Below are 72,089 nucleotides of genomic sequence, written 5' to 3' on the forward strand. Positions count from 1 at the left end.
AAAACCTTCATGTAGCATTAGCCACAGAGCGGGTAATATGGCTAGCATGTCACGACTTTGGGACATACAAGCTTGGAGGTAGCCAAGTCCTATGTGATGCATGGTGAGTATGTTGGACATAGTTGGGACAAACAAAGCTCGTGCTGAGTTTTTAAATGAGTGCTGAGGGCCTCCCAGTACTCGTTTTCATCTTAGCACTCCCTCGAGTGCTCATCATTTCCTCATGATTGCTATGAGCCTTAGAGACAAGCTATGTCAGCCATGCCCAAGGCTACAATGTAATGGACAAGGAGGTAAGGTGGCTCCTCATGAAAGGGCACTATGGGTTGAGTAGAATGCATGCATGGCCAGTGTTGTGGGAGGGAACAGAGATGACGAGCCATTTTCTAATTTCCTGTGAGGTGTCCATCCCCGTTGAAGGTCCGAAGGCCTTTGTTGTGGCAGCACGACTTTCAAGCCTGCTCCATCTTTAATATTTGCAATAGAGAACTCCTGCCCTTCAAGCCATTTTTCACATTGGTGATGCTAGTAGAGCTTCTTCCCCAAGGTCCCTAAGGAGCTTTGGATCCTCTTGGGTCCAATCGCATGGCTGTGTAAGGCTCTTCACAGTTTCCTCTAGGAGTGAGATTAGGATAGATTTAGGGGGGGTATAGTTTGTTTGAGGCAGGTGGAGGTGGGACCCATGCAGGCTGACAAATTTTCACGACGCCAGAGCGGCGGTCTCCAACGATTATAAGCAATTGTTTATAGTCATATGTTTATAAACATATGACTATAAGCACTTGCATGCAAGCGTGTGGTAGTGTAGTGGTAGAGGCTTACAAGCAAATCTCTATGGTCATGGGTTCAAACCCTATCGCATACAATCTTTTGTTCTTAATCATTTTGTCTTTTTCCAGCGTCGGTCGTGCCGGTCCCGCACACAAAAAATGATAAACCATGTGCCCTGATATCTATCCCCAGGCCTAGGAGTGTGTAGGCATTAAGAGCACATGGAGCTCATCAGTTGAGGCTCTTTGGAGTCATTCAGCTCGTAGCATGAGGCAAAGTTTGGATTCAGTGAAAGTCTATGCAGTGTACTTAATTCGCCAAATACTTTTGAGTTTCATTCTTGTTGCCTTAAATCCGCTCAATGTTGTCTTGGCAGGAAGGGTTGACAACCATCCCTTTATTACTGCCAGTCTTATATTAAACCATATCTCCCACATGGGTACTTGTTGCACATAACTCACCCCATGGTGGGGGGCTTGAGGACGTGTGTAATAACGTCTTACATATCATGTTGTAGGAGGTCCTATCGCTTAAAATCTTAAGAGTCCCCTCCCTTTTTTAAATTGCTTATATGTTCAATGTGGTTTTTAAAAAGGGGTCCATATATTTTATAATACCCTCTCCATCTCCAATCCGTCATGTTTGTATTCCTTTCCATAAATGCTTCTATCACGGGGGTCTCCATGAGTAAAAAATAATCATGATGATAATGTCGCCCCCCTTTTTTTGAGCGCTCATAGCCAAAGTATATTTGAAAACTTTTCGTATACCTATTTGCATACAGGTACATACATATGTATTTTTTTCATTTTTGTGTGTGTGTGTGTGTGTGTGTGTGTGTGTGTGTGTGTGTGTGTGTGTGTGTGTGTGTGTGTTTAGATTAAAAAGTCCCAACAATAATTGAGCCATACAATTAATTCCATCAATTGGATAAAAAGTTAAAAAAGAGAAACATTTAAGGAAAAAATGTTTGAGACATCTAAGTTGAAAAATGCAACTAGAGTTTGCAAAAATTTTGATCAAAATTAAGAATTTTTAATAATATTGAGTTTGACAAACATAATATTGAAAAAAAAAGTCGAATCCTCAGGCGCTCCAGGTTTCGAGGTCGGCGGTCCACTTACCTGCCACCATCCAAACAAACTAGGTGTTAGAATATCATAGTTACGTTTGGGTAGACAGTTAATGCCTATTTTCCCCAGCTTGTTACCACTTTACCTAGGAATATAGACAACCATATGGATTCTTACATAATTAAAAAAACAATTTAGGCACAAGTGAAGTTTAAGTCACCAGTGGAGTAAGGAGCAAATGAGTGCATGGGTTAAGAAGGGATTAGAGGAGGTATGGGACGATTAGTGGGCTTGGTATGTGGGGTGGTTAAAAAGAAAGTGTAAGGGAAGATTTCACAAGGGTACATAAAATAATAATTCACAGTTGTTAGGAAAGTATTCGTGTGTGTGTGTGTGTGTGTGTGTGTGTGTGTGTGTGTGTGAGAGAGAGAGAGGTACATTTACTAATCAAATTTTTTTTATTTTTTTTGGGGTGTGTGTGTGTGTAGAGAGAGAGAGAGAGAGAGAGAGAGAGAGAGAGAGAGACATAGAGACAGACAGAGAGAGAGACAGACAGACAGAGACAGAGATAGAGAGACAGAGTTGGAGATTTGCAATCAAGGATAGAGGGCCAGTCGGTGGAGCTACGAATAATGGGTGGCATAACTCGAATTACTTTTGATGTAGACAACTAGGGCTTTCTACGTAATGAGGAATCGCCTCCAAGGTAACAGCACATATCGAGGAGCATAACATGAAATTGAGCATTCTGATTGTGTGTGACATGAACTCTACTTGCTTGCAAGGCAAGCGAACATAAGGGAATAGAAAATAGCATATGAGATGGTGGGTGTGTTGCTCCGTGGTCTACACCAAATTACTACCATCAAATATTTCTTTGTACTGATAATTTGGATTACATTATCATGTGAAGGAAATTTTATATAGATATGTATATCTAGTCATGATAGTCCCCAATAGGAAACGATGGACTAGCCTCCCAATATCTCTTTCTAATGTGTGATTCACCTTGCTATCTATGCCATCCATCAATGAATGTCACCCTACACATTGTGTAGGTATGTGGCCATGTTGCTCCACATTGTGCATGGCACTCTCGGCATACTGTGGCCATGCAATTGTGTATGAAAATTTTTCAATGACAAGGGCTACTAATTTGCACCATCCAAAGCAAAGTGTACGCCAAACTCGAAATTCCTGAAGACCTCCTTGTACACACGTTGGAGCATAAGAGCAAAAATGTTCAAGTAGCTTTTATGTGTTTTTACTTTTTGGTTTATTTTTTAGTGGCCTTGTGAAAAATCTGAGCCACAATTCCTCATGTATCTCAACTAGCTTCCGAGGAATTTTACCCTCAAGGCTCACTGAGAAACCCTCATTGACTCAACTAGCTACCATACAACAAAGCTACTTTGGGGAGGAGATTCCGCTTGCCGGCCTTTGACCAATGGCTTCATGAGGAGGGAAAGAAAAACACGGGTTGATAAGGTAGGTTGAGAACAAGCCTCCAAGCGAAAGAAAGATAAGCATAAAACTAAGACAACATTTTTCAAAACATGCAAAGGAAATGAACAACTTAATAACCGAAGTTCAAAACACTTGCTAATTATTGAAAGTCGTAATGCTTACTTACTCACAAAGAAACCTAGCAATAAAACTTGAATCCATCCACCATTGCAAAGAATTGCTTCCTTCCCTTCCACAACTAAGCTAAGCATGAGAACATACTGAGAATGCCCATGCTAAGAGCATGAACTAGTGTGAATCTTACTAAAGGAACAATGTCACATAGGAAGATTTAAGTGAAAAGATATGAGAGTTCAAATTTTGAAGCTGGTGAGAGAGATGGCCAACTCAATGTTAGCCGTTCAATCCATGTTAGGAAATTGACTGATGATTAATGCACCACATTTTGGTGTGCATACACTATGATTCAGTTTAAACAACAATGTCCTAGGTACTAGTCCGCCTAATGTTCCCTTTGAGTACTACATTTGAAGAGCTATAGATTGCTAAAACTAAGCCACCTAACCATGCATTCACCCTACAAATGATATGAAGAATCATTTTGTTGGCTGGTGAGGGTCAGAGGGTGTTTAAGAAGAAACAGTTCATTTCTTGTGTCTTACTAGTGATGTTCAAATTGGGTCTTATGATAACATATGTACTCGCATATGAGATCTTTTCCCTAAAGAGCTTGTGAGCACTAGAAAACAAAAAGACAATGTTGGAGATGTTAAGACTGGATGAAAGCTTTGACACATCACAAATGTCAAAAAAGATGATATAAAGATATACGATAATGTACCCTCCAAAAAATCCATCAAGACGAGATGAAAGGTGTTTTTAATGCTAAAAAGATATAGACAATGAAATTTTCTCTAGGATATATGAGACGCAGGAAATGAATGGCATTGTGGATGAACTGATTTGATTTGGACAACGATAAATATTCAATGGTATTACAATGCTTTACGAAAGATGCTTTACGAAAGACTACAAAAGTAGTCAATGGAATACACCAAACAATAAAAAAAGGTAAGACACCATAAACAAAGTATACAAAAATGCAACAAGGAATGACACTATGGACGAATTCAAATGTAGTTGAAAATGAGAGATGTTCGATGGCATTATGATGACTCTACTGAAGACAATAATTGCATTCATGGAATACATCATCGGCAAAGTATAGATAGGTAAGAAAACCATCAACGAAGTGTAGCAAAATGGAGAAAGTATAGAAGCAAGAACTAACATCAACAAGAAAGAAATCAAGCAACAAGTGGAAGTAGAAAAGCAAAAGGAAGATAGCAACACCATCAACGATGAAGAGCTACACTCGAAAAAAACCTAAAGAAACAAGCAAAAGCAAAGATAACCTACATCCACAAAGGAATAGACAAGAATATAAACAAAATGAAAGAAGTTTTACACCGACATGATAAAAAAGAACAAAAGATTCTATATTGACAAACATAAGCTCTACCCTCATGACCCTGAGTACATGTTATCAAAACAAATCCGTAAGTGTAAATGTAGTGAGGGATATTAGTAAAAAGAATGCAAAATCAAACAAGCTCATGAGTGACCATATAGTGAGGATAATTAGACACAAGGAAAGAGAAGAGAAGACATGCAAAAAATAAGAATGAAAGAGAAAACATGTAAAGGTTAACTTTATGCTAAAAATAGAATGTCCACTTCTATATAAAAGCATAAAAAGTAGGGGCTCTCTTATTGGGCAAAGAGCACTTTTGTAGTTACCCTTCTCGACGAGATTTATGCTATTCTCTTTGCCATAGTAAGGATTCCATTATTCCATTGTTGTATACTTTAACATGATGAAAATATTAAGTTCTATACTATGCACATGGACTTACGACATTGACAAGGTTCATTTCAATCCACCTATTTTCATAGATAATGTATGCAAGTTAAAGAAACGGTGCTACCTTGTGGTCCAACAAAACCCACAATTTTGACAATTTGCCTTTTCTATGATTTACTTGGGTATAACCATTATGTTGGGTAAAACAACATGAGTAGTTTTGTTCATGTATACGTGTAAGGATTACTTTAGCTTTTAATAGTGCATGGAGTTGTGGTTGAAATATTCTTTAATTTTCTATGGGATGAGACATTTCATTGGGAACTCACCACATATCCACTTGCATAACAAGGCATACTAGCTCATCTTTAATCCATCCATGTATTTTGATCTACAATGACCAATTAGCATATGCTTTAGCTGAGCCTATTTTTTCCATAAAATACAAAAGACGTATTTTTTGTTATGAAATTTAATTAGTTTGTTAGGAGAGATTTTCTCATAACATAGGTTAGGTTACTCTTTTAACTGGACATTTATGCAACCTCCCCTCATCACGCTATGCAATGTTATACTTACATTGAAGAAAACCATACCCATTAATTATATCTGTTTAAAGAGTCCAGCCATGGGCAAAAGCCAACTTTTGCCCACAATGACCAATTAGCATATCCAGTAGCTTAGGCTAATCTTTTCATAAATAGGTTAATCTTTCAAAGACAATTAGTTTTTGTTTTGAAATTCAGTTAGTTTGCTAGGAGAGATTTTTCCATAACATAGGTTAATCTTTTAAACATTTAATCAGCCTCACCTCACCAACCTATGCAACATAGTGCTGACATTGAAGAAAGACATACAAATTGAATATTATTTCACATACCAGCCCCTTCCATTAATTGCCCCCCCTATCCGCTTTTCTGTTCTTGGGAGGAAAAACATTGAAGCGGTATGGTAAAATATTTCTAATATTATGAATTACTTTTACCATCTAAATGACTAACGAAGTGTAGCAAGAACCTCTCTTCCTGTCTACCTAGAATCTCAACAAGAAAACCAGAGTGCAGAGTAGACATCCCTCACATTTTATAATTTTCCCTAGCTCTGATCATCCTACAATTCCTTCACCCCAAAGAGAGAAATTCCAAGGACTAGAGCTGCTTCTTTCGTAAGTCACTTATTCACTTCATTACCAAAGTCATAATGCGGGTATCAGATTCAATGGATGAAAACAACAGATCAGGAAAAAACTCAATTTAAGGGCTGATTTGATCTTTATTCCCAAGATGAAGGGAAATTTTTTTGAACAGTGGACTTGCAAAACTGCAATATTGTGACACTGCACTGTACAGACTGGAACGCAGCATACAAAAGAGGTATTGCATGCAAGCATCCACTATTTCTGCCTGATCAAACAGCTTCAGCTCTCATAATACGACACACTGAATTCAAGCCTGAGCGTCTTCCTTTGAAGAGCATACCAGGCCTCCCTTTTTTGAGAAACAATGTAAACCCCGACTGCTACTGTTTCAAAAGAGCTGAGTATCACACTGCTTGTGCTGGAACAGACCTTAACTAAGGCTGCCCTGCCTGGAATTAAAAGAACCGACAAACATGCTACCTGAAGTTTGATTGTCCTTTTCTGACTTAACAGTCTTCTTTTCTTGTGAATCTCATTGATGAGCGTAATTTCATACAAAGATCACACTCTTCACAAACTTGAAATGGACAGCTCAATGTCCTTCCTAGTTGGTTTTATGACAGCTGTATCTCTCATTCCCAAGTGAGAGGACTACAATACTTGAAACTAATCTTCAACAAATCACTTAACAAAAGGTGATGCACCAGAATTCTGCATGGTCTTACTTAAAGATCTTAATGCAAACATAAGCTCGTAGGCAGCAAGACTGCAGGATGCAGCTTGAACTGGTGTTAGAAGATCAAGCAGCACTCTCAATGTGTGCAGGCGGAGATTGTCAGCTTTGTTGAGTAGTGTCAGCAATTGAGAAACTTTCACATCTACTAGTTGTTTGAAGTTCGACAGATCACAACAATCTGTGTTTGCTTCTCCGAGTTGCAGTGCAGTCAGCGTACTTTGTTCAACCAAAAGCATCTGTAAATACAAATGTACCAAATTCAGAAACAAGATGAAAAAAACAATCAAAACAAGAACCATGTCAATAGTCATCATTAATCATTTGGCATCATTAATCACATAGCCTGAACAAATGGGATGCATTAAAAACCCATATAAAATGATATAGGTGAATGCATGATATCCTAAGAGGTCAGATTGCTTATGGTTTCTGACCCACCTGCAAAGAAACATCATAAATCGCATTAAAACGCTTAAGAAACTCCATGATTTGCTAGGCCACCATCACAGGAATCTGGTATTACCAATATTATATGCCTGCTACTTTGCTGTGTTGGAGAAGTCACCTCTCCATTTCATCACTGGCTATAGCAACTGTGATTCCTTAGCATCCAGCCTCCGTCCTCTACTATTTCTACCTCACCATCAAAGCTTCTTTCACAGGAGCGCACGGCTGGGAGGCAGTGCCATCTATTGTATCTCATCTACAGTAATTAAAATTTTGATTCTCCATACTATCTGGTTTTCTCTCTTACGTACGAGATCCTATCATCTGTTGAGCACATACTTGTATTATTTTCTTACAGAGTAGAGAGAAAGTGTAGAGGTACAGTTAGATCATACAAGTCAAAGGTTGGAGGAGGAGGAGGCATTTTCTAGAGGGAGGAGAGAGTTTGGGGATCAATGTTGGAGAGGAGGAGGAGGCATGTGGAAGAAGGGATTGTCGCAATAGTGAGAGGAGGAGGAGGAGAGAGATTGGGGAGGAGAGAGGAGGAAGGGAGGGAGGTGGGAAGCGGGAGGGAGGAGGGAGGGAGACAAAATTATAATTTTGAATTTTAAAATTTTGAATGTGAAAGGTGTAATAAGTGTAAGAGATCCTTGCCCACCTAAATTTATTTTCTCATGAAGAGAACACTTGACTTTTATCAAGCTTTATGTTGACACCTTCTAGTCATCATAAAGACTTGGCCATATGGTCAAAATGTTTATAGGCCTTGTGAGTGTGTAGATACCATCTTGTGTGTGTGTGTTGTGTTTGTGTGTCTGTGTGTGTGTGAGAGAAAGAGAGAGAGAGAGAGAGAGAGAGAGAGAGAGAGAGACTTTGGTATGGGGAGAGTGGGAGCGATACCACCATGTGGTAAAATATGTTATTTGAAAATTAATTTACTAACTAAGAGCTCTCATTTTATTTCTTAGGAGTCATGGGTGAAGAAATATGCTGTTAAGCTATGGTCAATTTGATGGTTAACCATGAATTTGTGGCTATGGGGAAGGTACATGGAATAAACCCATCTGACACATGCCATGGGGAACTTCTTGGTTTTGGATGTCTATTGCTATCAGTGGAGAAATGTCTCAGTAGTATTGTGCTTTTGCCATGGGGGAGGTGGAGTTGGATCTATTAGGGATGCCACATGGGCAGCACATTGGCTGCCATGTGGGCAGCATCATGTGGGCAGCATACAGACAGTAAAACATGAAAGCATGAGGGTGCCACATGGGCAGCACACTCAAGAGAAGTATCTGACTGAAAAAAGACACCTGCAACCAGGTCGGAGCATCAGGAGCACATGGAACCCTGCCGGAGAATGCCATGTGGCATGTCCAGGAGTGCAGCAGGTGTATGGCCTGTTTATGGGCTTGGATCTGGCCCGGGACACGTGATGCAATGGTACGGGTCTGTACAGAAGCATACAACAGGCTGTACGGAGCTGCAGCAGGTGGCAGGCCAGGAAAAGGTCCAGGCAGATGGCAGGATATCAGGAGCCAGGAGGCACTCTCCACAGGTATTTGCAGCAGGTTCGGCATGGAATGGGCTGAATCTGGCCAGGGATATCCAGGGCCTGGTCGGGTATGAACCAGCCCTGGTTGAGGCTGGTAAAGGCCAGCCAACCAGGGTCGGGGGGCAGCCAGCCAAGTCGGTTGGGACAGACCAGGGGTCGGCCATATGGAGCCCTGCTGGTCAGCTGGCTGGGTCGGTCTGCTTAGCCCTCAGATATCAAGTCCCTTGGCTGTCTTCTAGAGTACAAGAGTCAGAAGGAGCTTGGGCCTCACCATTGGCTGCACATCAAGACAACAAGGAGGTCAAATCTTCTAAGCATTCACTGCCTCGAGGTAGCTTTCTGGGAGGGATGCTTGGAGGTGTGTTTGTAGGGCACGGTATCAAGGCCTACCTAAGCTCATAGGGAGCACGGAGGCCGAGTGTTTTCACTATTGGTTGTGCATAGGGTTATGGGTAGCTCTCACATCAATGCCAGGATTGGAGCCTGTTTTCCACTGTGGTTGTATTGTACTCAATGCATGTGTGGTTTAACATCTCCTCCCTCTTCACCAAAAGCACTAGCAAAGCAAAAGACGATGTGCTACAAGATGTGAGATTCCTCTCAAGCACTTGCTATGCTACTTCTTCCCCTTCCACCTTAGTAAGGCAATTTGGAGCTTTATTAATTCGCTGGCTACTGCTCCAAGGTAGTGGCATGGTCCAGAGACACCTAATGTCATCCTGCTTCAACAACATGTATCCACTTGCTTGGTACTATTTCTTTTTGTTTTTCAATAGTATGCTTATTAAGAAATGAAATGTTTTCCTACTGTTCAGTTACGGACAATGGGGACTAGGTCTAGCATTTGAGGGTGGACCCCCTTGCTTGGGGTTATGGGCATTAGTGACCCACAAGAGTGATGGCCTCTCTTTGAGAGGGACATCTGGCAACCACACCCCACCTGAGTACCCAAACATGGGACCAATCAAATGCACAGATTGCATACCGACCTAGGAACCATTCAAGAGAATGTTCCCTGAGCTTTGGGTGTGGGCCTGGCAGCATGCCAAGAGTAATGGAGATACAAGATAAGACGACAAACAAATGAGCTCAGTATGGCTCAATTATGACCTTAGAGTATGTCAATAGATAGTCCAAGCTGTTAGGAACCCATGGGTGCCATCAGAATTGAATTCTGACAGCTTTGAAATTTTTAGGGTTTTTGGGAGTGACACGTGGCAGCTGACACGTGGCAGGCTGACACGTGGAATCTGAGCTGGCAGGTCAGTCCACCTGTCCCACACATGTGGCAGCATGCATGGCAAGTGGCAGGGCATGCAGGCCAAGTGTTTGGCCCCAAATCTGGTAGATTTGGGGCAAATTGTGGGCTGTCCTCTTTGGGACTGCAGCCCACCAAAAATCTAAGACAAGTGTCCACCTTCCACTCTAGGCTAGGAGGGGGGTTGAGCCTATAAAAGAAGGCCTCTCCCTTTCATTCCTCACATGAAAAATTCGTCACTTTTCTTCTCCCTCCTTTTGGATGATGCAGCAGAACCTCTCCAGCTCCTTGGGTGCAACCAGCTTCTCCCCAGGCCATTCTCTCACCTCAGCAGCACTTTCTCTCTCTACAGTAGCACATTCTCTCTCTACAGTTCCAGCCCCTCCTCTTCAGAAATCTGCCCCCTCTCAGCTCTTCTAGAACAGCAGCAGCATCCTCTCTCCTTCTCCTAGCCTGGAGCAGCCACAGCCCCGTTCTCTCTCCTGCTGCAGTCTTTCTCTCTCTACTGCAGAATTTCTCTCTCTACTGTTCCAGCCCCTTCCCCTTGCAGAAATCTGCCTTTCTGTGCACCTCTGGAACATGCAGGAACATCATAACAGTGAGCCCCCTTTTTGCTACTACTAAAAGAGGACAAAACACAGTCTAATTAAAGTATATAATGAAGCAAAACAAATTTCAACCACCGTGCTGGTTTAGGACAGTCACAATTTCTATCACCGGGTTGGTTTAGGACACGTTTAGGACAGTCAACCATCGGGCTGGTTTAGAACACGTTTAGGATAGTCAATTTCAACCACAGGGATGGTTTAGGACACTCTCACAATTTCAACCATTGGTTTAGCCTAACAATCTCAACTTCACATATTAAACAATAACAAGTATATTGCTTTTCATTTTTGAATTTCATCATTAGAAAATAACAATATATTGCTTTTCATTTCTGAATTTCTACAGCTATCACTCCATAAAAGCTCTCTCTCTCTAGCCTACAGGCTGTTTTTCTAAGCTGTTCTCATTCCAGCCCCATTTCCACACTCTCCTCACCCAAGGTAGCTTCAGAGGCATCAAGGACTTCATCTACAAAAGGGTTGAGTCGCGAAGGGAGCCTGTATTGTCAAGTTTATCTCATTTACAGCACTATTTCATGTTGTTTCTACTATCTTTCTAGAAACTAGTGCTTGTCTCTAATGTTGGATGTAAGTGGTGATTGTTGCAGGCTTCTTCCTTGTGGATTGGGCAAGCCAAGAGTTGAAACCTGAGCTTGAAGTCCTCCTTTTTGTTGTCTACCTTGCACATATGCGCTCGAGTCTTGTATCTAGGTCCTAGGTTTTCACTGAGTTCATCAGTTTGGAAGGTGCATTGCACCTTGGTCTTGTATCTCCATTTTCAAGAATAAAGTGAGCCTGGATAAGGGGGGGGGGGCCGTCTTGGCCCCTCAATCATATTGCATTTTCCAATGATGTCACTTTGTGTTTAAGCTATATAAGTCTTAATTCCAGCTTAATTGCAAACTCTTAAGTTCAAGTATGTGCGTTTGGCAACTCGCAATCATCTCATTCAAACGCCTCTGCAAAATCCGGTGTCTGAATTGATAGAAAGCACCGAGTAGTTTACATTGGTATCAGAGCTTAGGCAGTGGTCCTGTACTCTGTGCTTTCTCTTGTTGAGTCTCTCCTTCATTGAGTCATCTTGTCATCATGGCAGCCAATGGACCTGACCCTCCTGCTAACCTGCATGAGTTGAGTGCTCTCTTGGCAAACATTGCTCAACAGGTTCAAGTGCTGGAAAGCAGCCAAGCAGAAACTCATGACATAGGGCCCCAATCCCAAGGAAGAGGCCGTGCGGACAAAACTCCAACAAGGAGGGAAGATCATCCTCTTCTTCCCCTCCTCGAGGTAGACGGCGTCATCGGAGTCCATCTCCTTCGAGACGTGCACGGAGACGAAGGTATGCAAAGCATAAGGTACCTCTTGGAGATAAGCTCTTCAAGTTTACCAAGTACAAGGGAGAGGACAAGCCCGAGGTCTTGCTGGCCTGGATCCGAGACCTCGAGTATTTCTTTGAGGGGGACGAGTACGAAGACAAGGCGAAGATCCGGTTTGCCGTCCTGCACATGCAAGACCGTGCTTCACTCTGGTGGGCAACTATGATCAACACTGGATAGCAAGCCCACACCTGGAAGCACTTCAAGAAGAACTTGATGAGGCACTTCCTGCCTAAGGAGTTTAAGAGAGATACAATGGTGCAGTGGGACATCCTCCGCCAACCCCAAGAAGAGAAAGTCAGTGAGTATGTTGATCGTTTATGGGATACTTTGTTAAAAGTTCAAGCATTCAGTAGGAAGGATAAAAAAGAGCAGCAAAGGAAGTTCTTTGCTGGCCTACGGTATATCGTTCAGCATGAGGTGGACATTGCCACTCCTACTTCTCTCGAAGACACCATCAACATCGCCTTGAAGGTGGAGAAGAAACATTGAAGGTGGAGAAGAAACAATCTTTCTCCAACAAGCGGAAGTCCCAGGGAACCTCTTCCAAGGAACAAAAGGATAAGGAGATAGCAAAGGATGCACCAAAAGAGCAAAAGTCAGCCAGCCAGCCTCCTTCGAAGAAAGCAGCCCGCACTTTCAGCTCATTGTCTCCACAACAGAAGCAAAAGTATTACTCCGAAGGGCGGTGTTTCAAGTGTGGCGATCGAGGCCACAACTTCTACGAATGCCCTCAAGCTGCCAAAAACAGCAGCAACAAAGAAGCAGCCCTCAAAAAGCCAGTTTTGGTAGTTAACAAGGTGGAAGCACCTCCAAAAAAGGGAGCTGTAAACGACACCCATAGTTTGTTGAAAACATGGGGTCAGGTAAAGGATCAATCCGCTTTATTTTTGTTCGATAGTGGAGCTACTCACAACTTTATTTGTCATGAGATAGCACAGAACTTGGGGATAGCCCCAGAGGATAAAGAGAAGCCTTGGAGGCAACTGCAACCTTCAAGAACCAAGAAGAGAAGGTGTACCCCATCATCGGCAAGCTTGGGATACACATCCAAGGGTACTTGGATATCTACCCTTCATGGTGGCACCACTTCAAGGATCAGATGTAATTCTCGGCATGCCTTGGCATAAGCAAGTCAACCCCCGAATCGATTATGTGAAGAATATTCTAACCCTCCAACATAAGGGTAGAGATGTGAGCATTACAACGGGAGTTTCAGGAAACACCATTCCTATGCCATTCAAAAGGCACAGGAGAAACAAAGAGCAGCTGCAAATAAAAGACGGAGGGCGTTTGCAGTGAAAGAAGGCCAATGGGTCTTATTGAAATTTGAGAAAGCCCGATTAAAAACCAAAGTGGGCAAAAAGTGCACCTACTTCAAGCTATCCTTTCGATATTATGGTCCTTTTCAGGTGTTGCAGGTAATAAATGATGTCTCAGTCTGATTGAGACTTCCAGAGCATTGGAAGATCCACAATGTCTTCCACGTAAGCTTGGTGAAACCCTTCATTGGGGAACCACCTCAAGAGCCCACACTGGACGATGCACCTGAAGTAGAGGACACTGAGATCTTGTTGATCCCAGAGCAAATTATTTTGCATAACTTCACTACGGGACGTCGAGGCACGACTCGCAAAATGTACCTTTTGAAGTTCAGAGGGCTCCCATCCACCGATGCCCAATGGGTGGACAGAGCTACATTTCAGGGGTGTCCTTAAATCCTGGATGCTTATGAGGAAGCATTTCAGTTGCGGACAACCGAATGAAAGACGGAGGGAATGTCATCCTGCTTCAACAACATGTATCCACTTGCTTGGTACTATTTCTTTTTGTTTTTCAATAGTATGCTTATTAAGAAATGAAATGTTTTCCTACTGTTCAGTTACGCACAATGGGGACTAGGTCTAGCATTTGAGGGTGGACCCCCTTGCTTGGGGTTATGGGCATTAGTGACCCACAAGAGTGATGGCCTCTCTTTGAGACGGACATCTGGAAACCACACCCCACTTGAGTACCCAAACATGGGACCAATCAAATGCACACATTGCATACCGACCTAGGAACCATTCAAGAGAATGTCCCCTGAGCTTTGGGTGTGGGCCTCGCAGCATGCCAAGAGTAATGGAGATACAAGATAAGACGATAAACAAATGAGCTCAATATGGCTCAATTATGACCTTAGAGTATGTCAATAGATAGTCCAAGCTGTTAGGAACCCGTGGGTGCGATCAGAATTGAATTCTGACAACTTTGAAATTTTTAGGGTTTTTGGGAGTGACACGTGGCAGTTGACACGTGGCAGACTGCTGCCACATGGAATCTGAGCTGGCAGGTCAGTCCACCTGTCCCACACATGTGGCAGCATGCATGGCAAGTGGCAGGGCATGCAGGCCAAGTGTTTGGCCCCAAATCTGGTAGATTTGGGGCAAATTGTGGGGGCTGTCCTCTCTGGGACTGCAGCCCACCAAAAATCTGGGACAAGTGTCCACCTTCCACTCTAGGCCTAGGAGGGGGGTTGAGCCTATAAAAGAAGGCCTCTCCCTTTCATTCCTCACATGAAAAATTCGTCACTTTTCTTCTCCCTCCTTTTGGATGATGCAGCAGAACCTCTCCAGCTCCTTGGGTGCAGCCAGCTTCTCCCCAGGCCATTCTCTCACCTCAGCAGCACTTTCTCTCTCTACAGTAGCACATTCTCTCTCTACAGTTCCAGCCCCTCCTCTTCAGAAATCTGCCCCCTCTCAGCTCTTCTAGAACAGCAGCAGCATCCTCTCTCCTTCTCCTAGCCTGGAGCAGCCACAGCCCCGTTCTCTCTCCTGCTGCAGTCTTTCTCTCTCTACTGCAGAATTTCTCTCTCTACTGTTCCAGCCCCTTCCCCTTGCAGAAATCTGCCTTTCTGTGCACCTCTGGAACAGCAGCAGCTCCTCTCTTACATCCCCTCCCTTGGGATCAGCATTGGCACTCTCTCTCTACAGCTATCACTCCATAAAAGCTCTCTCTCTCTAGCCTACAGGCTGTTTTTCTAAGCTGTTCTCATTCCAGCCCCATTTCCACACTCTCCTCACCCAAGGTAGCTTCAGAGGCATCAAGGACTTCATCTACAAAAGGGTTGAGTCGCGAAGGGAGCCTGTATTGTCAAGTTTATCTCATTTACAGCACTATTTCATGTTGTTTCTACTATCTTTCTAGAAACTAGTGCTTGTCTCTAATGTTGGATGTAAGTGGTGATTGTTGCAGGCTTCTTCCTTGTGGATTGGGCAAGCCAAGAGTTGAAACCTGAGCTTGAAGTCCTCCTTTTTGTTGTCTACCTTGCACATATGCTCGAGTCTTGTATCTAGGTCCTAGGTTTTCACTGAGTTCATCAGTTTGAAAGGTGCATTGCACCTTGGTCTCGTATCTCCATTTTCAAGAATAAAGTGAGCCTGGATAAGGGGGCGGGGCCGTCTTGGCCCCTCAATCATATTGCATTTTCCAATGATGTCACTTTGTGTTTAAGCTGTATAAGTCTTAATTCCAGCTTAATTGCAAACTCTTAAGTTCAAGTATATGTGTTTGGCAACTCGCAATCATCTCATTCAAACGCCTCTGCAAAATCCGTTGTCTAAATTGATAGAAAGCACCGAGTAGTTTACACCTAATGAGGCATATCAGCAAATGCGTCAGCATACATGCTGCATGTCAACATCCACCACAAGGTGACTAATGTATGCATGTTGATTAAACAACTGCAATGCATCTTTGAAAGAAAAAAAAACTGCGATGCAAGAGGGCACTGTGTTTCCTGGTTCTCTAGCCAACTGCCTTGCTGAGTGTTTTTGGTGCTACAAGAACCTGCAACACTATACCTTACCTTTAAGCCAGAAAAGAACAGCCTTGACATTCAAATCCACAAAAAAGCTACTAAAGATTTCATCCAATTGCATCCCATTACATTGTCAATAGGCCCCGTACTCAAGGCGAACAAACATCCTGCAAATGAGTAATCATCTTCATCGGATCCATTGATCAACACAACACAGCCACGCTGTTCACTTCAAATCTCATCCCATGGTCAATTGACTGCAAGTTCCCCTCCCGGCAAAGGTCTTTGTGATGATCAAACTATGGGTGCTTGTCAGAGTCGTGGAGTTTAGCATAAGCCCAATCAATATTCCACTGATTGCACTTAAGATCAAATCCACAGAGAATGCATTCGTGACAAGATTAGAACATAATCAAAAATAGATCACCACACAAGATTACAATACGGCTCAATGGGCTGTAAATGAGGCCATTTCTCCTCACTAGGATTCGTTGCCAAAACCATTCCACACAAAGGGATTCATGATTTATGAGTTTTGGAAAAAATTTATCAAGACCCTCACTCAAAGAGTTCGACTAATACAACTAAGTATAAGAGGTATGGTTATAATGCTTTTCCGTAATGACCAATCATAGAATCTAAAAGAGTGATCCCAAAAAGTGTTCAAAGCTTCTTCAACATCCAAGAGGATGTCAAGTAAAAAAGCATCAAGGGTTATAATCTTCTCTTAGCTATCTGCGACAAACCTAGGACCAGTTCGAATCAAATATCCAGAAAGCAAAGCCACAAGGCTAGATCTACAATGAACTGAAATCTACAATAGCAAATCATTCAAAACCTTGCTACGTTGTTATCCAACACTTGAGTGAGAAAATAGGTTAGGACAAGTATCAGAGGACAAATCTATGGAAAAAGGACTAACGAAAAGGTCTCCCAGTCAAATCGTAATAAAAAGCAAAGATTCCAAAGGAGGTAGGTCCCAAAATAGTCAATGACTAAGCAAGGAAAAGGTAAGTCTGCCCCAAAACGTCTGTTGGGAGCAGACAAGATGAAATTTGATGGAGTTTGGAGTCATATGCACTCCTGGAAGCAAGTCGCAATTTCCAGATGATGAATCTAGATATTGCCAAATAACAACCTAAAGCACAAATTGTTAATGATTTGCTATGTGAGAACACTGCAAGGAGCACGCACTAGAGCAAACAATTGGAATTTAAAGCAGCATGTGGGGAGATACAGTAGGATCATGATTCAGCCTCTCACTCTCTCACCCATACCAAATGCACACGTAAACTAACCAAAAAAGGCAACTACTTGCTGGTATAGAATGGGTTGAGCTAGAATGGCTTTAGGGTTTTGGTAATCCCAAACTACTGTTCCACATTCAAACCATGAGGATCATTCCATGCATGTAATGGCATAACACCACGGTGCTCAACTAATGCAACTCCGAAAACACGCCATGAGCACATCGCAAAGGGCCGAATAGTAACCCTATCCTCCTCGAACTTTTAAAATTGCCCTACATCCTCAACAATTTCCATCTCCCCACCACCATCAACGGTTACATGACAGCTCTAAATCATGTAGAGCTTATATGTCATCATGTTCCACTACTTGCATACTTATGCTTAGGACTCCATTTCTTGCTACATTCGAAGTAGTTGTGCATGAGGGCTTTAGAATACTTTCACATCTTTTATTTTCCTGATATAGAATACTATTATGCCAAATCTTAACTCCAATGCTTTGTGAGGCTTTGCATAATTTTCTGTCCCGGGGACGTGAACTTCATTGTGCACCTAAACCCCTGGACATTTTGGCTACAAGGGATTGGCCTAGACGAAGCGCCAACTTCCTACAAGTCCCTAGATTAGTTCGAAGTGCACCCACTAGGCCCAAATGCTAGGTCAAGGCAAAGATAAGAGGGGTCTAAATATTGGGCCCAAGGAAAACCAATGTTGCATTGCTAAAAGAGGGTTAGAGCTTTAATGTGGGGGCAAACCAACATTGTCATTGGTAAGGAGGGTTAGGGGCTTTAATGAGCCACGTGGAATCCCCCAAGATGGATGGTAATGCATGCTTATCACGCCTCTTCCTCTATCTCACGTCACCTATTTGGGGGTCTCCTCCTCTCTCTCTAGCTTGGCACACATCCTAAGGCACCTGTATGCTGTTGTACGGCCTTCATAAATGTTGTACGGGCTCTCTTATTTGCTGTGCGTACCTATTAATTGCTGTACAGATTCCATAAGCCTACTGTACGGCCAGTTTCTCGTTTCCCAAGGCTTCTTATGCTGTTGTACAACCTGCTTGCAAGTTGCACCCTCATCGAGGCTCTCTTGCTGCTGCACGCATCCCAGGATAGATTTCTCTATTGTACGGTCCTGCTGGGCACTCATTTCAAGGCTTTTCATCTGCTAAACGAGTTCCTGTTGTCCCCCTACCCTGTGAATCTGCTAACCCCTGGAGGTATTCCAACTTGGAACAGAGCACCTGGGAGCTGGTTGAAGGCATCTAGGGCTGGTTCAATTCCATTTGCTGCTGTTCTTTTAACTCCATTGCGGATTGAGGGTCATCTGTGCTTGCTGGGAGCCTGGACAGAGGGCAAGGGCGAGGGTAGAGCTCGCCCCTCTTCCATGGACAGCGGGTACAGTTGTTCTAACTCTCCTTTTGACTTCATTTGTCATTTTTGAGCTTGTTCTTGCTCTTTTGGTTGTTCAAGTGTCTCCCCTGGCCACTTGAGCATTTCTAGGACTTGTGGAATGCAATACCACTCACAATTGGACACACATAGTGGAAACACTTGGCAATTGGGTGCTAGTATGCACAGGAATTGGATGCAGGTTGTTGCCAATGATTGGCTTGGACAGTGGAATTGCCAATGAAGCAAAGTACAAGGGTGTCACCCTTGTGGGATGGAATCTTTCTCTCATGCTTTTCTCTGAACATGCAAGTTGGTTTCTAGGTCTAGGGATGTGTGTCAGCTTTGGACAGCAAGGTTTCAGTGTATGGAATTCACTATTAGTTTGTACATGAAGGATCTCGTTCTGTATTCCGGTCAGCTGTATGTAGGCCATCTCCTCGTGGTTCTAGTGATGCCCTATAGCCCATGGTATGTGCCTTGTAGGCATAAATATAGGCACTTGTAGTGTTAGTGCCTTTTAGGCCACATAGGACACTAAGTCCTATGTGACACCTAGGACACTTAGTCCTAGGTCTGATACAATTACTTTGTACTCTCTATTTTCATTATCCTAGTTTTGACGTGACGGCAAACTCTATCGACTCTTTGTACCTTGCTCTCTCTCTCTTTCTATTCATCGATCCTACACTACAGTTGGACAGCGAAGGATTCACAATGCACAATAGCCTAAGCAGAGATGTGTGTCTAAGGCTAGTTGTTGAAAACAGCTCCTAGTTGTGTGCATACTTTCAGTGCCCGTGATGCCGGACAGTGCCTAGTCTGTTTATGTGGATTCTTGGATGTCAGCTTGTCAGAGAACATTTGCTGGTTTGGATGTCAACTACTCACAGAATTTTTTTGCTTATGGTTGCCAGTTTGGCCATGGATTATGCACTTGGATATGTGCTGGATTTTTGGATGCCTTGTGCTAAGGAATTATGCATTGAGGCTGGATGCCTTTGTAAGCCAGAGATTGGCTTGTGTTGCAAGTTCTTGAATGCCTGACAGGATAAGATTCAGATGGCTGGTTTTGGATAGTGACCTTGTTGTATGTTTGCCTTCTGAATAAATTACAGAAATATCGAAAGGGGCGCCAATGATTTTGGGGCCAATATGGTGTTGCACTCAGGGGCAATCTAGCTCTTGAATATTGTTTCAGTATGTGCTTGACTTTGCTGGAACAATTTCTAAGTGGCTGTAATTGAAATGTATGCAAGTTAGTTATGGTTTACTGCCCCGGTTACAAGCCATAATGTTGGATATTTGGGACTTCAAGCAGTGGCACCCTCCTCTCATGCCATGCAAGCAAGGCCTCGAAAAATATAAAATACAAAGTAAATGGTTAGTATACCAAACGGCCTTGTTTTTGGTCATGGTCCAGTTTCGTCAGTGTCACATTTGTTTACCCTGGGGTGGAGGTGGTACTCATTTAAACATGGAGCGTGGTTAATTGAAGGCGGGCTCGCAACTGTGACACGTGCAATTTGAGATGATTAAGCCCATATAAATATGGGACATTGTGCGATCCTTGAATATAAAGAAGGCGTCAAATCCTCCTCAGACATCTCCTAGGCCTTTCTGGGAGACTGCCGACGCATGAGCGGCGGAGGCGGGGGGATTAGGAACCCCCACACTCAGCACCCCCTTGACACATGGCAGCCTCTGTTTGGTTGCAAACATAGCTACTATGACATTTCTGCCATTGGTGTATGTCGATCACAACACAAACTTTCTGTCAACACTCTGGATGTGAAGGGCAGATTCAGCGATGACGAACGCTAGCACTTAAGGAGGAAACAAATCAATAAATAGCCCACATTGTCTTCATTCAAGCCACAACTGGCTATCAAGACTGCGCATACTAGAACGTTTCATTTTACTTTGTCCCAAACGAGAATTTGTAAGCAAATTAGTTTTGAAAAGATAGATCATAGGGCAACACAGAACTTAAAATAGAAAGTATTTATCACAATGAAGTATACCGCAAGCATGAGAACTTCACCGGCTAAAATTCGTCGGTCCCCGAACACAGGAAATAGTTTAAATGAATTCAAACACACAACCAAACTCATCCTCTAAAAACTAGAACAAATGGCTCAGATTCAACCTCGTCACAGTTACCCACTCAAAGTACTGTGAGAATCTGGATACTACAGCAATGCATCTGCAAAAGAACAATTTGAACTATTGGCTCCTTGTACAATCCATGATGCATTATCCTTCAATTCAACGTGAACTGGCATTGCCTATACTACTAAGAGTAAACACTGTAACAAATGGTGCACTTTCGATCTCATGACAGTTACCCACTAAACTCCTCTGAAAGAATCTGGATACTAGAGCAATGCTTCTGCAAAAGCCCACGCTGCAATCCATGATGCATTATCCTTCACTTTGCCAGTTATGCTGCATTGAAAGAGCTCAGAAAAGCAGGTATCCATTATACTACAACCACGTATCCCAGAGGATCACCCGCAGCAGCTCCTACAAACTGATAAAAGTACATGACACAACATTACTCTTCTTGATTCACTGGATGTGTTCAGAAATACACCTGTCTTACAATACAACCTTGTGAGCTTAACCAATGCATACATAACCTCATCTTTTTTGACAAAGTATACCTAAAATCCCCAGAGAAACGCTACTGAAACAACAAACGGAGAAATTAAGAGAGCGAGAACCTGAGTAAGTGGAACATAACATTTGTCCAGCATGTAGTGACAGTCACATTCAATAGATTAACCAGTAAGCTATGTACTTATATAAGTCAACGGCTCTTTCACATCAGCTACAATATAACGCTTGTGAAAGACAGCCAACTATAAAACATCTTGGATTTTCCCTTGGTTCATAGTGACAATCTCTCTATTCTGTGTATTTAAAACGAGAATTTACCTGGAGTGTGGCCATTTCACATCAGCTACAAAATAACGCTGGTAGCTGATGTGAAAGACAACAACCAACTATAAAACATCTTGGATTTTTCCTTGGTTCATAGTTACAATCTCTCTATTCTGTGTATTTAAAACGAAAATTTACCTGGAGTGTGGCCAACTGTTGAGATAGATCAGACTCTGCTTGATGAGTATGTTTTTGTAATGCACTCAAACCCGACAGCTGTTTTTCTGAAAGCAAACTTGACTCAGGCACGCCTTGATTCAGTTCCTGCGTCTGTTTTCCTGCTTCCTGAATATCCAACCCCATAGTCGAATACACAAGAACAACAGCTGAAGTGGGTCTCCATCTGCCCATCCACATAAATGCGATCTCTAACGGAGAGCATCGGTAACCTGCGTTATTAAGCGCTCATTAGAGGAACGCTGGCAGGGGATCTCATTAAAAGTTCAAAACCAGCTTCAAGGCAGGTATCAAGAGATGAGATCGTTGAAGGATACGTTCCTAACGAGCTCAAGGTCTGTCAAAAAGCTATTCAACATTTTCCTATAGAACAAAATTTCTACTGTTTTGCTACCCAACTGAACGAGAGACAGGAAACTTTACGTACCTGAAATGATGGAGAGGGCTTCGTCAATGGTAGACACATTGAGGTATGCACTGTACAAGTTAAGGCAATCGGTTAGAACTGTGTGCAACTCAGATTCAGGCAAATTCGCTCGGATTGCAGAGCGAAATTGGGAAACGTAAGATTCCCAAGTACTCCACCAGTTATTTCGGTGCGAGGAGGGATTGCAAGGGAATCTAAGGCTCTCAGAATTGGCCATGTATGGCTCCTACGGTCGCAAAAAGCTCCGAAGAAGAATTTGAAAGTCAATGTCGGTGAGCATCCTGCGTCTCTTCGCGCTCTCTTTCTCTGCTTGATGAAGAGAATTCCGTGATGCAGATTTCTGCCACTGAAGCTGCTTTTTTCAAAACTTCATCATTGTCGGCCGGATTGCCCCAACTCCAGAGAACCTCGAAAACTCGCTTTCCAGCAACTGCACTGCAATGGGGTCCTGACCTCGCGACAGGGGCCGACTTCAAAGGCACATCGCATCCGTTTGTTGCAGAGTTCAAATCGTGGGCAGCAGGAAGAGAGGAGCTTGGTGGGGAGGGGGGCAGAGTACCGCAGGATTGTTGCAGCGCTCTCTCTCTCTCTCTCTCTCTCTCTCTCTCTCTCTCTCGCTCTCTCTCTCTGTCTCTCTGCTATCTCGGGGAGGATGGTTGCATTGCGCGCGCGCTCTCTCTCTCTCTCTCTCTCTCACTGTGTGCTCTATCTCTCTCACTCACTCTGTGCTCTCTCTCTCTCTCCAACGTGCAAATTGCAAACTTCTTCTCTCTCTCTCTCTCTCTCTCTCTCTCTCTCACTCTCTCTCTCTTCTCTCAATCTCTCTCTCTCGCGCGGGCTGTGCAACAAGCAAATTGCAAGCTTCTTGTGCGCTCTCTCTCTCTCTCTCTACTGTGTTGCAATATGCAAATCGCAATCTCTCTCTCTCTCAGTCCGTCTGCGCCTTACGTACGTGGCTGGAGCTCGATCCAGTCAGTCGCTGCGCCCTCGAATGAATTCTGGCGGGATTGGGGGGGGGAGGGGAGGAAGGGCCTGGAAGATGCCAGGAAGTTCGGAACCTGGGGTTGTCTCTGTGGTGTCCAAACGAAGAGGGAAAGGGGAAAAGGCCTGGTTTGGAAGCCGGGGGGGAGGAACCGTGAAACGAGCCGCTTTCAACTTGAAGACCGAGGAGGCATCCACTTATCATGAGGGAGGCCGTGCCAAGTTGCCGCAAGAGGCCAAGTCTCTGGCAACAACCGAGAGCGTGCTGCTGCTGCTGTTGCCCACTTGCAAAATTCCGCGACAGCTTGCAGATTGGGCAAGTTGCATGAGATGCATCGATGATCGGATTGCGAGAAGAAGAAGAAGAAGAAAAGCGAGAAAGATCATCTCATCTAAACGTGAAGGTTTTTTGCAGCTATGCATACACAGAGCAAACATCAATCACATGCTCCATATATCCCCCTCATCTTCTTCTTCTTCTTCTTCTTCTTCTTCTTCTTCCCCATCGCCATAGCCAGATCAAAAGCTCTCCCACTGGAAAGCTTTGCCACAGTCCTTGCTTCCATTGCTTTTTCTTCTGCTTCTTCCCATGGAAAGCTTTGCCACATTCCATGCTTCCATTGCTTCTTCTTCCCCCCTCCTTCCCCCTCCTTTTCGCTCCAATCGCCCCTCCACCCTCCCCAGCCACACCCTTCGCCACATCAAAGCTCCCGTGCACGCCCATGCTTCCTCGCACCAATTTTTACCTTCTCCAGCCAGCCGCACCATTCGCCACATCCCGCCGTTCCCATCCAAAGCTTTGCCCACTTGCATCCACCACCCTCGCAAGTGGCCTCTTCTGCAGCATCCCCGCGCAAGTGGCCTCCATCCTCCCCTCCGGCCCCCTTCCCAACTCGCCTCCATCCCCAGCATCTCGTTCTTCGCATCTCCATCACCTTGTCCCATACTCTCGCCCTCCCATTCTCTCTCTCTCTCTGCCTGCCTGCTTGGGTCGCACGCCGTTTTTTCTTCGCCTCGCCCTCCATCCATCCCTCTTGCTTTTCCTCCCGTGTCGCCACATCCCTTGACTGATTTGGGTTCTTGCTCTCATCCGCTCTGCCGCCTTGCGTCCTTCTCATTTTTGCCCCAACGATTGCCCGCTACCTTCCCCGCCACACCCATGAAGCGATTCTCTCTCTGTCCCCCGTAATCGATTGTCAAAGAGCCAGCTCTCCATCAAGCCAATCATCCAGAAGCCAAGATTGAGTGCGGGACACGCTAATATCAGTTGGGCAAGCGACCATTCCGTCTTTGCTTCTCGGCACTCGCCGGCTGTGAGCATCGTCCCGGCTCCCTCGTCGCACGCTCGCCCCCTCCCCCTGGACAAGCGCCACAGTCGCCATAGATGCTCGCATCCCTTTCCCCTTCTCCAAACGCGTCGCCACAGATGCACGCATCCCGTCAGTTCCCGTTCTCTTTGATGCGAACTCAAAGGTGCAGCAAAGAGGAAAGGGAGGTGAGATCAATCGTGTAACATGTGATGTGCTGCAAGCCAGCATAAGGGCATTCTATGGAGTTGCAAGGCACTCCGAAAAAGCGAGAGGGTTGCAAGAAGAAAGCAGGAAGAGCATGCTCGGTGTGATGCTCGTTGCGAAGGGATGGAAGAAGTCGAGAGTACAAGGGAATTTTGTTCACCACAATGGAAGGGAAACGTGTCACTCCCTTTGCTTGCCATGACATTTGGCCTTTCCCCACGTTCACCATCACCTTGCCTTCCAGCTCAGCATCTGATTTGGCATCCTCGTCATCATCAGCACATCCGTCCCCATTGGCGTCGTGAATGTTGTGTGGCGTATGCCACATGGCAGACTCAGAGGGCATTGTGTCGCGCCTTCCTCCTTTGCTCTCTTTCACTTTTGGTCGATTACCATGTTGCTCTCTTCTCAGTCGTCGGCACGATACAAATCTACCAATCAATTCTACTTCAGGGTCCCACAAATTACAAAACCATTATTGGGCGGCCAGTGGACGGTGAGCAAACGAGTGGGCACCTAATTTTGTAAACCCACAATGGGCAGCTATTGTGTAACGATGTGCGCCCATTCAAGGCTTCCCAGGACTCTTTTTGGGTGCCTACATGTTGGGATGTACTTAGGCACCCTTTTGTGTACACAATCAACTCACCCCTTATGTCATCAGTGGGAAATACAATAGAATTGCACAAAGTTCACAACAACCGGTGGTGACCAGACTTTGATAGAGAAGTTCGCCGTTGTGTGGTGTTTACACCTATCGAGCAACAACTCTTGATAGAGCCTTTTTTTTCGTGTCCAGAGCTCACCAAGTCCTTTGATTGGTGCTATTGCGCTCGACCAACCCTCCTTCCCTCCGCGTGGAGAACTCCTACACAAATGAGTTCATTCCACTCCAATGGACACCCCGTGTTTTAAGTCTAGCGTCCAGGTGATGCGAAATGCCTCCCCTTGGTTCGCCCCTCACTAGCTCCCACAAATATACTTTACAATTTGGAGATGTGATGTCATCTCATTCTACAGGTGTATCCAAGTGGTAGTAGACCATGGATATATACCAGGAAACGGTCCAAGGATATGGAGCGATGTTGATGGTGATGGTCCATGTGGATGGGCCATGTGCACTCCTAAGATTTATATATGGAGACCATGGGTATATATTGGTGGAAACAGTCCAAGGATATGGAATGGTGTTGATGGTGATGGTCCATGGGGATGGGCCATATGCCCTCTGGGACTTACATTAATTAGAGTTGGTCTAGGTGGACTTGGGTGTGAAGCTTGTGTGATTTGTGAGGTCCCTAATAAAATGTATCATGTGGGTTTACTCTTTCCCACACTTCCTCCTTTTGTATCCACACTCTTGCCTTTTGATATATTCGTTGTTGTCATAGTGGAGAATGCTTGAGTGCATGAAGACGATTGTGTGCTGGCAAATGCACGCATGCTAGAGATGCTTGTGCAATGAAGATGCCTACGTGCTGAAGAATGCCCGAGTGCAAAAAAAAACATTTGTCATGGTTTCACAGCAAAAACAAGGAGAGAGTTTTTCCCTCAAAAAAATGTCAGTAATTGCGTGTCCTAATTCTGACACATTTCCTACCCATGACATAAGCCCATAAGCAACTCAAGGGTTATATGAGCCATAAGCCTTGCAAAGGAGCAATTTCCCTTGTGAAAATCTACAACACCAATGTTTAAACTTTGCTAATTTTTTAGTCAATCTCCAATCTCAACCAGCATATTGCAACATCATAACATACATGAGTTTGATGCTTGAGCAAGAAACAATCCACTGTGGCAACCTCATCTTGTGAAGCTGAGGACATGTGGGGGGGTGGATTCTAAGGGATGAAAATAAAATCTCGAATAAGCTAAGACTCAAGATCTTTCACCTATATATCCGTACATTGATTTTCAACTCACTGAACTCTGGTCCTCTTTTGCCAAGAGTAAAGCTGTCTAAGAATACCCAAGTGTTCCAACAATTAGTAAAAATATCATTCCTTGCCCATGCACATATATGCTCTTAGGCGCCTCTCCACAATGGTGTTAGTGGCAATAGTAGACAGGCATAGGCAGGGATGAGGAGCGGGACAATGATGTGCAATTCATATTTCCAGTCCATGTGCAATTCATATTTCCAATCCAAAGTATATGTTATCATGAAGGCAAGTGTGATCCTCTAAACCCCTATGCTCTGAGCCCTTTTGCACCCCTAATAGTATGGTTTGGGCAGTTGTCACTTGCCCCCTAACCTAAGCCTGCCACTTAGAGACGCTCTTGGAGGGCTTCTCCTAATGGTATTACTCTAGCAAAGCTAAGAAACAAGCTCCTAGCAACCTTGAAGCAAGCGATGTCCCCAAATGGATGGGCATCACAACTCTCGATTAGCCAATGCTAGCAAGGCTAGATGGGAATCCATTCTCTAGGCATAAATAGGCAGGCTATTATGGATGGATCCAATAAGACTAAGAATTATATACCATAGAACATTGACTCCTACACAAAGCACCCCTCTGCATTGCATCCCTTTGGCCATGCCTTTTGTCACACAAGCCCATGTAGCATCTTCCTACCATGTCCCAAGAACATACATCCAGTTTGTACAATCCTTGCTCCACCTCATTCACTTAGTTGGTAACACAATGCAGAATACGAGAGAGAGAGAGAGAGAGAGATGGACTATTGGGATTTGCAGTGGGAGTTACAAAGTTAGAGCATGTATCACTGGTTGACAGTGTTTGGGGAGCATGGACACTAACAGTGTGAGTGCACAAGAACATAAGAGCAACATGAACCACATGTGGATATAGAAACCTATGGGAGTACAAAAGAAGATAATGTCATTTTACAACCCCCCTTGACATTGTTTGTATGTCTCCTATCCCCAAGCCATGTCGATGTCATGTGAAAAGAGGCATTAACAGGCTTTTAGTGAAGATATCGGCCACATTGTCCTCAGTGGAATAATATGTGAGGTCGATGAAGTCATTTGTAATACAATCCCACACATAATGATAGTGATTCTCAATGTGTTTCATGCGAGCATGAAATACAGGATTGTTTCCAATAGCAATGGAACTTAGGCTGCCACAAAAGATCTGAGTTATGTCACCATCCTGAGCATGATGCAAGTCATGTAGAAGTTTCCTCAACCATAGACATTCCATAGTGGCTGAATTCACAGCTTTGTACTCTGCTTCACTACTACTAAAGAGAGACACTCGGTCTTGCTTCTTACTAGGCCATGAGATACATGCTGAGCCGAACGAGAAGTAAAAGCCGAAAGTGGACCTGCGATCATCTATGTCCCCTGACCAATCTGAGTCTGTAAAGTAGCTCAGAGAAATGTCACCATCTGGAGCATAATGCAGCCCATAGATAAGTGTACCATGTACATAACGGAGTACCCTCTTCACTGCATTCCAATGCGTAACTGTGGGACAATGCATGAACTGAGATAGAAGCCTTGTGGCATAGGCAATGTCTGGCCGCATAGAGCATAAGTAAATCAAACTACCAACCAGCTACTTGTACAAAGTACCATCAAACATTTTAGCCTCATCATGCTTACTCATATTGAGTCCTTTTTCCAATGGAGTGGCCACATGCTTACTATTCGCCATCTTAAATTTCTGCAACAACCGCTTGGCATATTTGGTTTGTGACATAGAAATCTCCCCTTGGGTTTGCCAAAATTCAATGCCAAGATAGTAGTGTAAGAGGTCCAGATTTGTCATGTCAAAATGTCTGACAAAGAATGAACTGCACTACTGCAATTTGTTGAAAATTATTGCCAGTGAGTATGATGTCATCAACATAAAGAACCAACAAGACCAGATCTGATTTCTGTTGCAAAACATATAACTTTGGCACTGTGTGAGTGTTCACAAAGCCCTAGGACAGCAAGAACTAATGTATCTTATAATACCATGCACAAGGCGCTTGCTTCATCCCATACAAGGCTTTCAATGAGCTTGCATATCTTGTGCTCTTGTCCCTAAACAACAAAACCCTGGGGTTGAGACCTCCTCCTTGAGATCCCCAATGAGGAGCCAGAGCAAAAGTCTCCTCATAATCTATCCCCTCTTCTTGTGCATAACCCTTGGCACAACTAAAGGGCTCTGTACTTCTCAACAATACCATTTGCATGATACTTTATTTTGTAGATCCATTTTGTGCCGACCACATTCTTGCCAATGGGCGCATCAACCAAGTCCCATGTAGCATTCTTTTGAATGGATCTAATCTCAGATTCCAAGGCTTTGTGCCATGCCGAATTGCCCTGAGCATCCTCAAAGCGTTGAGGCTCAATTTCAGCTTCCATCACTTGGGTCACGAGAGCAAAATTCACTTAGTTGTTAGCATTCTGAGTGCTGGCCCCCCCAGGTTCTCCCCAATATAGGCTGATCTTTAGCATTTGCAAGTGTCAACCTAGAGGGAACATCAACTGGAGAACCCAAATCAACATCATCCTCAAATTGAATGATGTCCAGAGGTGTATCATCATATGGAGGCAACTCCTCACTGATGGGCTGCATGCTATCAAGCTCTACAAACAAAACATCCTTGCTTATGATTACTTTCCTTGTGGCTGGACCATAAAGCCTAAAGCCTCGGCTTTTAGTGCTATACCCCACAAATATGCATTTAATGCTTTTATCATCAAGCTTGGATCGATTTTCAGCCGGTACCAAAGCATATGCAATAGACCCAAACACTCTGAAGTGATTCACCTTGGGCTTGTACCCATAAAATACCTCAAAAGGCTTCCTATCAACCAATGCTTGTGTAGGGTAGCGATTCTAAATATATGTGGTTGTAACAATTGCTTCACCCCAAAATGCTTTTGACATTCTCTTAAATTTCAGCATACACCATGTCATCTCCATGAGAGTCCCGTTCTTCCTCTTTGCAATCGGATTATGCTGAGGCATGTACGGCACTATTTTGTGATGCTTTATCCCATGCTCTTTCTAGTACCCTTCAAAAGCATGTGAAGTGTACTCTTTCCCATTGTTAGAATTAAGTGTTCCAATTCTGTTAGAATTAAGTGTTCCAATTCTGGAATGGTTTTGGTTCTCAGCCAATGCTTTGAACTCCTTAAACCAATTGAACACTTCAGATTTGCATTTCATGAGAAAGAGCCAATGGAACCTTGAATAATCATCAATGAATGTGACAAAATACCGATACCCTCTATGGGTTGCGACATTCATTGGTCCACAAACATCACTATGCACAATCTGCAAGACCCTTTGTGCTCTTACTGAACCTGGACCATGCTTTTGGAACGGTAGACAATGTAACTTTCCAAGAGCATAAGCTTCACACACCTCTTGAGTGGGCTGCTAGGTTTTGGGAATCCTTCAACCATATTGTGATTATGCAAATATGCCAAAGATCTGGGATGTGCATGACCAAACCTGGCATGCCATAGATCACCTTTAGTAGCAGAAGAGATAGAGATAGCATGTTGATTATAGGGCCGAGCATCAAGCTTGTAAAGACCCATGCTGGCCTCATAACAACCTGTAGCCACAATCTCATAACCTTTGTATGGATCCTTGATCCTGCATTGATCATGTGGGAATTCCACAAGCGTGTGATGATCATGGGCCATGGATGGAACTGAAACAAGAATTTTCCTCAAGTCACGAACATACTAGACATCGTGGATAATACTTTTTCTTTCCCGAATCCAGAAGGATGGGCACACTCCCACTCCAGTGATGTAAGTAACCTATCTACCATGAATAGGTTTGATTTCTTCAAACCACTCTTTCCTGTGAATCATGTGCTTCGATGCACCACTATCTAGATACCAAGTATCTATGGCAGCAAATGAAGAATCCCCAGATCAAGCAAGAGAAGCATCATGTGCAACTAAATCCCCCCTAGCAACAAAGTTGTCTTGAAATGCAATAAACACATAATCCTTTCCGTCTTGTGCAAAGTTTGCATGAGATGGTGAAGCATTGGAATTTTCAGCTGGTGCCACATAATTAATACTTGTGCCTTGCCTCTTTTTCTCATTGGCAATCCTTTTCTAGCACTCTGTAATGTAATGACCAAGCTTCTTGCAATAATTGCATTTGCCTTTCTTCACCTTTGCACCTTTATCTGCATTCCCTACATTTGTGTTTGCATTCCCCTCCTTCTTGGGCTGATAAGCATGGCTGGTCTTTTTTTGAAATTTACCCTTTCCATGAGTGGCAAGTGCTTGCTCACTCGAACGGGTTGAATTGGAGGTCCGCATTTCTTTCTGTACGAGCAAGCCAACTCCCTCCTCAAAACTGAGTGGAGCAACCCTGAGCATAATAGTCAAGGAATTAACAAACGTATCATATGAGGGTGCCAGATTATTGAGGGTGATAGAGACAAATTTCTTGTCTTCTATACTCTCATCAATAGCTACGAGCTCATCCCGAATGTCAGTAATGTTTACAATATGAGCTGAAATAGTTTGACCTTCCTGCATGGACAAGTTATTGTGCTTATTATTCAAAGCAATGCTTCTTGCTTCATTCTTCACATTCCACATACTTTTCACTCTATCCCAAGCTACCTTTGAAGTCTTGCAAGACTTGATAGTGGACTTAATGTGTGTCTTCACAGACAATGCAATCAAAGACAATGCTTGGGCATCCCGGCAATCAAACCTCTTCTGATCCTTCAAGGGAGAGGTAGTAGAAGCTGAGTGGTAGTGTCAGAAGTGGATGATGCGCTCGTGCTAGATCCAGTAGGTCTAACCTCATCACCATTCACAATGTCCCATAAGCCCTTTCTAACCAAAATATTATTGAGTGTAAATGACCACAAAGAATAGTTGGGTCCATCCAACTTATTTGCTTCAATTATGGTTATTTATGCCCCAAAAGAGTTATCCTCAACCATAGCCAAACACTGGATCAAATGCAATGTGCTTTTGCCCCAAAAAATCACCCTGTATCTCAGCCAAACAATGGCTCACACTGCAATAGCAAACTTTTGCTCAATAGGCATCCAAAAGTGCATCAACTTATAGCCAACACTTGGCTTCAAATCTGCACAACACCTGAGCAATGATTTGCACTCAATGTGTAGCCAAAAAACTGTCCCAAATGCACTGATACCTGTGCAATGCAATCTGCAAGACACAATTGAGAGAGGCTGAAAATGAGATGAAGCAAGGTTCTCAAGTTGGAGCAAGAGCAAAAGTCAAACCACCAAGTCGAGAATCTGGAGTTGGAGATGCAAGTGGCGATCTAGAGAGGCAATGGGCAAGTCAAATGGAGAGGCGAGGTGGAGAGGCAAACTGTATGAAGATCAGTCAAATTGTTGGCATCTTCTAATCTATTGCTAAGAATGAAATTCTAATAGCACGATGAGTTCTGAAAGGAGAAGGGAGGGTAAACCCCTAGTACAACTGCTCAAAACTCTTTCGGGTTGCCCGACACAGCTACACAACTTCCGATATCCAAAATTGCCTGAAAAAATTACACGCGCGATGCAAAACAAAGTCGCCTAGCTAAGGAATGCTTCGTGGTGCAAAATCTCGCAACAAAATTGAAGCTCAAGATCACGCGAAGCTCATGGGAGCTCTGGACATCCAAAAGAGAAGTCGACCAACAAGAACTAACTTCTTCTTCGTAGGAGCACGTGGGAGAGCGGGGAAGCAAGTGATAGGGCTGGAAGGACTAGCTCTAATACCACATATAGGAACAAGAATGGAGAAGAGTTGTGAACACAAGCGAACAAGAAGTGAACACAAGTGAACTCCACCTGAAATGTTCAAATGAAATAATACAAGTACTTGGTATATATAGTACCCAAGTATTGGTCAACCATATAGTTGACTTATGGCCTACAACACCATATCATTGTAGATATCTCTACAGGGACTTGCTTATTTGAGGACTCCTTGCATATCATGTGATGGTGAATCCTTCTTATTCTCCCACTAGTGCTGCATCAATTAAAGTTTTTCAACCTTTAATAGGCTACAATTTTTGAATCTTTATGCATGGGGATCCCCTACTTGTTTGAGGTTCGATTGATGTTCTTAGCCCAAGAATGGAGGCATAGCTATCATGTAGCTTAGATTCCATAATTTCTACTAGTGTCCCAAAATGTTGTATCTAGTGTTGTCTGGATGGACTTTGGAATGTTTTGAATGCTCTAGGAGGAACACTTGTATATTGTGGTTGGGTACTAACAATGATGCTATCTGAAGATAGTAGATTATGTGATCAATGTTAAAGATTCGAATGTCCTACTAAATTGTATTCGAGTAAATTCTATTATATTGTTCTCAATTCCACCTTGCTATTGTTGTAAGATTGATTGATTTCCCTATTGTGCTCTTTCATTTTTTAGGACATCATGCTATGCAATTGGCCTTTAAGAGCATTGAACATCAGGGGCATAAGCTTGGTTTTTAATTAGCTTAGGGCTTATGCCCATTCTAGCTACACGTTGTTCTACACATTTGCATCATTACCAATTTCTTGGCTTTGAATCTTTCTTTTAATGAGCCGTGTGGTCGAAGTATAGTCGTTGATTATCTATACGTGAAGTTTTGCTTTTGAAACAATCCTTCTTTTTCATTTGATGGGCTTGAATTATAGTGATTCAAGGATGATAAGGTTTTTGTTGCTTGATGCCTTGGGTTTAGAGGGGTATTCGATACAAAGATGGAAATAAGGCAATGAGACTTAACATATGCATATAGAGAGTCTAACATCATCGATGCTTTTCAAGTGTTAGCAATGGTATCAATGATACATTGATGAGTGTGACTAAATTGCACCATTGAGGTACTTTGCACTGTGCTACCATTAAGTCAATGGTAGCAATGACACTATTGATGAGTGTGATCCAATTGTACCATTGAGCTACTTAAGATATGCATTTAGAGACTCTACCATCATTCATGCTTTTCAAGTGTTAATAATGGTAGCAATGACACTATTGATTAGTCTGAGTCAATTGCATGATTGAGGTACTTTGATATGTGGTGAGTGCTCAAGAATAGGGTGAAAACCTTTTGTTTTCCTTGTAGTTTCCTAAGCACTATTGAAGTGCATTGAGATTTGGTGGGTGTTTAGTGCTGCTTAGAGTGGATATTTCATTATGTTCACCTATGACTCTCAATCATACCATCCCGTAATCTAGTGCTTGACATTGTTTGGTCTCGCTACTCTCAATGGGTGTCTTATTTGTGCATTTTACCATGCATATGTGCTCAAAATATTGTGTATGCTTGTGCACATAACCTATGTGTCTAGTTGTGCAAACTTTTTGGACTATAGGATGTGGAAGATCCAAGCCCCTAGTTTAATGCTTTGGCTTCTTGGTTGTGAAGCCATGATCTTATTCATAGCGCGACTCTCTGATAGAGTTTTATAGACTATCAATTTTTAAGGTTCCAATTCTATTTATTTTTCTTTTGCTATGGTGTCATAACTGGCATCAAAGCCCTGTGTTTGTCACTAGAATTTCATCAATAAAGTTTTTTGTTTGACTCATCCTGGATTGGATGAAAATTGTCCAGCTCTATGCCCAAGATGTCTTTGGTCTTTAAGAGCTAATTTGAGATTTTACACCTTGGCCCTTACGTGGATACATGTTCTTGTTAGAATTGCATATACACCATGCCAACGAATGTTAGATTGGATGTTGAGACAAAGAATGGCATTTTGTGCCTATGTAAAAACACCATATATAGGATGTGCATTCAAGGTGATGGAGGTTCCATGGGGTATAGCAAGGTTTCATAAACTTGAGCAAGAACTCTCCCAAAAGAGAGAAACTTTTTGCAAGTCGTTACCCCCTTAAAGCATTGGGAGGTTTGGATTTGTTTTGTCATATGCATGGCACATGTGCTAGCTCTAATCAAAGCTAGGTGGCTCAAGCAAGAAGCTAGCAAGGAATCCATGATTTCTGTTAGGAATTTAGAGTTTGGAAAATGACTTTTTCATGGTGAATAAATTATCATACGCTAATTACTTTATAGCAAAACTCACTAGTATTCTTTCCACAACATACTTGTTTTCTTACTAGTGGTTTTGTGCCTCTAATAGACCATCCTAGTCAGAACCGGCTGGCTCTAATAATGATAGAGAGACTTTAGTAATTTTCAGCAATAACATCTTTTTTCTTGGGTGCCTCTAGGACGAATTGTCTTGTCAAGTTATCCTTGTGACCCTTTGGGTTGATTTGAATTCCACCCCATATGAGAGTCTCAATTAGAGCTATGTGGCTCCAGCAAGAGCTCCTAGCTAGAGCCACCTCCATGCATGTAGGATTACAAGAGCCTACGCTTTTGAAATTACATCGCAAACAAAGATTGCACCCAAAGGATGCCTCCAAATGACATGAGGCAAAAAAATTTGCACTAGAATTGTTAAAAAGACATTAGAGGAGCTTAGCGACTCAAAATAATTACTTGAGTCATCTAATGACAACTAGAAGAAAGAGTCACTAGGAGAGTCGCTAGGATAGTCAATAGGCGAATCACTAGGAGAGCTGCTAGGAGAGTCACTAGCATTGTGTCTCCAAACAACCCCCCAAATGACTTAAACCACTTGAATTCCAAGATTTTCATTGCTTTTTGAGTTGCTTTTGTCTGTCACTGCTACTCATGATCCCGCCATTTCTTCTTGCAAGCTCTTACAGTGTCTTGCCTTCAAGCTTTTGCACTCTCTTGCCACTCTCCTGCCTTCAAGCTCTTGCACTCTCTTGCCTTCAAGCTTTTGCATTGTATTGCTTCAAGCTCTTGCACTCTCTTGTCCTCAAGCTCTTGCATTGCATTGCTTCAAGCTCTTGCACTCTCTTATCCTTAAGCTCTTGCATTGCATTGCTTCAAGCTCTTGCACTCTCTTGTCCTCAAGCTCTTGCATTGCATTGCTTCCATTGCTCTCTTGCTTCCTTCCGTGCATTTCTCTCTTAGTCTTTTGCCCTCCCTTGCTCCTTTGCATTGTGTCCGCTCTTGCCCCTTGTCCATATAGTTGCCTTATCATGGATCCAAGAAATTCAAATTTTGCTCTATTGATAGTCCTAAGATCATAACTATATACTACCATACGGATGGAGTAGACCTTGCATAGTATATACTTCTGATGGAGATGTGAGAGCTCATGAAGCATTGGTGTGCCAGTGCCAACTGCAATTTATATGTTGGAAACATGCATGTTTATTCTACTATGGGATAAATGTTTCCCTAATTCAAGTTTATATTGCACTATTGCTAATCCTCAAAATTGTGAAGATGGGGTAATGTCATGTAGAAAAGAGTTTGGGGCAGAATAGGAGAATAGTTTAGGTTATGGTTGCCCATTGTGGCTCTGAAGGAATCCATGCTCTAATTGGATTCAATAGTTGGTATTAAACTAATCCACCATGGAGAAATCTTTAGGGACTCGGGCTACACATGGGGCTAATGTATTCCTAAGGCTAGGTTCCAATAGACGATGGATAAGATCTCAATAATAGTTGGACCAATCCACCATGGAATAGTCCTTGGGAACTTGAGCTACCCTAAGGGGATAATGTATTCCTTAAAGCTAGGTTCCAATGGATCATGGATAAACTCTATTAAAACACTTGAAGTTAAATTTATCTCATCTAAAGGAAAATAGTAGTTCTTAAACTTGTGCTAGCTTTCAAATATTGAGGTTCCATAAGTGATAATAGATGAGGCGAACTTATCCCAAGCATCCCTTGTAGTACTACTTCCGAAAGCCCAATCCTTTAGCCATTTGCCAACTCATGGGCAAGTATTATTGTGGCTCACCAAGCTCTAGGACTAACAATTTCCACCTTTCCTAGATATGGGTAGAAGCTCTTGATTTCTTATAGGGCAAGCCTAAATCACAATGCTTTCGGGCTCCAATCACCATTCTTTTAAGCTACATATGTCAAGCTCAAGGACACCCATGACTCTCCTTGATTTCTAGGATGAATCACAATCCTTCAAAGCAACAAAGCTACCCTAATTCACTGTCGGAGCTCTTTGTCTCAAAATTCATGGCTCAACTTCTAGAGGTATTAGAAAGAAGCTTGCATGCTTTTGTCACTCTTGCCATAAGGACACTATTCAAAATTTTTGGACTTGTGTAAAGTCCAATTTGAGAAATGGACTAAAAAACAGTCCAAAAATTTTGAATATACTAGTAATGTTGTTTTTTGAACTAGATTTGCCAACTCAAAACAAAAGATTTGATGATTAAGTACTAAGAACATCAATGCATAACCAAATCTCTTACAAAGGTGGTCTACATAAACATCTTCATAACTTCACAAAAATCTCTTACAAAGTGGTCTACATAAACATCTTCATAACTTCTTGTGAATTGAGCTACTATCACCTAAGAACATCAATAGATGACCAATAATAGATTACCAATAATAGATGACCAATTCTCTTAGAAAGGTGGTGTAAATAAACACCTTTATGTATAAGTGGTGTGCACACACCTTTAAGACCATTTCTTTTAGAAAGGTGGTGTACATAAAGCCCTTAGAAAGGTAGTGTAGATAAATCCTTTTATGTGTAAGTAGTGTACATATACACCACACTTGGTATTAAAAAACACCCTTAACTATAAAAATACATTTGACATAAAGTTTAAAATACACCATTAAGTATAAAATGGCCCTCATAAACAATCTTTATACACAATAATGAGAGTAAAGAAACCAAAAAAGTAGTAAACTTTTTATTAGATATTCGCTTTACATAGAAGTTCAAAACTTGTGATTACAAAGCCGTCAGCCATCATGTTACTCAGTACCAATGTCCTCAATGCCAGGCCCTTGACTACCAGGGTCCTGACTAATAGGCTGCTCTAAGACTGGAGTCTCAGTAGCAAGGTCCTCAGTAGTTTGCTCTTCAGTTCCAAGCACCTGACTAGTAGGCTGCTCTAGAGTCTCATGACCAAGTTCTTGGTGAGTAGGGACCTGGCTACTAGGCTCCTGACTAGTAGGCTGCTCTGGAGTCTATAAGGTCATGGTTGAAGAACCATCTATGCCTCCTGGTAACTCCTCCTGGTCATGCTTTGCCTCGTCCATACCTTCTTTGAGTAAGGCTTCCTTGCTTGATCCACTTGCCTGTCCTTCACCCAAGATCAAGGGTGTCTTCCTCACTTTTAATTTCAAGGGAAGTGCTTCCACCTCTTTAGCCTTACCTTTTCCTGTGATGCGTTGTACTACTGTAACTTCTTGCTGCTGCGAGCCTTCCCGGTACCTCCTTGACTCTAGTTGGCAATTGATCACCCTTATTCTTTGTGCGGATTTCTTCTTGCCGTAAGTTATCGGATGCAGAGCTTTCATCCTCATCATCACCTGTGCTAGAATCATCACCCTCAGACTCACTACCCTCTTCTTTGACATTTTCCTCTTCAAAGAAGGTAGTGCAACTGTAATATGTGTCAAAGAACTCAATTTGATGGGGGGTATCAATGACATTTACATTTCTACCTTGGTGTAGCAATTTCTCAGCAGCAAAACCCATTCGATACAATGCTACTTCCCACCCATCATTCAATAAATTCTTTGTCATCTCTAGTATCACATCAGGATCCATCGGCTTTCTATAATCCACCATTGCTGCATCAAGCTTAACCTTATTGTCCTCAAAGTAATGAAGCTCGAGAGTCCTTAAAGGAATTTGGATTAGATTGCCACCACCCCTTGATAAGAAGCACATCAAGAAAGGCTGCAAGACTTGAATGGCAGTGCCTTCCAAGACAGTCATATGATTACGTAGGACTATACCATGGTATACTTTTGAAAGTAAATACCCAAATGCAGATGTCAAACTCGCATATAAGGCATCCCTTTGTGATTCTGTCACGAACAGGACCAATGTTGATCTTTTCTTATCTGCCATAGGACCTTCTACGATAAACTGCACAAGTTCAACTATTCGTGACACTGCAAGGTCTTGCAATTCATCTATGAAAAATATGCATGGCTTCTCCCAAGCATGACCGCTCATTGTTATGAAATGCTCTGTATCAATGCCATTGATGTGTGCAAATTTTGTATCATTCTCTAATAGCAGGATATCATAGGAGAAGCTGAATGGAGAACCATCATCTAAACCACACAATTGCTCTACCTTGGGTAGTGGACTGCAAGGCCTTTTTCTTGATGTCCATATATTCTGTCTCAACAACCTTTGGCATTTTAGCTCTTAGATCCTTTGTTGGTGTGGCATCTGCATCCATTCAAGCCAACCACTTTCTAGCCCATGTCTTATCAAGGAGTTGACCTAGGCTAGGTGCTTTCTTCTTATCCACATCAATTGACTTACCAGCTAACTCATCATCAGATTTCAATAAAAATAATAGTGTCGAGAGAGCAGCGTCACTTTGAATCATTCGGGTGACCACTTCATCCAAGTTGCTATGCTTGCTCTTCTTTCCAAAGAAGCAGTCACCACTTAGGATCTTCTTGCATACTTCTTCTCTGTTATTGCATCTGGAACAAACCTTAATGCTCTCCACCAAACAATAGACATCGGTTTCTTTATTTCTTTCCTCTGAGTTGCAATGTGCTCTGGTGCCTCAAAGGATATCTTCATTGTTTCATATGCTTGGCAAATATCCACGATGCTCTGAAACACTGAGTCCTCGCGGAAGACAATGCAAGTAACATCCCTGTATCTTGCAACGGCGGTGTTCAAATCCTTTGCCTCAACCTTATTACTTGGTATGCCTTGCGTATTGCTTACAACACCTTTCAAGCATCTATAGAACTGAGTCCTCTTTGCCATGTACTCAGATGTAGGTCTCCTGCCCTTCACTGTTTGTGGCTTTCCGCAGCCCATCCATAACTCCCTTGCCTTTATCAAGATCTCAGAAAGAGAAGAGCTTTTTTTCAACCTAAATGGAGCAGAATTCAGCCTTTCTGATTCTAGAATGTACTTCGAGTCATCGTTAAATATGCATATATGACAAATGACCCATTGAAACTTTTCCATCCACTCAATCTGTGGCAAGTTTCCTTTTCTTCCCTCATCAAGGGCGATCCTGCAAGCTTCATAAAAGTGTTGCCCATCAATGGGCTCAAACCTGCATCTTTCCAAGAATCTATTCTTTGCCAGCATGTATCTCTTCTCGATGTCAGTCCCATATCGGCTTTGGTACAAAGCCTCTCCACGAACAAAGTCACTCCTTCTAAAGTTCTCAAAAGCATCAAGAAAGTCCACGCGCTTTTGAAATGTGACATCAGGCAATGTAGGATCATCTTCTTGAAGTCTCTTAAACGCCATAGGACGATGAGTGATATTAGTGGCAATTGGAGTTCTTGTTTTCCTTGTATGTTCATACAATTTGCGTGCAAATATCTTATCTAGCTTTCTTTGATTTGTGAACAACGAAGCTCGATCAATAAGCATTGTGGCCACGCTGAATTGTGAAAATCCCCAAATGTATCCCTCATCCTTTGGAGGATGTAAGTCTGCCACACTTATAGAAAAGTCTTCGAGACTTGTATCTTCTTCTTGCGGATCCTCCTCTTCATCGCTATCCAATTTTTCGCCTGGTTTTAAATAGCCTGCACTTGAACGATCTGCACGTGGAGTAGGAGTTATTTTTGCTCTCTTTCTGGGAATAGCTGTAGAACTTGAATCTGCTCCACGATCACTCCTTCTTGTTCCTGTAGTTGCAGCAATCGATGGTGTAGGTACAGTTGGAGATACTGTAGTTACACTTGCCGAAGTTACCAGAGTAACCGCCACAGATATTGGCGGTACTTGAGGGTTATATGTTATAGATGGCGTACTTACTGCTACACTTACTGCTGCTGAAGGTACAACACCACCACTTGGAAATGCATCCCACATTTTCTTCAATGCTTCTAAATTGGCGGTACTTGAGGGTCATATGTTATAGATGGCGTACTTACTGCTGCTGAAGGTACAACACCACCACTTGGAAATGCATCCCACATTTTCTTCAATGCTTCTAAGGCACTAAGTAATTCTTGGGATCCCTCAATTGAATCTAGTAAGGGCTTCAAGAAGTGCTTGTGAGTAACTCATAACTTGTAAACCACCTCGTCATTCTTTCCTTTGCACACAACTTCTGTCAAATTATTTTCTTTAATGTTGATGTTTGAGACCATGCCACCATTTCTTACTGCCTCTGTAGAATATTTCACGCTTGATATATTCTCTGTAGTGATCACCAAAAAATACTTTGATTTACGCTCCATAAAATACCAAGCATGTTCAAGGTATTTGAAAGATACCTTGGAACTAAAACTGGAAGCCATAGTTTTTTGAAAAACAATCAAAAATAAAAAAATGAGAATTACAATGATTTTCAAACTCAAAATATTAAATAAATGTTTAATTAAATATTATTTTAAGTTTTATTTATTTTTAATTTTTAAAATAAAATAATTTTTTTTCTTTTTTAATTATTTTATTTTAATTAATTAGTTTATTTTTATATTTAAAATTTAATTAATTTTTAAAATTTTTTTTAAGTTTTATTTATTTTAACTTTTTTATTTCTTTTTAAAATAAATTAAGTTACTTAATATTTTTTCCCTTCCCGCGCCCCTCCCCTTCCCCTCCCCTCCCCGCCCCCCTTCCCCTCTTGCGTGGGCAACAAGTGAGGGGTTAACCCCCTCCCCTCCCTCATCCCCGCCCCTTCCCCTGCCCCTCCCCTTCCCAACCCCCAACCTCCCTGCCCCCGCCCCTTCCCCTCCCGCTCCTGTGCCTCCCCTATTGCGTGCGCAACAAGTGGGTGGGGGAATTTCCCCCTTAACCCCCTCCCCTCCCTTCCCCCTCCCACCTTCCTGCCCGCCGTGTCGCCGCCCCCCTCCCTCCTATTGTGCACGCAACAGGTGGGTGGGGGGATTAACCCCCCACCCCGGCTGCTCTCCCTCCCTGCGCCCTTGCCCCCCTTCCCGCGCCCCCTCCCTTCAACCTGCCCGCGCCCCTCGCCCTCCCCCTGTTGCGTGCGCAATAGGTGGGGAGGGCCCTCTCCCCCTCCCCGCCTCCCCTCCCCCTCCCCCGTGCCCCTCCCCGTCGGCTCCCCCTCCCCCGGGGTGAGGGGGAGGGCGCGGGGGAGAGGGGGCCCCCCACCTGTTGCGCACGCAATAGGTTGGGGGGTCCCCCTCCCCTCCCATGCCCTGCCCCCTCCCCCTCCCCTCGCCCCCACCCCGCCCCCTCCCCCTACCCCTCTCGACCGGGGGGGAGGGGGAGGGGGGGGAAGGGGGCGAGGGAGGGGGGGTAGGGCGAGGGGCGCGGGGGAGGGAAAGGGACGGGGGGAGGGGGAGGGCACGGGGAGCGGGAGGGGTCGGGGCGGGGAGGCGAGCCACCTATTGCGTGTGCAACAGGTGGGGGGGATCCCCCCTGCTCCCCCTCCCCTCCCCGCTCCCTCCCCTTCCCCTGCCGCTGCTCTGCCTCGCCCCCTCCCCTCGCCCCCACCGCCGCCCCGCCCCCTCCCCTCCCCTCCCCCTCCCCCTCCCCCTGCCGCCGCCCCGCCCCCTCCCCTCCCCTGCCGCTCCCCCTCCCCCCCTCCCCTGCCGCCGCCCCCTCCCCCACCCCGCCCCCTCCCCCTCTTGATGGGGAGGGGGGGGAGGGGGCGAGGGAGGGGGGGCAGGTCGAGGGGCGCAGGGGAGGGAAAGGGGTGGGGAGCGGGAGGGGGCGGGACGGGGAGGGGGAGGGGGTCCCCTATTGTGCACGCAACAGGTGGGGGGGGATCCCCCCGCTCCCCCTCCCCGCCCCCCTCCCCTCCCTGCCCCCGCCCCCTTCCCTTCCCTTGCCGCTGCCCCTCCCCTCCCCTGCCCTGCCCCCTCCCCTCGCCCCCGTCGTCGCCCCGCCCCCTCCCCTCGCCCCCCTGTCACTCCCCCTCCCTCCCCTCACCCCCGCCCCCTCCCCTCGCCCCCCTGCGCCCCCGCCCCGCCCCCTCCCCCTCCCCCGTGCCCCTCCCCCCCCCCCTCCCCGTCGGCTTGACGGGGAGGGGAAGGGGGCGGGGCAGGGGCGGGGAAGGGGGCAGGGCGGGCGGGGGGGCAAGGGGGAGGGGAAGGGGGCGGGGAAGGGGCGGGGCGGGCGGGGGGGCAAGGGGGAGGGGAACGGGGTGGGGTGGGGCAGGGGAGGGAAAGGGGGCGGGGCGGGGGAGGGGGGGCAAGGGGCGGGGGATGGGGGGGGAAGGGAGGGACGGTGGGGGGGGGAAGGGACGAACAGCAGGGAGGGGCCTAAGGGGAGGCGGAGGGACAAGAAGGGAGGGGGAAGGGCCGGTGGGGAGGGAGAGGAGGGGAAGTGGAAGGGAAGGCAGGCAACAGAGGGGAAGGGGGAAGGGAGGAGAGGGGAAGGGAGGGGAGAAGCGGGAGGAGAGGGGAAGGGAGGGGGAGGGGAGGGCAAGGGAGGGGAGGGGAGAGAGGAAGCGGGAGAAGAGGGGATGGGAGGGAGGGAGGGAGTACCTGGATGGAGAGGTGGTGGAGCTCCAGGAGAGTTGTGAGAGAGAATGAGGAGAGTTGTGAGAGAAAATGAGGAGAAGTAGAGTTTTATAGGAAATGGGTAGCTTTTTGGTTCACTGTAAGTAGAACATTCTTCATTCTCTCTTTCATTCAAAGATCATTCGTTTACACTCCACGCTTCTCTCCTCTTATCAACCTGTTGCAGGATTCTCAAAAAATTTCAAAATGTTGGAAGAGGTGAGTTCATTTCTAACCTATTGCGTACGCAAGAACTTCAAAGAATCAAGTTTTTATAAATTTATTTTTTTTTTCAAATCCGATCCTTTTCTCAAAAACTTGTGTGTACGCAACAACTTAAAAAACCATTTTTGCATTAAATCTTTTTTCCCACAAATTTTCCTCTTTACCTCAAACTCTCACAATCTATTTTCAGAAATTTCTCTCCTAACCTATTCTATTACAAATTTCTCTCTCAACCTCAAAACCACTCAAACCTCCCTACCTATTGCGTACGCAACAACTTCGAAACAAAATTTAATCATAAATCTCTTCAAAAAACTCCTTTAAAAAAAAACAATCTATTACAAATTTCTCTCTCAACCTCAAAACCACTCAAACCTCCCTGCCTATTGCGTACGCAATAACTTTAAAACAAAATTTAATCATAAATCTCTCTAAAAAACTCCTCAAAAAAAAAAACAATCTATTACACATTTCTCTCTCAACCTCAAAACCACTCAAACCTCCCTACCTATTGCATACGCAACAACTTCAAAACAAAAATTAATCATAAATCTCTCTAAAAAACTCTTCTCACGATACTTTATTACAAATTTCTCTATCAACCTCAAAACCACTCAAATGTCCCTACCTATTGCATACGCAACAACTTCAAAACAAAATTTAATCATAAATCTTTCCAAAAAACTCTTCTCATGATACTTTATTAATATAAGAAATCCATTTATAATATTTTTACTCCATAATATAATAAATTTTTATTACCTAATGTTAAAATATAATTTTGCTAAAAATATATATTATTAATCTATAAATTAATATAAATATTATATAAATAAATATATAAATACATTAATTAAAAAAATATAACTTGAAAGGGAGGTCTTTTAGCATGTGTGCTTTATATAATACTTACTCTTAAAACAATGAAAAATTAGTGAATATATTGCTATTCTATACATTATTAACTTAAAAACTAATATAAATATAAATTAATTATTATACAAATTTAAATAAATATATAAATAATTAATATTATACATTAATAACATTTAAAATTATGTAGATTATATACTAATAATCTTTCAATTTTAAAAAGTAGTCAATAAAAGAATTGAATTAATTTAAAAAATAAGAAAATATTAAAATTTACACACTTACTTTTAGCATGTATGCTTTTATTCCATGTGTATAATACTTGTTAGTTAGTTGAAGAATGAAAAATTAGATAATGTATTTGTAAGATAGGTATTTAAAACCATAGAATCTAGAAGACTACAGTATCATTGCATCCATATCATTTTTTTACTTTAGCAACCACCAGATATCCATGATTCCATGTGTATAATACTTGTTAGTTAGTCGAAGAATGAAAAATTAGATAATGTATTTGTAAGGTTGGTATTTAAAACCATAGAATCTAGAAGACTACAGTATCATTGCATCCATATCATTTTTTTACTTTAGCAACCACCAGAAATCCATGGTATCTATGATATGGAATACATATTTCTTCTGAATATTTCTTATCACATACTTTTTCATTTCTTCTGATACACCATGCAGCATGAATGTAAGAAAATATGAATTGGTGTGCTTTTAGCCTATGTACTTGTCCCTAATCAGTAGGATACTTTGACTAGGTAGACTTGTAACTACTTAAAGTAAAGCCTTTGCAAAGGATCGTACCTTCTGATACACCATGCAGCATGAATGTAAAAAAATATGAATCGGTGTGCTTTTAGCCTATGTGCTTGTCCCTAATCAGTAGGATACTTTGACTAGGTAGACTTATACTTACTTAAAGTAAAGCCTTTGCAATGGATCGTACCTGTAAACAAAACACTTTGGAAAGCATATAACATATAGTCTATATATATCTAAACTAAATACTTTAGAATGCATATTTTATATAGTCTATATATCTTAAATCTTACACCCTAAATCTTAAATCCTAAAGTTCCCTAAATCTTAGGTTATACAATCTAAACTCTTAAACTTATATAACAGTTATAATCCCTAAACCTTAAACCCTAACCCCTATAACTTAAATTCTAAAACCTAATTTTCAATTCTAAACCCTAGATTCTAGACTCTAAGCTCATGATCTTATATACTAAACCCTAAAACCTAAAACCTAAATCCTAAACCCTAAAACAATAATCATAAACCCTAAATGCTAAATCCTAAACCCTACATTTTAAACCCTAAACCCTAGATTTTTAACCCTAAATCCTAAATCCTAAACCCTAAACCCTAAAAACATAATCATAAACACGAAACCCTAAACACTAAATCTTAAATCCTAAGCCCTAAATCCTTAACCCTAAATACTAAACCCTAAACCCTAACCCTAAAATACAATCAAAATTTTATGATTTTTTTCAATTTGTGCAATAGGTTTGATATATCCTCCAAACTGTTGCAAGTCGAATAGGTTAATGGTGCACTCAACCTATTGCAAATATCAAGGAATTTTCTTGATTTGTGCAACAGGTTGGATATACCCCCCAACTTGTTGCTCGAGCAACAAGTTGGGAGGTATATCCAACCTGTTGCATAAATCGAGAAAATTCTCGATTTGTGCAACAGGTCGAGAAAATTCTCGATTTGTGCAACAGGTTGGATATACCCCCCAACATGTTGCTCAAGCAACAGGTTGGATATACCCCTCGCATACCCCCAACGTGTTGCTCAAGCAACAGGTTGGGGGGTATATCCAACCTGTTGCACAAATCGAGAATTTTCTTGATTTGTGCAATCAAGCAACAGGTTGGGGGTATATCCAACCTGTTGCTTGAGCAACATGTTGGGGGGTATATCCAACCTATTGCACAAATCGAGAATTTTCTCGATTTGTGCAACAGGTTGGATATACCCCCCAACCTGTTGCTCGAGCAACAGGTTGGGGGTATATCTAACCTTGCACAAATCAAGAAAATTTTTCAGTTGTAGGTTGGATATATTCCCTAATTGTATATCAAATTGTTGCACAAATAAGAAAAATTTTTGATTTGTGCAACAGGTTGGATATATCCCCCAACCTGTTGCATGATATATCCTGAGAGTGCTCTCAACGGAAGCAAGAATGGAAGAAGGAGAGAGAGAGACAGAGAGCCACACAAGTTTTGGTGGGTGCAGAACCACCCTAATCTTCTTTTTCATTCATTTATATATGTGTTTGAGTATTGTACATAACCGGGGTTAAGGCACAGTGACCTTTAACCCCCACAACCTCCCACTTAAAGGACAATGTGCCTTTAAGGGAGAACAACCAGTGAGCATACTATCCAATGCCCATCAATACATGACAATACTCAAACCGCTGACTAGGTAGACTCTTCGTCAGCATATCTGCAGGGTTATCATCTGTATGAACCTTGACAAGCTCTATGCGCTTGTCCTTAAGTACCTCCCTGATGAAATGGTACCTGACCTCAATGTGTTTGGTCTTTGCATGAAAGACCGGATTCCGTGCTAGCTGAATAGCACTCATGGAATCACTATGCAATGTCGGTACACCTGTATGAATCCCCAAATCTCCCACTAGCCGATCAAGCCATATAGCCTCCTTGCAACCCTCTGTGGCTGCAACATACTCAGCCTCTGTGGTAGACAAAGCAACGCACTTCTGTGCGCGAGACATCCACGACACTGCACCACCTGCAAAGGTGAACACATAACCACAAGTGGATCTCCTACTATCCACATGCCCTGCATAGTCTGAATCTGTGTACCCAAGTACACGCATGTCTCCTTTACCAAAGCAAATGCACATCTCCTTGGTACCCTTCATGTACCTCATGATGCACTTAACTGCCTCCCAATGCCTCTTTCCTGGATTAGCCATATACCGGCTAACAACTCCCACTGCAAATGCAATGTCTGGTCTAGTAGCTATCATAGCATACATAAGACTCCCAACTGCTGATGCATAAGGAACCTTGGCCATCATGGCCCTTTCCTCATCTGATTTGGGACTATCTGTATGACTCAGTTTCACATATGGAGGCAATGGAGTACTCACTGCCTTCCCCCCCTCCATATTGAAACGCTGCAATACTTTTGTAACATACTCTTTTTGTGAAAGCCAAAGGAGTTTCCTACTCCGATCACGCGTGATGCGGATACCAAGAATATGACCTGCAAGTCCCAAATCCTTCATATATATCAAAGGCCTCATGCAACTTGGCCTTTAATGCATCTAGCTCATAAGTATTCTTGCTAGCCAATAGCATATCATCCACATATAGTGCCAGGATTATCAGGCTACTATCCTTAGCCCTTTTAGTGTAGAGGCAGTGATCAATTTCACTCCTTCTAAAACCTTGGGACCGAATGAAAGCATCAAACTTCTGATACCATTCTCTAGGTGCTTGCTTAAGACCATAGAGACTCTTCTTCAGCTTGCAAACTAAATGCTCTTTGCCCTTTTCTTCAAAGCCTTCCGGCTGCACCATGTAGATGTCCTCATGCAAATCCCCATGCAAGAAAGCTGTCTTGACATCCATTTGCATAAGCTCCATATCCTCTACTGCCACTAGTCCAAGCATGCATCTAAGTGTGGTCATCTTCACAACCGGAGAGAATATCTCATCAAAGTCCACACCCTTCTCTTGCTTGAACCCTTTAGCAACCAAACGGGCCTTGTACCTAGGCACATCATCACCTGTGACCTTCATTTTGTAGACCCATTTACATGGCAATGCTTTCTTTCCATGTGGCAAAGAAACCAAGTCCCAAGTCTTATTCTTCATAAGTGAACTCATCTCTGATTGCATAGCATACTCCCACTTGCGTTGATCCTCACGCATCATAGCCTCTCTGTAGCAAGAAGGCTCCCCGCAATCAGTAAGCATCACATAGTCTACTCCTGGAACAAACCTATCAGGCGGTCTAGACACTCTAGATGATCTTCTCAAGGGCATTTCAGCTTGCTGTCCCACTTGCATATCAGCCACATTTGGCTCATCATTTCCACCAATAGATGATCCATCATCTACCCTTGATTGTATACCTGTGGGAGTACTTGGTGGCACCATTTCTTGCACATTTGGTGCATGGACAGCCTGCTGTCTATCAACATATGCAGGTGGATTCACATCCTGGAAAGTGATTCTCCTCATTTCCACATCCCTCATGGGTGCCTTATGCATCTTCTTCTCATTGAAGACCACATCATGGCTGCGTATGATCTTCTTTGCTTCTGGATCCCAGAGACGATAGCCCATCTCTCCACTTTCACCATAACCTAGAAAGATGCATTTCCTAGACTTAGGATCTAGCTTCTTTTGAAGCTCTTTTGGCACATGTGCATATGCCTCACACCCAAATATACGCAAATGAGAGTAAGAGGGCTTCTTGCCACTCCATGCCTCTTCAGGAATACCACCATCCAAACTCTTACTAGGTGATCTATTGATCACATGCACTGCAGTCTTCATTGCCTCAGCCCAAAAACCACCAGAAAGACTTGCATTGGAAAGCATGCATTGCAACCTTTCTTGAATGGTACGATTCATCTTTTCTGCAACTGGATTTTGCTCTGGAGTACGAGGGGATGTGAGCTCCCTCTTAATCCCACGTGTATCACAGAAATGCTAAAAGTCATGAGAGAGATACTCTCCACCATTATCAGTCCGTAGGCATTTAAGCGTTCTACTTGACTGATTCTCAACCAAGGCCAGCCATTTCTGAAATACCTGGAATACATCACTCTTCCGAGCTATAGCATAAGCCCACACTTTCCTAGTTGCATCATCAATGAATGTCACATAGTATTTGGCCCCGCCTAATGACCGTGTAGGCATGGGACCACATACGTCTGAATGCACCAAATCAAGCATTTCAAACTCTTTCTTTCCCCTTCTTTTATGGGCTGATTTAGTCTGCTTTCCATAGAGACAATGCTCACAAAATTCAAAATCAGAGAAACTCAAATGCGGTACATAACCCAAACGGCATAAGAGTTTCATTCCATTCTGGCTCATGTGCCCCAACCTGCAATGCCACAAAGAAGTGCTTGGCTGCTCGGTTATTGCAACAACATGATCAAATACCCCTGATACATGTAAGGGATACAAAGTCCCACACTTGGCACCCCTAGCCAAAAGCATAGAGCCCTTTTGAATTTTCGAACTCTGAAAGCCAAAAGTGGTGTGAAAACCAGCATCATCTAGCTGACCCACTGAAATAAGACTCTTGGTCAACTTAGGCACATGTCTCACATGTTTCAAAACAAATGCAGACCCATTTGCAAAAGAAAACTTTATGTCACCTGCTCCCACTATGTCACATGCATAGTCATTTCCAAGATGCACACAACCTGTCTTTCCACTATCATAAGTGGAGAACCATTCCCTATGGGGAGTAACATGGAATGAAGCACCAGAATCCAAAATCCAATCCTGGGAATATGCATCATCTGAAGTGGTAAGCAACTCTGCAGATAAACTAGACATGAAGAGAACATCATTGTCACTATCACGTGTGACTGCATTGATCTCCTCGATCTTCACTTTTCCTTTGTCCTCCCTTGGACTCTCTTCCTTTTGATTTGCACCCCAATTTGCATTCTTTTTCTTATTCTTTTGCTCTCTTTTCAGCTTGTAGCAATCCTTTTTCATATGGCCCTTCTTGCCACAGTGGTAACACTCAATGTTCCGTGCCCTGGATTTGCTACGAGACTTCCCTCTTTCTTGGGACTTCCCCCTGAACTGTGATCTACCCCTTTGCACATTTAAGGCTGCATCCTGCTTGTTGCCATCCATAGACTTCCGTCTAATCTCCTCAGCCAACAAGCTACCCACAACATCATCAAATTTCAGTACTCCACCAGGTGCAGAGTTACTGACAGCTGTACGGAAGGTATCCCATGAGGATGGCAATGAACATAAGAGAAATATTGCCTTAGTCTCCGCATCAAAATTCATTTTCTGAGCCTGAAGCTGGCTGAAAATAATATTGAATTCATTCAAGTGAGAAGCAATGGAGACCCCTTCCTTCATCTGCAGCTCAAACAACCTCTTCATGAGGTAAACTTTATTAGAGGCAGTTTCCTTCTCATAAGTGGCACATAGTTTCTTCCACAAATCTTCCGTAGTCTGCTCATTTACTACTGTGAAATAAACTGACTCTGCAAGATGAAGTCTAATAGTAGACTTTGCTAATGCATCCAACTCATTCCAATCATCCTCAGACATATTCGCAGGCTTAGCTTCAATCCCTGCCAAGGGTTTAATCTGCTTCTTTTGAATAAGCACATCCCTTATTTGTTCTTTCCACAAAGAAAAGTTTGTCCCATCAAACTTTTTAATGCTGAAAAACTCATTTTCAGGCATGGAAGAGGATGCCATGATGCAAATAAAGCAAAATCCCAAATGCTAGTGCCTGCAAGAGAGAATCACACCAAATACCAGGTGCACCCAAATGTGTATGCCACAATAGAGTGAAATATCACCAAAACTCAAAACTCAAAGCATCTGACTCATGTGCATATACTATGCATCCATATGAGCAAATTTGGCCCAAAAGAAAATGCCAATAAGTGCCAAATGACTCAAGCATAAACACTGTCCACTGGCATATGCATCAATAATGTCTCTTCCAAGAGAGCATAGCACTATCAGTGCGTCACCTGCAATGTGTCAAAGCTGTCCCTCAGCATAAAATAGCATCCATGTGCAAAGCGTCCATAAAAATAGCATCCCACAAGGCAATTTGGGCCTATCAGCGCATCCAACAAGGACCGCAATGCATCCAAATGGCGTATAAATCATCCACTGCAACCCAATGCGTACCACGAATGAGGGTATTAATTATTTAAAGTTTAGGATGTAGGGTTTAGGTTTAATGTCTTCTCTGCTAGTTTTGATATAGAAGTTATTAAGTAATAATAAGCTCAATGATTATTTATTATGTTCATTTTGAGTTGCTAATCTACTTTTGTACATAAAATAGGTATTCACCCTAAGAGAGGGTATGGATGTGGTGTTATATAAGAAGAATGAAGTGGTGGCTTTTGGACGAATTCATAGTCTTGATCCTATGAATGTGTGTCATTTCCAACGTTGTGGTGAGAGAGGATGTGTAGTGATAATCACCAACGTTGTAAATCCTGAAGTACATTTAAAATATCCACATGGAGACTTTGAAACATTGGGAGATATCTTACAATGTGACATATTTGATATGCAAGCATACAGAACACTCTGGGACCAAGACGAAATTGTTCCAAAGACATACTTTCAAGATATCAAGAAAACTTATTTTCAGGGGGAAAAAGTAGAGATGTTATCTTGCTCCGGAGAAGTTTTAGCAATTGGCAACTTTAAGGGCTATGCTCAGAGTTTTCTCTATATAGTGGAGATAATTATGCAGGTGTCATTCAAAATGCAATGGATAGTACTTCACAATTAGACGTCCATAATACTATGTCTCAACTACAAGTTCATAGTACTTGTAAATGGGTGTTAGCTTTCTTGAAATCAAGTTTGCCCAAGACAGTTTCCTTCAATGTCATGGAAGACACAACGGAATATTATCAGAAGAAAAAGACTATAACACAAATGGGATCCAAATTGATAAGAAGCTATAGTAGTAATCAAGAGTATCATAGCGGCATGCTCACAGGTATTGAGGACATTATAGTAACAGATGTTGATGTAGAAAAGGTTTCTTGTGTTGCAAGTGACTCAAATATACTCACTGGTATACAAGACTTGTCTTGTGTTGCAAGTGACTCGAATAGGCTCACTGGTATAGAAGACTTGTCATGTGTTGCAAGTGACTCGAATAGGCTCACTGGTATAGAAGACTTGTCCTGTGTTGCAAGTGACTCGAACAGGCTCACTGGTATAGAAGACTTGTCTTGTGCTGCAAGTGGCTCAAACATGCTTATTGATATAGAAGACTTGTCTTGTGTTGAGAATAATAAGATGGGACCACAAAGAAAAATACACGCAAAGATCGATGGGATAAGTGATGCAATAACAGGAATTGATGATATTAGTGACAATGATCATGATGTTACCACTCGATTATAAGGCAAAAGGGGTAGAGAATCTGAGACTTGTCATGTTGTTCGTAATATTGTTGCTAGCATGCCAGAGAATATAGATGGGAGAATCTTGAGTTACGAAGGAGAACCAGTTCAACCACAAAATTCAAGAGGCATTGGCAACAAATTGACATCAATGAACATGTCTACCAGATTGCCATTTCCAAGATATTATAAGGTATCAAATAATTCTCAAGCCCACACATCATTTGATTATAAAGATGAAGATTCAAGGGAAATGGATTCGAGGTTTGATGGTCTTACAACTAGAAAACGCAAGACACTATTTACAAAAAGAAAGTATGTGAGTGTGAAGAGGCGAAGAATCATGGCATCAATTCCAGAACCAATGAGACATGTGATGCTATCTGAGGAGAATATGAAAAGGATGCTTATGCGAGTTTGTTGCAAGAGACTTTGCATTAGAAAAGTTGGGAAAGATGATTGTGTAGCCATACGCCTTGGTATTTGGAGTAAGACAGTGCCTAATAGACATAACTATCTTCTTCAAGAGTTTTCATGCTTTCTTCATCAAGGCACTAATCAAGATTTGAGCACAAAGACACTGTAAACCTAGATTGAAACCCATGGTTAATGGGAGACCCATTTGCAATCGAGGATATCAATGGTTAACTGGACTATCACATGGCACATACTGGACCATCTGGGCAGAGGTGAAAGAAAAAGTTATTCATACAATTCATGGAAATATCTACAAGCTTAAATGCCATGGAAGCACTATAAATGCAACCGCAACATTAAAGCAAGTTCTCGAAGACCATGCATTACCGTAGCCTCATCTTCAACAAACAATGCTAGATGGACGTGTCGAATGCCAACAACATCTTCCTTTGGGAATGACAAAGAAGGTCGTCCTAGAAACTGTTAATAAAACTTTACAAGACAGAGACGAGAGCATGATTTCACGATCAACCTTGTACAAAACTTGGCGTAGAGATTTTTGCCATGTCAAGACACCATCAAAGCAAAGGATGTCAAAATGTAAGACATGTGATGAATTAAAAAATGCCATTGAACATAGTAAATGTGAGCAACAGCGAGGAAGATATATTAAATGGCGATCAATCCATTTACGTCATGTGCAGGATGCTCGAAAGTTGTATGCTTCTTGGACAGAGGAAGCTATTTCACATGTCAATAAGTCCATGTGCATCACCATTGATGGCATGGACCAGAATACAACCACTTTGCCACGATATAGACGTATCCCACTGGCATTGGAGGGCAAACGTGGACTAAAAACACACTTGTGTGGAGTATTAGTACATGGATACCGAATCTTTTGTGATGTATGGATTGATAGTTTGCATGACCATGATAGTAACCAGGTTGTTACATCCATCATGAAAGCAATAAGAAAGGTCAGAGATGCTCACGGATGTTTGCCTAACACATTGCGAATACAAGTTGATAATTGTTGGAGAGAGAACAAGAATAAATATATATTTGCTTTATGCTCTATGCTGGTTGGTTTGAAAATATTTGAAGAAGTGGAAGTTGGCTTTCTTCTTGTCGGCCATACACATGAAGACATGGATCAAATCTTCAGTGTTATCTCTGGTGAGTTGAAGGCAATGGATGTTTTGACATGTTTTGACAATGGAGGATATGCTATTTCGAATTGGGAAAAAAATTGGAGGTTCTCGCAAGGAAGAATCAGAAGTGGCTATCTTAGAGAGGATGGTAGATTGGAGAGCATTGATAGAGCCACATTTACAAACAGGAGATGATGCCCTAATAGGACACACAAATCCACACTACTTTTGGTTTCACATGCATAACAATATTCCAGTGATGCAATGGAAGCACTACTCAGTAGATGGAGATCATTTATGGAGTGAGTCATATGCTTTATTACAACGAATAATTCCATTGGAGGAAACTAGATTTGTTCTTGCAAAAAACAAATCACTTGACATAGATGAAATGAAAGGCTTGAAAGCCTTCATTAAACATCTTCAAAGTATGATGCAGAAATATCCTGAGCAATCAACTAAGAATTTGGAGACAATTAAATCAACTGAAGCACTTATCCAATCTTTAGAAAGACAAGAAAACTTAATGAGCATTGAATACTGTGAATCCTTTTGGCCGGAACAAGCTAGGTCACCAAGTTTTCCTTTGGATATAAATATGTTAGTAGATATGGAGGAAGCAGAGGAATGCCTTTGACCTCGAAAATATTGTGGCAGGAAGGGAGACAAACCCTTACCAGAGTTTATACCATCTAATGAGATTGAAGAGGGTCTATTTGTTACAGTTTGGGCATCTGATCCAGGTTCAGAGTTGGATGACCAAGGTGGCCCGATTTGGGTTGCAAAGGTTGCTAAGATAGAAAGGGATAACAAGGGAACTCCTATAACATTTACAGCTTTATGGTATGAACCAAAGCCATTGAAAAATCTCCCGAGAAGATATATAATAAAACAACTCTATGAGGGATGCTTGCAAAAGAAACGTGAATGGGTTCCAAATAATGAGGGATTAACAAAGGTGGAAGCCAGTAGCATTATTCATTACTGGAAATCGAGGACACGAAGTTTTAAAAAGAAGCATGGATACAATGTTGAAAAATGTATCACAATCCCTGATCCAAGTCATGTCCATATTAAACATCATTTGGTAAGACTTGACCCATTAAGCGCAAATACATTACATGAATCTGATGACTCTGAACGAGATTCAGATGCATAAGATAATGTTTTGTATGCTTTTTTCCATACAAATGGTGTATCTATACACCACCAATAAGATAATTTATTGTATGGTTTGTTTTTCAAAAAAAGGGTGTATCTATACACCACTTATATATTGAATTCAACAAAATCTTTTTTTTTGAAAAAATGGTGTATCTATACACCACTTATATGTTGAATTCAACAAACTCTTTTCATATGGTGTCATATTTTCACTTCATAGTGTTAAAATTGAACTTGAGTTAGGAGACTACTATTATTATTATTATAGTTATTGGATGGGGGCACCATGCACGAGTTTGGGAATTATAGCTTCACTGAGCCATTTTTTTTAAAATTAGAGGTCACCACTTGACTTTTTAGCTTAATAAGGCCATATTTGTATATAAATGACCCATTTAGTGCTCTAAAAAACCTAATTTTTTAGCTCACTAAGTGAAGTTGAGTGGAGAGGATATGCTCCAAAAAAAAGTCCAAACCAAGAGAGAAAGTCCAAAAATTTTGAATAGTGTGTTCATAGAATTTTGGGGCTAAAGCTGTAGATTATCATGAGGACATACCAAATTCTCATACAACTCAAGAGTCTCTCTAGTGCCGATGTGAAATCCTTTAACCATCTTGAGCAAGCATTTGATCACACTACTCCAATTCCTAACCGCACCTTGCCAATATAACAAACCATACCATGGCAATCAAACAATGAGAAATTGATGGATATGCCTATAATAAATAAACCCCAAGGAGGAGAGCTAGTGGCTCAGCACCTAGCCATAGGTCCTAGATATGAGGACCATCCTCTACCCATCCACGGTCCTAAGGTCTAGACCACAAGGAAGAGAAGTCAGATTGAGGTTCACATTGGGGTCCCATTCCACATGCCTGAGCCTCTAGCCTATGACACCTAAGGCCAACAAGTCATATGGTATTTGGGGAACTGAGCCCTCAGCTTATACTTGTAAGCCTAGCTCCCGCTATCTTTGGCATTCAACTCCAACTATAGAAGTGATGCTTGAAATAACTTTCTTTTCCTCAAAGCCAAGATTTTCTCAAAATATTGCTATAAGCATTTCTTTTCTTGGAATAACTACTATAGCTCTAGTCTATACCTTTGGTTATTCCAAACCCTTGGATAAACCATGCTTGTATGCTTAGAACAAGATGGGTCTTGGGTACATCTAGTCTCAACATAGAGCCTAGACCTTAGAGGGTTATCCCACTTGGACCTTAGACTTGAGGGTTAAACTTGACTTGTCCTCTTGTGGTGAAGAGTGCCTCTCGAGTGTGGGACTTATCCATCCCCTTGCATGCCATAAGATTATTTGCCAGGGGTCTACCTTCAACAACTTGAGAAACCATTATCTTCTTCTCTTTGTAACCCATTAGTCTAAAACCCCTGTGTGGCAGCCCCATGAACTCACGTTTTGTTGTGCGCTTATTGCACACATGGCAAGCAAAGTGATGTGCATGTGGTAGCCACATCAGTTCGATAGTTGATACTAACAAGTATGAGCCAAATAGCAATTCAAATGGAAGAAAATATTGAAATCTACGATAGCTTGTGCTAATAATGTGAATTGAGATAGCTAAGTTTTCCCTCTAGAGTAAAGGCACCATTCAAGGAATTCATATACCATATTGGGTTTTTCTATCCGTGATAATCCCTTTAAGCTATTTAATCTCTATTTTGGTAAGCATCATGGCAACCTCGGTAACATCATCTTGCTATGGGTTACTCTTGTCTATAAGATGCTCTTTATTTGAGCTTTATTCCCATACCCTTCAAAGTCTTCATCGTCTGGCACTGAAGACTACCATCATGATGATATGGACGTAGTCGAAAACCATTAACTAGATGTGGAAGTATGTGCCCTTGCAAATACACAAGATAGAACGATGTAGACCTGCAATGATGAAAAATCCAAAATGGACCAGACCATTGCAATTTCAGCTTCCCTAGCATCTGCCCAAGTCGAGTGTTGAATAGAAGCACTAGTTGCCCGTGCTCAAAAGATTTTTTCTTTGAAGCCAAATCCACCCTCCGCTTCTGCCTTGCTTGAACCTTCAAAGCCAAATGCCAATTTGAAGGGAGTCACCCGGTGGCCGCCTTGAATGATGTGCGATAAGCCCATAGTGCTGCCAACAACTTATCATCCCAATCCATGCGGTGCTCGTTCACTAACAACGAAATAATCCGCTTGAAAGTATGATTTGTAGATTTAGCCAATCCATTAGCCTGCAACGGGTAATAGGGGGAATACTTCTTGTGAATCACTGTATAGAAGGAACTCATCCGCTTAATGACCTTGTTGACAAAGTGGGTCCCCCTGTTGTTGACGATGTCAATTGGGCAACTAAACCGGGTGAACACATCGCGGTACATGCATTTCACACAACTGAATTTGCGGTGTTATCCCGCAAAACCCAAGATTCCACCCATTTGGTATAGTAGTCAGTTGCTAGTAGAGTGTAATAGTTTTGTGTGTGGGTAGCTGTTGGCTTAAATGGACCCATGAAGTCCAGACCCCACTTCTAAAATGGCTCTAATGAAAAAATGGGGTTGAGTGGCATTCGATCATGATCTGTGGGTTGGCCCAACCGCTGGCAGAGGTTGCAACTCTTTGCAAACCATCGGGCATCCTTCTGCACGGTTGGCCACCATAAGCCTGCTTGCAAAATTTTATTTGCAGTTAGTTCCCCTGCAAAATGACCACTCGAAACCTCACAATGGGCTTCCATCAGCACTGCCTCCTGCTCATGAGGCTAACACACCACAGCAGGGCCCCTCTATTAGATGTCGCCGGTACAACTGTCCAAAGACTACTTCAAAAGATCGGCTTGCAGTGCCAATCGTTTCCTTCGGTCTCTATCCATGTACTTGGGCATTATGCCGGTAGACAGGAACAAGAGCATCTCATCATACCATGACCACGGGCCTTTCGGAATGACTTTGGCCTCTACCTCGATCGGATCCTCCGCCTAAAATATAGCTGCAGCTCTGCATCAAGAAACTCGTCTTCCACTCCCGTTGGCAGTTCCCAAACTCCAGTCAAGATAAGTAATCTGTTACCACATGTTGTGAGTCCGATCGATGAATAACATCAAAATCATATTCCTGCAGTAACAACACGCATCGTGCCAATCGACCCATAAGACTTTGCTATTTTACTAAGTACAACAATGCGGAATGATCAACATGGAATACAAATGGTCGACCCAACAAATAATGCCAAAATTTTTGGAATGAATAAATCATGCCTAGTCCTTCTCTTTCCCTGACAGAGTAATTCTTTTTGGCAATTGAAAGCTATCGGCTTGCATAATAGACTCGATGATACCATTTGTTTGCATCTTCCTACATCAGGACACTACCAATATCTCTATCCAAAGCATCAACAAATACATGGAAATTCTTCTCCCAATCTGGAGACATCAGCACCGGTGCTCTGGAAAGCTGGATTTTGAGTTGGCCAGTAGGTTTGGTTGCACTCTACGGCCCATACAAATGCCTTTGGTTCCACATAAGCAAGTGCATTCAAAGGAATCACCATACATTGAGCCAAAAATTGCAGATGTCTTCTATGCCATCGAACTTGACCCAAAAAGCGCAAGCACTCTTTATGTGTTGTTGGAGCAGGCGCTTGCATAATCAATGCCACTTTGCCCAGATCCACCGCAATTCCTTCTACCAAAATTATGTGACCTAGGAGTCGGCCGCTATGTATTGTGAATGCACATTTCATAGGATTCAAGCTGAAGGATACCTTTCTACATTATTGGAAACACTTCCACAAACGCTCTAGGTGCTCGGTGAATGTTACGAACACACTGAGATCATCAAGGAAGATCCACATGAATCTGTCAAGTACGAGCCAAAAATCTTTTGCATTGCTCTTACTAAAAAGTAGAGGGAGCATTCCGGAGCATTCAGCAATCCAAACCACATGACTGTACAGACATAGACTCCCCATGATGTGATGAACGTTGCCTTGGGATGGTCTTTCGGAGCGATCATGATTTGATTGTAACCACTATACCCATCCAGAAACGAGTATACCTCATGCCCTGCCAATTCATCTAGCATAGAATCCATATATGACAGAGGGAAGGGATTTGGTATCGTGGCCGCATTCAGCTTATGATAATCTACACAAATCCACAATTTCTTATTCTTCTTTGGCACAATGACAATAGGAGAAATCTGTTCCGGGTTCTCGATTGGTGCAAAGAATACCACCTGCAGCAGTAAGCGCTCCAGCTCCTCTTGCACTTGCTTGGCCACATGTGGATTCATGTGATAGTGCTGGATATTTGTCAGAGTCACATCCGGCTTGAGGTTAACTTGATGCTGGTAAAATTTTGGATCTAGTCCTTTCATGTCAGCATAATCCCATGCAAACACATCGGAGAAATCCTTCAGTAGGGCTACCCATTTGCTACGAAAATCAGCCGTCAACAGCGTGCTAATTTTGATTGGCTTAGATGCACCATCGTCCCCTAGATATACTGTATCCAAAGCATCTTCTTGCACCTGTGTGATGCAACTCATGCATTCCTCAAACTCTCTCTCTTGCTGCAGGAGATCCTGCAGATCCATATCCACTGCTGCTGCTACTTGCAGAGGCTCAATCACCTCCTCTGAAATTATGCTGATTGAACCCACCAAAAGACTCGGATGCATGTATCTCTCCATAATGCATTCCACATTGATGGTGAATATTGGAACCAACTCTAGATTTGCTTTGAGAAAGGCTTCCTCCTCCTCATCCTCCAGTCCGTCAGTGATGTTCATCGTCTCAGCCAACACGGGTCATACCGCATCTACCAAAGGTGACGCCACCCCCATTGTAACCTGAACTTTCTTCTTGCCTCTCTGCATGGAGATGACATTCTGCTCCCAGTCTGCTTCACCTTTGCTTGCTGCAACATAGGCCTACCCAAGAGTACACGATACTTTGGTGTCACGGCTTCCATATTGAATACCACGAATGAAACCATGAATGAGATGCCCGCCACCTCCAAGACCACTACCCTTAATATTCCGATAGGTCAAACTCAGCATTGATCAGCCATACGGACAAAGAATGGCATCGGTTCCCATGACATCCATCCCATTTCTTGGCAGGTCTTCAAAGTGACTATATTGATCCCCGAACCTCCATCTACCAGAACGTGAGTGAAGGTTATCGACCTTGTGCTTTTGCGGATATCACCGAAATTCTCATGTTTGTTAGAGGGACCACTAGTACTGGAGAGGAATCTGCTTGGTAGAGATCCACCTATTATGGCTCCGACTTCGGGTGAAGGGAGTGCAACAATTGCCAGTGGAATCTAGGAACCAAGTTAAGTAATCTCCCTAGTGAGATCTGGATCGGTTCTTCAAGAATGCATTCCAACCTTGGCTTCCTTTGCGGAGAATTTGCCTACTTCTTGGCTTGGTTAGCCACCAACAAGGGAACTGCTTTGACACCCTTTGGGCCATTCCCTGGTAAGTGAAGTATGAACTTGCCTTGTGCATCCGACTCCGATTGGACAACCAGTTCCACGAACTACACCTTGCCTGCCCCAATGGGCTACTTTGCGGACTCGGCCAGTTGCATCAATGGTGGCTCCTTTGTCACCAACTCGTAGGCTTGTCGTCGTACTTGCTCCTGTGCTGGCCAATCCAGTAGCTTGTCGCCTTTCTTAAGGGTCGGCCCCTATAGCTTTGTACCCACATGGGTGATTATGCTAATCTCTGGGCACACCAATAGGTCATCCTCAACAATGTGCACCATAGAAGTGCTGGGAATTTTCCCTGTCATATTTTGCCGCTCCGCTCGCTGCCGATCCCATTCTTGAGCATCCAGGCATTCATTTCGCCAATGGCCTTCGCCCAAGCAGAACAGGTAGGTTTTCAATTGATTTTGACCATGACCTCCACCTCCGCATCTACGTCCATGGCCATCGCCGCCCCTGCCTCGTTGGAACGACTATTGCGATAGCTCTTCTTGCATAAAAGATGCACCTAGATCCTGCGGCGGCAGGCTGACCAATCACTCTTTGGCCATGCCCATTATAGTGGCATCCCACTGTGTTGTGGGTATTTGTCAAGCAAATCGCACACCAATTGGCATTAAGGGCACACTTGATTGCGGAATGACCAGGATTGCGGCACTGAGTGCACCAGATACCTTTCAAACCTTTAGATACTGATCCTTCTTCAGAAGCCATTGGACCGCCCTTGCCCCCTTTAGAGGCTCGTCGGGTCTTCGCCCCGCTTTCGAGTTGGACTCCTCTGAATTGGTTTCTTCAGAGCTTTCGTCAGAGCTAGCCATGTCCGAATCTTCATCGTTATCATTCGACTTCTTAGATTTTGCTAGTTTCTTCTTGGTTTGAGGATTTGTGGTTCTTGCCTATCCTCCCATGTAGAGACTCCCCTGCTTGCACTACTTGTGCCATGACCGCCGTGACTGTCGTTTGTGTCCGATCCACTATGGCCAATGCTGTCCACAGATTCCAAGACAGATTCCAAGACCAACAGCCTCGAAATGAAATAGTCATCGAGTAGGCTGTCTCGCTTGTGGCACATGTTGCATGAGTAAGTTGAATTTGGATGCATAATCCTCCACATCCTGATCTCCCTAATCCAAGTGGCACAATCTATCTAGAGTTTGTGGAATCATTTTTCCTTGATGAAACCGTCTCAAGGATGCTTTGTGGACGAGATCATATGTGGTGAAGTGATCCACTGCATACTCTGCAAGCCACCATGAAGCACCTTGCCTACTTAAGTTGACTCAAAAACTATCCCTTGTCAGAGTGGTACCAAGGGTGGTAGATTGTTGGACTGCATACACCTTCTCAAACTGTTGGACATGAGTATCTAGGTCATCCCATGTTTTTTTCGAAAACTTGGCATACTTTACTTAGCCCGCCATCACGGCACCTCCAATGTTTGGTGCTCCTCCTCTTGATGGTGCTCCTTGCCCAAAGAGTTGCGAGAAGCCGCCAAAACCACTATTGGAGATGAGGACACACTCAACACCCAGTGTCCATCCAACGAGACCCGCACCCACTGTCCTGACCGCTGCAGACGTGGCGGTGAAATTGAATGAGAAGGCATCCCTTGATGCCGATGAAATCCTCTCAGAGAGCCTTGCAACATGACATATCCATGCTCGGGATCACTACTTCGTCACCGTAGCCACGTTGGTGTTAGAGGGTCAAGAGGGACTTGCAAGCATGTGCGCATGCATGCCTACTGGGAAGATAGCAACCGCTAAATTTGCCTGCCAAGACCACCAGATGAGGTCCTTCACTGGGAATTCCACACTCGCTCGACCGTAAGCAGGGTGCTGGGGATCAGATCGTATCTGTTGGAGTTCATCTTGAAATCCACGTATGTGCCTCATCGCTGTAGAAATATCCTCCTGAATCTCCGTCGGAGTGCATGGAGCTGCGTGCAAACCTCCATGTGAAGTGCCTCCATAGTGACGGCAAGGGATGCATGACAAGAGCATGCCCAAAACACCTTGCGGGAAGCATGATTAATCAATCACCAGATCACGAATCCCTTTCATGATGGTAGGAATGCGCATCATGATCGCCAATGTGTAGCATCATAGCTCCATGCAGACGCTATGGGAAACAGAGATAAATCAATATGCACAACATCTACAAAAGTAATAGAGAGAATGCGAATAGAGACAGAACACTAAAGAACTCTGTATTTTGGAGCAAGAGCTCTCTCAACAAACTGCGTAAAGAATAGAGTCGGAATGCTAGTAATAACATTCATACAAGAACCGTTTGTTGGTTAGAGACCATTGAAGACTCAACCACTTGGAGGACTGAACCGCCAATCGTTGCGGCTAACTTACCCGCACACACCCCTCAGAGTAACTACGGCTAGCCCGCATGGTTATGCAATAACAAGGAGAGGTTAGAAAGTGATGAACACACAGACGATAAAGAAGGATACGATGGGGAACAATAAAACCCTCAGAGACAGCCAGAGGTGGGAGCAGCAAGAGCTGAACCAACTCGAGGAGAGAAGAATAAGAGCACGAAAGATGCAAATTGGAAGAATGGGGGCCAAAGCGCAAGAAGATACAAGCTGATAAGGATTCAACTGGCTCAACAAAGCAGGCAATAAATGGAGAACCAGGAACTACAACCAACATTGTGCAACCACTCAGGACCTTCCACAATCTAGATAGGGTGGAAAAATTTTGCTAGAATTGAAGAACATCAAAAGGCAAAGGTAAAGGCGGTGATAGACAAGGTGTGGTTGGTTGGAAGTGGAGGTGGAGGTGGAGGCAGAAGAGTTGGAGGTGGAGGCATCCCTAGACAAAGGCATCGTAGAAAGCCTAGAATGAAGGGGCTTTTTGAGATCAAGAAGTATCAAAAGAGCGTAGAGCCTCTAATAAAGAGAGATCCATTCACTCCATTGGTCAAAGAGATTTTGCAATCCTACAGGCCCTGATTATCATATTCAATCAATTGGACTGGCCGCCTTACACGAGGCAACAGAAATGGCTCTCGTGTCCCTTCTTGAGGACATGAACTTGTGCGTAATCCTTGCCAAGAGGGCTACAATGATGACAAAAGACATGCAGCTAGAAAGATGGGGATCAGAGTCAAAAACCCGCTACTTAGGCCACAGGAAGTTTGGTGTATCATTCAGTGGTTTTTTGTTGTTGTATTGACTATGGACACCAATTTTGGTTATCAAAAGAAATTTTGTGAAAAGATGGTTGAAAATATTTTCTAGTAATACAATACCTTTGGAAACTATAATTAATATTGATAATTTGGATCTCCATAGAGTGTTTGTGCAATAATTTAATATTCTCTCTGAATGTTTTTAATTTGTTAATAATATTTTGAGCAAATTAGTATGTTCTTAATGAAATTAGGACTTGCACATCAAAGGAAGTTTTCAAGAAAGTCCCAATCAAGGGCATGATATTTTGCATCAAAATATCCATACTTTTAATTATTTAGGCCTTGTAAACCATGGGGGATGCTGCCCCCAAATTTATTTTTCAAAAATGCCCCCCGAGGGAATATGTATGTGTAGGCACAAAATTGGGCTAGACAGAGACCCCCGTCACGCCTGCTCACACATACCTCCTCCAGAGGCATTTTTTGAAACATTTTTTGCTGGGAAGAATCCCCGATGGTGTATTGCTACCTAATACACCATGGGGGATGCTTTCCCTAAAAACAATTTAAGAAAAAAGGCCTCAAAAGAGGGCATGCGCACATAGGCACAATTTTGGGCCAGACGGGGGAAGCACAAAAATTGTTTACAATGAGAACACAAATTTAACATATTCAAATTCAACAATATTGAAAAATACCCAATGTCTGGGAAGAAAGAAAAGCATGTATTAAATTTTGATATGTCTATAAGATCTTCCTTGTATACACCAACTAATGCACTTTTTAGAAAAGTTTTCCTTGCTTTCCTTGAGCTAATATTGTTGCTCTTCTCTAAGATGACAAGACAATGATTCTGCGAATGTTTCTACAAGCTGCGTGGCATCGTAAACACCTACCAAAGCAACCAAAATCAACATCTGCAATAAGTCTTCTTGTTATTCTCTCTCCAAAAGTGAAAAGTGCCAAATACCACCTCACCAAAATACACTTGCATGGAGATGGGGGTAAAGGCACAATAGAGACTGGCTTTAAAAGTGCCCTACACTTTATCATCTACTCCTTCCCATAAGGAGAGAATGAAGTATGGAAGCACACTAGACTATGGCGATAGAACATTACCATGTAGTGTCCTAGTGCTGAGTCCATGCCGATGTTGTCACCTTGACCCCCACATCGTGTCACAAAAGTATCAACTTCAATGACATCCTAAAGGTTGTGATAACATCAGCAAAATCTTTTTTAATCTCAAACTAAGAACATAAAATCATTCATATTGACAACATATCATGAACCTACAATGTGGTAAGCAACTTTTTAATCATATTCCGGTTGAAAAATATTGATGGAGCTTTTGATCTGATCAATTATTGGAGGTGAGGCTGCCGCAGGGGTCTCAACTCTTAGACGAGTTTGCTTCCTCTCTACCTCCAATCTTAGTTGGACCTCATGAAATTACTAGATTCATGTATGTCCTCCCACACAGTCAAGATTGGATGCTCCAAAGTGTTTGCAATGGGAAAATCTGTGCACAAAGTCAAGATCAGACAGTTTTGTACACCCCTAACTTTTTGTGCCTATGGTTTTTGGCTTGTCCCAAGGGGGAAGGGTATAGTGACCAAGGTGTGTTCCATGAAAGCCAAAATTAAGAGATTTCTTTTTGTGAAAGTCTAAATTTTATGATTGGTCCACCTCCCCACGTTCTATTTCTTTCCCTTGGAATCCTCCACCTTTGTCTCCACTTTTTATTTCTTTCCCTTGGAATCCTCCATCTCTCTCTCTCTCTCTCTCTCTCTCTCTCTCTCTCTCTCTCTCTCTCTCTCTCTCTCTCTCTGTCTCCCCATCTTTCCTTTATCTCCTGGAGTCTTCCTACACACCATCTCCAAGGTATTCTTTTTTGCTTTTTTTATCTTGGGCGGTCCTTATGAATGATTAAATATCATTCACCTTGTTTTTATCTTTTTCAAAATGTAAGGGCATCGCATGAATGGAAATTTTTCATTAAAAAATGAGAAAAAAATTTAACTGGTTGGAAAACCTGCATGCCCAATACTAAAGGCATTGGTGGGCCATTACCATGCCGAGACTATGCCACATTTAGACTAACTTACCTTTTCATAAGAGCTTGACACATAAATATATTTTTCCTTTTTCATGCCTCTTTATTGGATCTTTCCATGGAGAAAATAGGAGAGGATGCTGAAATTCTAAAGGCACCTGCCTCTTTACTAGCCCCTTTACCCTATTTGACTATTTTTGAATTTAAAGCATGGGTTAGATCATGTAAGTTGCTTGTTTAGATATACACACGGTTTCATGAATAAATATCCTCAATATTTTGTACCCCTTTCTTAATTAGTCATCACATGTACCATCTCTTTAGGCCTCATTCAGCCATGGCTTATTCCCCACGATAAGGTTTCGAATTTCCATTCGAGGAGGGGTTCTATTGGCTTGCCACCTTGTTTTTCTTGCTTTCCAAGCATCTGTTTTCCTTTCGAACACAATGTGGTCTAAGCATTACCTTGGCTCCAACAAAATCCATATAGCAACTTGGCTTTGACTAGAATCTTTCAAATAATTTAAGCAAAAAGAAGTCCTTTTATGAAAACTACCCCCTAGCTTACTTTCCTTTTCGTCCACACAAATAGATGAGCACTCCTACTACTACGTCAAGAGTAACTTCTCACTGCTGCACTAGATACTCTTGTTATGAAAATCACGCTTAAAGCAAAATAGGAAGTCTATCCTATACCAAAATTTCCTATGTAGAGTCTTCTAGGAAAATCACATGTAAAACAAAATAGGAGTTTTTTCCTATTCAAGTTTCTTGTTTAGAAAAAATTAGGATTATAGAGGTAAAACAAAATAGGAGTCTTTTACTATATCAATTTTCCTATATAGAAAAAACTAGGACAAGCGAGGCGGAACAAAGTAGAAGTTTTTTCCCATAGGAAGGTTTATATATAGATAAATGTTAGATAAAACCAAAAAATTTCCCCTATCTTCAAATGAAAAATGGTTATCTAGGTAGTTGTAAAATATCAGTTGCTAGAGATTCATTTGCATGAAGGCAAGGACCACATCTTGTATCTTTTGACAGTAAAGGGTTGTTTCACTTTGACCAACTAACGAGAAAAGAATGAGGGGGATGAATAGGAAGAACATTTTTCAACTCACATTGACTCGAGACCATATGGTCCTGATCAATTTGCTAGCCTTGGTGTTTCTTTCCATCAAGTAGAACATGTGTATGGGATTCCTAAACATGCACCCAGTTTGGCTTTGAAACCCAAGTACAACCTAGACATTGTCTCATAACCTTATAGTATCTTCAACCTTGACGTGTTTGAGTACATAGAGGAGTCCCCATTTGGGCTGTATGGATCTATTCCATTTATGCTTTGATACCACAATGAAGATGCTCAAGAATTCACAAAGGGAGAGAAATCCTCATGAAGCTCAATTCTCTATTATGGGGATGCCCTCTTTTGTAACAAGATAGGTAAATGCAAGCTATGGTGTATATACTATTGGCAAAAATAATACAACAATTTAGTACTCATTCATTTCTAAACACACTTTATTGCCAATACCCACATGTACTTTTTAGTCAACATCCATGGGATAGAATCCAAAGGTACTCTCAAAGTTCCAAAATGCTCTATAACTAGTTTTAACTCAAATAGAACAATAAATATTTTGCCAAAAAGAGTACTAAACCATAGCATGCATTTACCCATATGCTCAATTCTCTATTACAAAGATACCCTCTTTTGTTACAAAATGCTCATGTATTACAGCCACACCACCCAAATTTCACTCATCTCACTATATCAAAAAAACCTAAATCTCTAAACGATATCATGGTCAACATAACTCTACTCACATCTCACCAAATGGTAGAGTCCATTCATATATCTGTACACCAACAATATCAATGGAAATATAGATGATAATTTTGACATATTCTTATTGACACAAATATTGCATGAACCTTCGATGCTTTCAAGAATTCAAAAACTCTTTTTAATGTAAATGTCATTATAAAGACCATCGATAATGGTGTGAATGATTGTAGTTTTAGATCTTACTTCAATGTGTGATTTGCATTTCTTATGAGTGGATGAGAGAGATCAAATGGTGAGATTCAAATCCAAGATAGCTCCAGTTAGAAACTTTCTGTTATCCCTATATTTATTAGAATTAAACTTAAACAAGGGGATCCCTTGATCTTACTCAAATATCATTCAATTTTTGTACCTTCCATCACCGTCCCTACTTGTGTTGAGTGGCTTGACCTGACTCATTATGTTGTTCACATGGCAAGGCATCCAATAGTGGCATGTTATGTTGTCTTTTGTACACAAGGCTTCTAACCCTAGACATTTGAAAGGATTATTTCAATGACAGGATGCTACAGTGAAACATCTAAATGAGGTGATTATTGAGGTACTGGGTGTTGCATGTGTGCTGAGTTGGTGGTAGGTAGGAATGTTCAAGTAGGGAAAGGTATAAAGTGCCAGCACTACTCCTTCCTTGAATGGTCTTCGGTAGTGTGATGAATGGGAATAACAAAGTCTCATAGTTGACACGATGCTAAATGAAACATATAAATGAGGCGATTAGCTGGAATTTGCTTGTTAAGGTGCCGAGTGTTGCATGTGTGCTGAGTCGGTGGTAGGTAGGAATGCCTGAATGGAGAAAGGTCTAAAGCAACATCGATGCTCCTTCTATGAGTGTTCTGCCAATAGTTCGATGAATGGGGATAACAGAGTCTCGGAGTTGGTGCAAGGGGACGATGGAGTTAAGGTGCTTGAGCTCCAAGGAACAGAAAAGTGGTGAGTGTGGTCTGGCACAAGGGAATGGTGGAAGTAAGGCTGATATTGTTTTTAGGCATAGGTTGCAGAGAATTTGTAAATCCCTTAGTCCAAAAAATTTTAGAAGAATTTCAAAGGATGAAGAGTTAAATCTGCAAGTGGGTCCTATAGGAACCCGTTTTGTATCCTTGGAAATAGCCTATTGTGTAATTTTTCTAGAAATTGAGGACACAGATGCACCTCCATTCACCAAGGTAGAGCCAAGTCTTCTGCTAGTAGCAGAACAAGATGTTGAAGTTGAAGAGAATCTCAATGTTTCTGCAAAATCCACCCTTGCACCAGATTGGTCTAGTGCAACATTGGACAAGGAAAAGCACACAGTAGAAGTGGAGCACATGGCAGAGGTGGCTGTGGTGCTCAAAGAAGCAGGCAGAACATCATCCACAGGATAACCAAAAGAGGAAGAAGAGGAGGAAGGTATGACGGATGAGGTTTTGATGTGATACACTCCATATGGTTTCAATGAAAATAGAGAATATTTGTTTTTGATTGACAGCCAATGCATCAAAAAGTTTAGAGAAGATGAAGTAGTAGGGGCCCTCTCTAGTTGGGAGAGTAGTATTGATTTAGGCTTTGACTTAGGCTACGCAGAAGAGGGGGTGGATAGGTGCACATATTTGGCCATTGTAAACACTTTGGAGCATCTGGCCCCTTTAACCTAGTGGAGGTTTGGAAGGAAGTAGCGGGAATACAGTGAGCAACTAGCAGGCTATGACTCATGTATCACTTGTCAATGAGGGAAGTGCGATATTGATTATTCTCTACTAGCTTTGGGCAAGTTGGCATGCAAGGTGATGATATGTGGTAGTAAGTGTGAGCCTCTAATTCTATCGCTTCTCGATTAGGGAAGTGTGTTCTACCCACTTTCCCAGGGGCGAGCAAGAACACTTGGGAGGTGTCGATCAAGAAAGTGGGGATTGGAAGCACACATGGCAGGTGGGGACTCGGGAATCAGGGAGATATCATGATATGTACCGCACACAAGCAAGAGAAGAGATGATATGTTAGGACACATGATACTCGTGCATGGCCTGGTAGCGGTTGATGACAAGTGGCAAGTAGAGGGGATGGCTAGTATAACATTTCAAAGCGAAAGTTGAAGAGTCGGTAACTCTTCATATTCTCAAGACTGTCCGTCTTCAAGCAATTCATTGCACCAATTGTCCAAGCACTGCATAAAAAATGTCTCATCGCTCTCAATGGCTCACATGCCAGGCAGCTCGATGCTTTCGACAAGAGCTACACTGTCGAGGCTCTTGAGTCTCTGCCAATTCAGGCCCTGATCGTGATCAGGCTTAGCGTTAATGAAAGAGAAGCGTATGGTTTGCGTATGGTTCTTGAGGCTTTGGAAGGTGGGTTACTTTGCATACGGTTGGATATCCATTCCAAGCAGAGGCCACAATTTATCATGTGGAATGCTCTTGAGCAGGTGGTGGGAGGAAGTACGTCCCATGAAAGAATTCAGTGAATGAAGCACATGGACGGCGTTGGGGCTAGCTGTGCAAAACGCTCTCTCCCATGAGAGTATGGGGGTAAAGTGGGTGATGCAAGGAGGACAACATAGAGCTTTAACATTTTCTATCAGAGCTTCATATACGTTAGCCGAAAAGGTGCACAGCTCAAAACTGCTGTAGAGTAGCCAATGCCTCTTGCAAGGAGGAGAAGATGCCCATCCATAGGCAGTAAAATCTTTAGCGCCCACCAAAACCAATTCTTCAAGCTAGCTAGAGTCTCTTATGCTATCGCGCTCCATCGTCTTCCCCCTTAGCAGTGATTGTCATCAATAATTCTCGAGGTCTAGCCATAGCTCCAATGGTGGACTTGACATGGGATGTAGAGATGTGGTAGATAGAAGGAGATGACAAGTGCAGATAGGGTACTCCATGGAGACTAGTGCACAGGCACAAAACAGTAGGACATGGTCTATAGTTGGACGCAACTTTTCTCGAGGGTCTCACAGAGACAATGCTTGACGTGAAGTCTACGTTGAAGAGAAAACCGGTGCTCTCGTCGATAGAATATTGTTGTGTTGCTCTAGCTGGAGGTGCTAACAAAGGAGTAACAAAGAGGCTGCCGCAATAGCTAGTCCTGGAGAACATTAAAGCTACGGCTAAACCTTAAGAATTGTTGATGACCACCACTGATGGAGGGAAGCCACCTAATGATAAATCTAGGGTGCTTCCTTTTGTCTGTAGCGGTTAGTCGTGAGCTCGCTTGACGTGAAGGCGGGTGCTCTCGTCGATGGATTGGTTTACCAGTTGCTGTGGCCTCTTTGTAATTGGCACTTTTAGGTAGAGCAATGAAACAATCATCTGACCCTCTCCTTCATGGCCTGGAGACCATGAGAGCTCCACTTCCTCATGAGTGAATCGTAAACGTGCCATCGACCATGTTCCTCGTTTGCCTAAGCCTTTCAAGTGCGGATCGGTTCCACACGAAAAATCGCGACCTACTCTTGGAATGGATGTCCAAATGGATACAAAATAGCCCACTTTTTGAAGAGTCAGGAACCATTTATTAAAAAAAAAGGGTGCTTTTAGCCCAAGTTAGAAAACTATGATGAGATCTCCCATACCTTCATCGCTTGCAGCCTTTATTATGACAATTGTAGTAGTTCCCATAACGTTGGAAACATTTAACTTCCCAAAGTTTATCATCCATCATCCCAAGGAACGTATGTACTCAGTGAATGATTCGGCAACAAGCAAAGGTTTTTCTCAAAAGGTTAAACTTTAATGATACAAGTGGTTGCATCAATAAGCAAAGACAATTTTGATGTTCCCCCTTAGTTGGTCCACTTGCCACATGTGTTGCCCCCTCCACTCTATAAAATTCTCAAATTTCCACATGTGTTGCCCACTCCACTCTATAAAATTCTCAAATTTGTAAGAAATTTACAAATTGATGAATATAAGTGGATGGAATGAGCGAAGTAAATGTATGGGAACAAAACTTGTAAGTAAAGTCTCCTTTCAAGAATGCACGATATTTGGGGTTTTTTACTTTGTATACATACCATACTTGCAAAGTCACTTACCCTAAATAACAAATCCATTTGGTGCACAATCTGATAGGTGCCTCATCCTAAGAGACACTAGAGAATTTCCCCCCCCTAAAAGCTATCTTTGAATGGTACTATTGCTTTGGCATTGGATGGCCATTGGGTGGTGTGTGTTGCATGTTCTTGAACACATTCAGTCTATTGTTAAAGTTTACTTTGTCATTTTTTTCTTTGGGAATAGGTTGCTTACTTCCTGTTCATACAATTAAAAGATAAATTTTTGTCGGGTTTTACAATGAATTTAAAGAAGAAAATCAATGTGAATTTATTTGTAATAGATAACCACAAC

At 42.7% G+C, this 72,089-nt stretch overlaps 1 protein-coding gene across 2 annotated transcripts; it reads right to left on the minus strand.

Moving 5' to 3' along the window:
* Positions 1-6,486: 6,486 nt before the first annotated feature.
* Positions 6,487-23,073, minus strand: LOC147895307 (bZIP transcription factor TGA10-like). Of its 2 annotated transcripts, none has more exons than XM_087383826.1 (3): positions 22,287-23,073; positions 21,821-22,071; positions 6,487-7,285 (listed from the first exon to the last, which is right to left on the minus strand). In XM_087383826.1, the coding sequence occupies exons 1-3, from the start codon at positions 22,501-22,503 to the stop codon at positions 6,995-6,997; spliced, it is 759 nt and encodes a 252-aa protein (XP_087239952.1). In that variant the 5' UTR covers positions 22,504-23,073; the 3' UTR covers positions 6,487-6,994. The 2 variants fall into 2 exon arrangements, with proteins under 2 accessions (XP_087239952.1, XP_087239953.1); XM_087383827.1 differs by lacking the exon at positions 6,487-7,285 and adding an exon at positions 20,940-21,269.
* Positions 23,074-72,089: the final 49,016 nt, after the last annotated feature.

Source organism: Dipteris shenzhenensis, chromosome 13, assembly GCF_047967505.1.
Source record: "Dipteris shenzhenensis isolate YYH24624 ecotype China chromosome 13, Dip_SZ_1.0, whole genome shotgun sequence".
NCBI classification, from domain to species: Eukaryota; Viridiplantae; Streptophyta; class Polypodiopsida; order Gleicheniales; family Dipteridaceae; genus Dipteris; species Dipteris shenzhenensis.

Excerpts from the sequence above, each read along its gene's own strand:
- LOC147895307 (XM_087383826.1), bottom strand. The coding sequence starts at position 22,503 with ATGGCCAATTCTGAGAGCCTTAGATTCCCTTGCAATCCCTCCTCGCAC. Across the intron at positions 22,072-22,286 it reads AGCCCTCTCCATCATTTCAG|GTTACCGATGCTCTCCGTTA; the intron begins GTACGTAAAGTT and ends TTAATAACGCAG. Across the intron at positions 7,286-21,820 it reads AACAGTTGGCCACACTCCAG|ATGCTTTTGGTTGAACAAAG; the intron begins GTAAATTTTCGT and ends TTGTATTTACAG.